General features: G+C 48.7%; 1 protein-coding gene and 1 non-coding gene across 2 annotated transcripts; both read left to right on the top strand.

Moving 5' to 3' along the window:
* The first annotated feature begins 35,223 nt into the window (after positions 1-35,223).
* Positions 35,224-36,213, top strand: LOC120644132 (dirigent protein 1-like). The gene has a single exon (XM_039920692.1). It carries the CDS (start codon positions 35,392-35,394, stop codon positions 35,992-35,994), a length of 603 nt encoding a protein of 200 aa, XP_039776626.1. The 5' UTR covers positions 35,224-35,391; the 3' UTR covers positions 35,995-36,213.
* A 16,059-nt stretch (positions 36,214-52,272) lies between these two features.
* LOC120646564 lies at positions 52,273-52,379 on the top strand. Its single transcript, XR_005664468.1, has one exon. It is a non-coding gene; the product is annotated as a small nucleolar RNA R71 (small nucleolar RNA).
* Positions 52,380-72,089: the final 19,710 nt, after the last annotated feature.

Below are 72,089 nucleotides of genomic sequence, written 5' to 3'. Positions count from 1 at the left end.
GCGCCTTAAAACAGCGCTCGAGCAGCAGGAAACTGAGCTTCTCCACAAGGAGGTGACCGTTGTCACGCTCACCGGGACCCTCCAGGAAAAGGGCAAAGCCCTCGAGGAGAAGGAGGTGGCCATCCAGAACGTGGGGGCTGCCCTTAAGGAGAAGGAAGACTCCTTGTCCTCGCTCGAAGAGGCCGCCCGAGTCCAGAGAGAGGAGACGCATAAGAGCATCATGGGTAAGTACCTTCGAGTTTTTGTTGGTTTATTTCTTTTCGCTACTTACGTTGATTCCCTTTGCTCAGAGCTGAGGCAGAAGGTGGCGGATGAGTCCGCGGCGAAGGAAGCGGTCCACACTGCACTCACGGTGGCGCAGGTGGAATTTGCTGAGCTAGAGCAAACCACCGTGAGCGTGTGCCAAGGGCTCGAGGGGGAGGGTGCCGTCTCGGGCAGTTCGGTGATCAGCCGCCTGCGAGCGCTAAGCGGTCGGATTGCCGAACACGCCAAGAGCATCTTTCGCCTCGGTGTCCGGCGGGCCCTCGCCGTGGCCTCGACACACTACCTCATGGATCTCCAGAGGGTGTCATCGGGGTACGTCGTTCTCGATGACGCTGATGCGGACGCTGCGTTGGCCATTATGGACGACGCCGACGCAGCCACGGAGGAGTTCGCCACTGTCCTCGCCGGGAAGCTCGAAGCTGACATCCCTCCATAGCCGAATTCAACGCCGCTAAAGACCCACAAGAGGTGGGGGGGATGGTAGCCTGTAGGAAGTCTGGGCCTCGAAGCCCATGTAATAGATTAGTGTCCGTTGTAATTACACTTTGTAATCGTGTTTATGGATATAAAAAATTCGTTTTCGTTAAATCGACTGTGTGGCCCATCGAGGCCTTGTGCGTTCGAGTCCGCGTTTTCTTTACTCCTCTTCCGTGTTCTCGTACGCGACTTAGATAAACTTCTGCGAGGAATTTCGCGTTCATAAGCAACGTAGGTGTAGGGTGGTGCCGTATCCCGGAGGCGTAGGCGGCCCCACGACTCGGCCAGCCCTGTACCGTAGTTGCTTACGCCTCGCGTCCGTTTTTTTCCAAGTGTACGAGAAGCTTAGAGGCGAGACGGAAGTTTTTCGAAAAAACGTTGGCGATTTTTGGGGACGTTCGGGGGTTCCCCCCGTAATAGCCCCCGAGAGAGGCTTGTCTTTGCCGAGGGCAAAGCCAGGCATACCTCAGTATTCGTGCGCATCCGAGCCTTCGAGGGTCCGGAAGGTTCCCAAAAATAAACAAGTAGAACGTACTTCTTTATTATTTGAGGAAATCGAGAATACGAGTACAAACGATGTACAAATAGCCCGGAATTCTAAGGATAGAAGCGACGTAGCTGTTGTATGTTCCAAGCGTTGGTGTGGTCTTCGCCTTTTTCGTTCGCCAGCTTGTACGTGCCGGGTTTGAGCACCTCGGCGATTATGTACGGTCCTTCCCATGGCGGTGAGAGCTTGTGGCGGCCCCTGTTGTCCTGTCAAAGCCTCAGCACCAAGTTCCCTTTGTCGAGGTCTCGGCGCCGGACTCTCTGTGCCTGATACCTTCGTAAAGACTGCTGGTAGCGCGCAGAGTGTAGGAGCACTATGTCTCGAGCCTCGTCCACTTGATCCAGCGAGTCCTCGCAGGCTCGCTGGTTTTGCTGCTCTTGGTATGCCTTGAGCCTTGGCGACCCGTACTCCAAGTCCGTGGGTAGTATGGCCTCGGCGCCATAGACGAGGAAGAACGGGGTAAAGCCCGTGGCTCTGCTTGGGGTCGTTCTCAGGCTCCAAATGACCGAGGTTAGCTCCGTGAGCCACCTCCGGCCAAATCTGTTCAACTTGTTGAAGATTCTTGGCTTCAGTCCCTGGAGGATGATGCCATTGGCATGCTCCACTTGCCCGTTCGTCTGTGGGTGTGCCACAACCGACCAGTCCACACGTATGTGGAAACTGTCACAGAACGCCAAGAACTTCTTGCCTGTGAACTGGGTGCCGTTGTCGGTGATGATCGAGTTCGGGACCTATTGTCGGTCAAAACCCACCGGCGAGTAGCGACAGGCAACACGAAGAGCCGGGAGGTCGCCGGGGCGCTGGCAGGCACTGCTCCCTCATCAACGGCCCGTAATTCCAGCACACACCGCGGCTTATGATGACGCAGGGCATGCCACCTGACCTATACTCGATCAGGAAGGTGCGAACATGCTTGCAACGATTTGCCTGCATACACAAACACGTGGAAACATAAGTCCGAGCCGTGGTCGGCTCCCCAGGATGACTCTTGGATTGGCTTTAAAGAGCCGATCAAGTCCCGATGTCAGATTGGATCTGTTTGCATCCGGATTTTGATAAATAAAGCAAATAACTGTAAAGCTGCTTCAATTAAATCTAACTAATCTAATCCACAACGGTAAAACCTTCACTACTAGATCGGAACATCCTACACGTGATTGGGCCTAATGAACGTAATAAATAACTAAACCTTAACCAGAATAGAGGCCTAAGAACAAGCTAAAGCCGATTCCCGGATCAATTCCCTATTAAGACTAAGGCAGAGCACCTAATACATCACCGGATCATCCAACCCGTTTGCAAGGCCTAACCTAGCATATATTACGCCAATTCTTAAGTATAAGAACAAACCGTAACAGATTAGATCTACTAGATGGAAAAGAAGCAGAGTGTTGTCTCCATGCAACTAATTCTATGCAACAAGAATTAGCATAAGATTGAAACGTGACTGCACAGAAACAACATGATATTTGTAGATGGTAGGCAATAAAAGCACGATGAATCTACTAAAAGCCATGCTACGGACATCAGGATAACTAGGATTACTCGCCATCAAAAACGCTTCAGTACAAGTAATACCAAGGTAAGAGCAAGAACAACGCTGCGCTGATCGCAAGAAGCGATCAGGGCAGCATGGCGCTTACTTGGATGAAACCCTAAGATTAGGGGTGGCGATGCGCCGAGAGTTGTTGATTGCAAACGTGATGACGTTCTCCCTTTACGAATATCATAGGGTACATATTTATAGTCCGGAGACTTGGGAAACAATCTAAACTAATGTGTCCATATCGGACTCTATCTCTAACTCAATCTGAACTAAATCTAAGGATACATGGCCCACATGGCCCAAATGTTCACGCAGGAGCCGATTTACAAGCCTTCTTAAACCTCTGCTTTAAGCCCAACTCGCTTACGGCCCATTAATTAACCCTGTTAATTTATGGCGATAACACATGCCCCCTGGTTTTGGCAATGATAATTCAAAAATCACTCCATCGCTTCCTCTTCCCATTAATGCTCATTAAAACATACTGCAACCACCAAGGAAGACGCAACGTCTCTGCAACTGGCTCCTCGTAGAATGTGAAACTGCCGATCCATCTTCCATCTTTTTACTATTTAATCTCACCCCGAATCGGCTCTCTTCATGGCAAACTCATCTTCCTCCCAAAGCCAAGTAGCACAGAAAACCCCAACCTTCATCAGCCAGTAGCCATGGCGATTTCCTCCTCCTCTGGCTCCAACTCCATCGGCCAGTCTTCTTCTTCCCCTCCTTCTTCCCCTTCTTCTTCAGACCTTTCTGCCTCCTCCCTCGACTCCTTTCCAGAGAGTCGGGAGCCAACGCCGGAGTACAACCCGGCGGCGGCGTACGAGGCGCTCGCTCCTCTGCATTGGGATGCAGAGGAGTTCGACTTCGGGATCGCCTCCGAAGACGACGAGCCCCAGACCGAAGGTGAAGACCTCCAACTCCTGTTCCAGGAGGAGTTGGAGAGCAGTAGCGAAGGAGACTCCACCTCGGATGGAGCCGATTCCTCCTCGGAAGAGGAGATCGGCTCCCCCTCCAGCGACGACGAGCCGATGGGCGGAAAGCCCTTCCAGTTCCTCGGGTCCTCCGAGGAGGACAGCGAGGAAGAGAGCGGTGGTGGCGGCGGCTGGAGCGACGACGCCGAGACCGACAGCGGCAGTAGCGCCTTCGACGGCGCCAGCGACGACGACGACGACAGCGACGGCGGAGATGCGCCGGCTCGAAGCCCCAAGCACCATAGGTACTAGGTACCTACGAGTAGTAGGTGTAGGCAGTAGAGTAGAAGTAAGACTGTAAAGCCGAAGGAATTATCCTTTGTCGAATCGGCTTCTCGCTTGTAAAAAATCCAATCTTTTAATGAAGTCTTTTCTTCTATCTTGTTCGTTCGAATTATTCCCAAAAAAGAAAGCCGATGGCATCGCATCAGGCTTTACTAATGTCCAAGAGCCGACAGAATTCAAAATTGGAAGCAACTCGTATAAGAACAGAACACCACCTCCACTTCTGAATCCAATTCGAACTAAACACTCCAAACCCGAGCGTAATTCGAGAATCCCGCTCCATAAATTCGAGCAAAGACTTGCAAGCATCCGGAGTTCGAACCAGAACCCGCAAAATCAACCAAACCCTAAGTCAGCAGATCTGAACCATGGCGGACTCTACAGCTCAGACAACAAATTCTGCAATCGATGATGCGGCAATCTATGGCCTGAAGGTAATATTCCGTCTACCCTTTTAACTCTTTTCAGTTCATTACACCTCTGAACAAATTAAACTCTGAAACATGACACCAACTGTAAATTTCTGAATCTCTGAACTTCAGGTGTCAGACATCCTTCTGCCGCATCCTTCTAATCCCAAATCCTTCTGTCTTGGCCCTCGAACTTATGAAAATCCCACAGATTTAATCTCTTGTGAAGCAAATAGGATCCCTTTCGTAAGTCAAAACATTGATTTGAACCTCTGGGCCGACTGCTTAAGAGCCTGGCCTAACCCTCCAGAGAGCTGGACTACATGGTATAGCAGAGTAGCAAAAACTTATATGCCCTTGTGGCAGGAATTGAACATAGCCGATGCACTTAGCTTATCATTATCACCCCTTGACAAAGATGAAAACCTTCTGAAAACCATCGGCTATTTTTGGTCTGATGCCCTGAACTGCTTCCTCTTTGGCCACAGTCCCATGACCCCCACTCTGCTAGATGTCACCATGATCACTGGCCTAGACATTGGATCCCCTAATCCTGCTGCACACAAAATGGCAGAAGTCCCCTTTAAACTTTCATCCAAAGCGAACTGCACAAACTGGGGCACTTACATGAATCAGCACATGAAAACAAAAGGTCCAGTGACTGAAAAGGAACACACAGCCTTTTAAAATCTTTGGTTAGAACATTTCATCTTCTGTGGTCCTTCTTTAGCTCCAACTAAGAATTACCTTCCTTTGGCCTACCACCTGGCCCATGGCAACCGCACCGGCCAAGGCAAACTTTTCTTTGGAGAAACATACAGATATCTCCACCTGATGACAACCAATCTGCTCAACCAAAGGAAACTCAGAACTGGAGGCCCTTGGTGGTTCATTCAGTTATGGGCACAACTTTACTTTCAGCATCAGATCCCAAACTTTCAAAGCCTAACCAAGAACTCCTTTCCCGACGAAAACGGCAAGCCAATTAGATGCACTAGCTATGGCCAAGCCCTATTCAGCCTCCTTGGCAGTAGACTAAATCCAACAGATGCAGCAAACTGGTTCAGAATTTTCTACAAAGGCCTAGAGAACCCCCTTTATTTTCCATTCATTGAATCTGAAGCTTTTGAGAACCCAACTGCCTTCAGACTGGATAGTTTTGCCGATGACAACAGCACTCGGCATCTATACTCCCTGATGATTCGACCTGGCTTCCTTCCTGTTGGCATGAGTACTTCTAATAGAATTATCAAACCAGGCTATGAAACCTATCAACTAGTCGTAGCAGCTCGGCAATTTGGCTTAGGACAAGTCCCTCCCCACTTCCATATTCACTACTTGGTGGAGAGTAGAGCCGATCTGCCTGATGGTCTCACCAATTCAAGATGCTACAGCATGTTTGACAACCTTCACATCCCAATACCAATTGATCTGTCCTTCACTCCCTCATCAACCGGCTTCTGCACATGGTGGGGAATGTGGAAAACTCATGTTTTCAGAAAAGCTTTAGGTCCTCTACTGCAGCAAATTGATCTTGAATATGCAATCCCCGAGGAAGAGGTACTGAATCCATGTTTTTATTCTTTCTAAATCCTCTATCCCTTTGCTTGACTAATCCTGCTCACCCTGCTTACAGCAACAAGATGATCCAGAACCCGTGGCCGGTAACGGGGAACCATTCCACTTTCTTCCAACTGCTCCTGATGTCCTCTTTTGCAAGGGATCTCCATCAATGAAGAAAGTAATAATGGCTGCTCAGCCAGACTTACTCCAGTCGGCTTCTAAACGAAGACAAACCTCTGCAAGTGTTGCCCCCCCGAGTCCCAACTAAGAAAAGGAAGATGATCACGAGGCGAGTGATCAAGAAATCAGCACAAGCTTCCCCGAGTCCATCAGAGTCCAACACCAACCAGGCAACTCATCTTTCTAAGACCTCTTCTTTATTGCGTATACATGTATTCTGGTTGACTGTAATTCTATTTCCAGGACGCAACTGAAGATAACCTTAATACTAGTAGCTCAGTACAACACGAAGTCATCATTCATGAAGCTGACACTGGAGCAACCGAAACTTCCAATGCTCTGACGGATGTGCATGACGAACAGGCTGACATAATCGAAGCCCCTGTCGTCACCTCCAAACCAACTGGATCGGCCGCACTTGAACCGATCATCACTTCTTGTTCAGAACAGGTAACTTTTATGAGCCGATTTAAATCAGCTGATCACTCCATTAATGCACTTTGCTCCCAACTAATCTTTATTATTTCAGCAGGGCTTCAATATTTCAGACCTGCTCTCCTTTGACCCAGCATCAATGGGTTTGAATGCACCAAATGTAGAAATGCAGCCACAACAGCAGCCGATTACAATTACAAATCAGCTTCAGAAAATCAAGGACCTGCTCTCTGCTCCAATTATTGCTCTAGTTGGTGATTCCAGCGAAATAAAGAACATCTTCGAGCAAATAGAATCCCAACTCCCGGAGCCATTGCAAATTAAGCTCTGGCCAGCCAGCAATCTTCCATTCTTCCGGGTAGAAGTGAATAAAGCACAACAAAGAATAGAAGCACGTCATTCTCAAGTTTCTCTGAAAGCTGACATTGCTCAAAATTGCAAGGCCATCAACCAGAAGAAGGTAACTCTAGATATCAAGGCTGACGTGTTTGCCAACATGAACCGACTCGACCTCCTAAAGAAAGAATTGGCAGAACTCGAAGAAAAGGTCCGCACCACTAAGAAACTCATCCAGACCGAGGAAGCTTCTATTGCAAGCTCCAAGCAAGAAACCCAGGAAATGACTGAGCAGATACAAGCAGAGTTTGCAGAGATAAGCACCTTGAGTTGGCAGATAGTAACAGGCGATGACAAGGATGACGAAGCAATCATAGCACGAGCAGATGCCGTCCGCACAGAAGCCATCCATGCCATAGAAGAATTGCTGAACTAATAAATAGGCTCAAGAAACATTTAGTATTGTCTGTTAACCTGAAACTTGTAACTGTTTAAAACATCTTAAGTCGATGGTCACACATCGGCTGTCTCGCTTCTCATATATTATCTCTCCTATTTTTTTACTGGCCAACTCAACGTGTTGGCTTCTCATGATTTTTTTTACTGGCCAACTCAATGTGTTGGCCTCTCATGATTTTTTTTACTGGCCAACTCAACATGTTGGCCTCTCATGATTTTTTTTACTGGCCAACTCAACGTGTTGGCCTCTCATGATACAGCCAGATGGATTTCATCGGCTTTTGTCATTCACCCTCCCACATGCTCGAGAAATATTTCTTGAGGTGTTGGCCATTAACAGCCATAGGAAACTTGACACCATCCAACTCCTCGAGCATGTAGGCATTTCCAGGCAAAACCTGATCAACCTTGTACGGCTCGTGCCAAGTTGGAGACCACTTGCCATATTTTCTATCTTTGGTTCCTAATGGTAACACTGCTTCCCAAACTAAGTCTCCAATCTGGAATTCTTTCGGCCTGACCTTTTTGTTGTATGCACAAGCAACTTTAGCCTTGTTTTCCTTGATCTTCTCCAGCGACCAAAGTCTTAGCTCTGTAAGATCCTCCACATTATCGCTCATCAAGGCTGCATACTCTTCAGCCGATAGATCATTCTGAAACTCAACACGCCTCGATCCGGCCGTGATCTCCCATGGTAACACAGCGTCTTGACCATAGACCAGATGGTATGGTGATGTCTTCATGGATCCATGACACAAAATTCGATATGCCCACAAAGCCTCTGACAACACCTCATGCCAACGCCTAGGATATTCATCGATCTTCCTCTTGATCAGCTTGATAAGGCTCTGGTTGGATGCTTCAGCCTGTCCATTAGCCTGGGCATAATATGGAGATGATCTGATCAGCTTGAACCCCGTGTCATCGGCAAACTTTCTAAATTCCTCTGAAATAAAGACCGACCCTCCATCGGTTGTAATGGTCTGAGGGATCCCAAACCTATGAATGATGTGCTCTTTAACGAAATCGATCACATCTTTTGATGCCACCGACCTCATGGGTACTGCCTCCACCCATTTTGTGAAATAATTCGTGACAGCTAACACCCATTGGTGACCTTTACTAGACGGCGAGTTAATCTGGCCGATCATATCCATGGCCCAACCCCTGAACGGCCACGGCTTAATAATAGGATTCATTACTGATGCCGGCACTATCTGAATCTTGCCGAATCTCTGACATGCCTGACATCCCTTGTAATATTTGAAGCAATCTTCAAGCATGGTAGGTCAGTAATATCCCGATCGCCTAATCAGCCATTTCATCTTATGAGCCGATTGATGAGTGCCGCAACCTCCTTCATGAATCTCATGCAAAAGCCGATTCGACTCTGCAGGTCCCAGACATTTAAGCAGCAGCCCTTCCAAAGTCCTGTAGAACATGTCGTCCCCAATTAGAACATACTTCATGGCTTTGAGTCTTATCCTTCTGGGTGCCCCCCGAGCCGAATCGTTCAAATAATTGAAGATATCGGCTATCCAGTCTCCAAGTTCTAGAAACTGAACCTCCACAACGACTCCATCGGCTGTTTCCTTGTAACCGGAAGCCATTTGTGCCAAATCATTGGCTTCATTGTTCAGAGTTCTGTGTATCCAGTGGAAATTAATGTACCTGAATTGTGACATCAACTCACGGCATTGCACCCATATTGGGAAAAGAGCCTCGCTCTCACATTTGTATTCTTCCGTGAGCTGAGAAATCACCAGCTTCGAATCCCCAAATATTTCCACTGCCTCTGCACCAGCTCCCAGGAGTAATTCCATCCCTCTGCGCACGGCTTCATATTCTACTAAATTATTGGTGCATGGAGTAGTCATTCTGATGGAAAAAGAATAAGTCACCCCTTGCGGCGACACTAACAGAATTCCCACGCCGTACCCATCATCACAAGCTGATCCGTCAAAAAACATGGCCTAGGCACGAATAAACAGTGCAGCTATATCGGTGCTGACCCTGTCCGCCACAAGATCCGCCAGTGCCTGTCCTTTGACTGCCTTCGCAGGCTGATATCAGATATCGAACTCTGATAATGCAAACATTCATTTTTCGAGTCGGCCTTTCAGAACCGGAGCTGACAGCATATACTTAATGACATCCGATTTGCATATGACAATCGTTTCTGCCGAGAGCAAAATATGACGAAGCTTTGTGCATGTAAAGAATAAATAGAGGCAAAGCTTCTCAATCTCAAGGTATCTGGTCTCGACGTCTAACATGCGCCTGCTGAGGTAGAAAACCACCCTCTCCTGGCCGTCATGCTTTTGAACCAATACCGAAGCAATGGAAGTGTCACCCACGGACAGGTACACGTAGAAAGGTCTATCTTGCTGGGGTGGAACCAACACTGGAGGCTTCGATAGATATTCCTTGATTTCATCAAAAGCCTTTTGTTGTTCTGCCCCCCAGCGAAACTCAGCATCAGACTTGATTTTCACCAAACCCATGAACGGGCTCACTGCGCCCAGACAGATTGGAAATAAATCGTCTGACAAAGTTGATTTTGCCGATGAGCTTTTGTAACTCCTTCTTCGTAGTAGGCGGTCTCATTGTCCTTACAGCTTCTTGACTTTTCAAGCCGATCTCGATTCCCCGCTCGTGCACCAGGAATCCTAAGAACTGACCGGCCGATACACCAAAGGCACACTTCTTTGGGTTCATTCTGAGCCCAAACCTTCGAGTCCGCTCTAAGACCTGACGCAGGTCTTCTAGATGTCCCCCAGCCGATGTGGACTTGACCACGACATCATCAATGTAGATCTCTACCAACTTGCCGATGAGATCATGGAAAATGTAATTCATGGCACGTTGATACGTTGCACCGGTATTTTTCAATCCAAAGGTCATGACCAAGTACTCGAACAACCGGACCGCACCTGGCAGTCTGAACGCGGTCTTGTGTACATCCTCTGGGGCCATAAAAATCTGATTGTAGCCGGCATTACCATCCATAAAACTCATCATCTTATGGCCAGCTGCTGCGTTGATCAACATTTCTGCAATAGGCATCGGATACTCATCTTTTGGCGTTGCTCTATTGAGGTCTCTGAAATCCACGCAAACTCACCACCGGCCATCTTTCTTTTGTACAGGGACCATGCTGGAGATCCACTCCGCATACCGGTTTGGCCTGATGAATCCTGCATCCAGCATCTTTTGCACATCTTTCTTAACCTCCTCTAGGACTTCGGCTTTCATCTGACGTGCTGGTTGCTGAAACGGCCGAAATCCCTTCTTAAGCGGGAGCCGATGCTCAATGATGTTTCTATCCAGACCGGGCATCTCAGTATAATCCCATGCGAAACAGTCCCGGTACTCCTTCAACAGTGCTATTATTTGCTCACGCAAGCTCGGGTCCAACTTTTTGCTGATAAATGTCGGTCGCGGCTTATCCCCGGGGCCGATATCGATTTCCTCCAAATTGTCAGTAGACGTAAACCCGTACCCTAACTTGCCGTCGTCTGAAAGATCGACATCGACAGCAAACACAGGGAAATGACAAAAGAAAATTTTCGACCGACCGCACGGGTCGGCCGTTTCTATATTACTCCTTGATACTGAATGCACATTAACTGGCCAGCTAACCGAGCAGGCCATTGTTTGTACATAATGTAGCAACTTTAACTCCAAACATATGTTACTTATTTTTTGGGGTCGGTCGCTGGGACCGGCCTCTCTATTCTTACTGGATTTCGTAGCTTGCCAGGATGTGTCTACTCTGTGAGGCCAGTGGATAAGACCAGCCTCAGCCCGTTTTTCGTCGCTTCAATCCGATCACAGTCTTCCAGCGCGATCCCTGAGATCGGCTCTTGCCCTTCTGCATCCCAAGCATTCATGTCTGCAAGCAAAACCTCGCTGGAATCATCTGCATGGACCACCTCCACCTCATCTCCATCCCACTAGACCAAGCACTGGTGCATCGTGGAAGGAACACAATAATTTGCGTGAATCCAATCTCTCCCAAGCAGCACTGTGTATGTACTCTTACTGTTGACGATGGAGAACGATGTTGGAACAGTCTTGCGGCCAACTGTCAATTCCACATTGATGACACCCTATGCCTCCGACGGCTGACTGTTGAAATCATTGAGCATCACATTGGTCTTGATAAGATCAGCAGTGGAACGACCCAACCAGCGCAGCACTGAGTACGGCATCAGGTTGACTGCGGCACCAGTGTCAACCAACATTCTGTTCACAGGTTTGCCATCGATGAGGCCCTTGAGATACAATCCCTTCAGGTGCTTGTAGCTTTTCTCCTTGGGCTTCACAAAGATGATCGGCTATGGGCCGAGGTCCAGTTGCACAATGGCCAACTCCTCCGGTTGGGACGCCCGAAACTCCGATGGGAGCACGAACACCATGTTCACATCAGCCGATGACTTGTCATCGGCTCTTGGCTGCTTGGGACGCCACTCCCTCCTTGGAGGGCGCCTTTCCACCCTTTGCAGGCGCCTGACTTGTTCTGCGAGATCTGGACGCACTTTCCTCAGCACGTCAAGGTATTTTGCTTCCGCCTCTTTGAGATTGCGTAGGCGCTGCACTCTGCGCTTCTGTGATCGGCTGAGCCCGTCAGGACACCACCGTGGACGATGATACTTGTCTTCTTCTTCTAGCTCACGATCATCCCTGGATGGGCGTCTCACTTGGTCGTCGTGACGTGTTCTGGACCCTAAGCGCTGGAACACCGATGTCTCGCCTTGCTGGCGTTCCCGAGGCCTGCACTCCAAGCAATCATCTATAGTAGGCAATCGGCTCATGCCGGAGTTCCAACAGTACCTAAAGAATGGGCAATGCCAGTGGTCGCGTATAGCCTGGCGCCTCCCCAGTGTCCTCCCTGTGCAGTGCTCATACTCCTCCTCTTCCGATTCGTATCGACGGCGCAATTTGTACTGATACTGGTACTTTTCCAAAAGCCGATTGGAAGCTAGGAGCTGATTGCGGATGTGACGCACTTGTTCTTCAGTAACATATTGCTGCTCCGGTTCGTCTTCATCCTGGGGCCGTTTGCCAAAAGCGGCCTCTCTCCTCTTCTCGTCACGATGGCGCATGGGTCCCGCCATGTTGATCTGGAACGCCAAGTTCTGGCCCACAGGTTCAAAGTCCGACAGGTCCACCACGTTAGCCTGCGAGAATGGTTGATAGCCGATTGGTAGCTCGTCATCATGTGTTGGGCCCGAATTAATCGGCCTTGCTCGATAGCCGATTGGATTTGCCGACGTAGCTCTTTGCAGTCATTTGTGGCATGGGTGAACGAGTGGTGCCACTTGCAGTACAACCTCCCCTGCAGCTCTTGTGCCGTTGGTAGCTTGTGATTCTCCAGGAGCTTCAACTGCTTTTCCTTGAGTAGTAGATCGAATATCTGCTCTGCCTTGGCCACATCAAAGTCAAAGCCTTTCACAAGCCCCTTCTGTTTGACCCACTTGCATGGGACGGGGTTTGCCCCACGGGTCCACTCTGCCACAGCCACTTCTTGTTCCTCACCAGAATCATCAGAATTACCAGCTTGGGCCATATTGACATGGCACTTGAACTTTTCCTGGTACAGGTCCGGATGATAGTGTTCATACGTCGTGAGCTTCTGCACCATATGTGCCAGTGAGGTGAATTCCAACTGAAAAGCTAGATCTTTGATCGGCTTAGCGAGTCCCAGAACTGCCAATTCAACTGCCTCCTTCTCTGTGATGCGCGATGAGTAGCATCGATTCTTAACTTCCCTGAAGCATTGTACATACTCTGAGACAGTTTCCCCTCGCTTCTGCTTGACTTGGGCGAGGTCAGCAATCCCGGCTTCAGCAGCCTCTGAATGATATTGGGTGTGGAACTGATCTTCCAGCTGCCTCCAAGTCCGGATCGAATCTGGGGGCAGTGATGTATACCATCCAAAGGCTGAACCCGTGAGAGACAGGGAGAAGAAACGGACCCGGATCCGACACTGAGATCATCCCGAGCTGTGTCAGGTATCGGCTCACATGCTCGATGGAGCTGGTCCCCTCTGACCCGCTGAACTTGGTGAACTCCGGGAGCCGATACTTGGGTGGCAATGGGATCATGTCGTAATCACTTGGATACGGCTTAGAATAGCCGATCATCTTTCTCTTGGGCAGGATGCCAAACTGGTCTCTTAGTATTGCACTGACCTGCTCCACACTAAGAACTCCTGGGGCCGAGGGCTCAGCACTCGGCCCGGTAGCGTACTTTGCCATCCACGCCTGTTTCTCTGCGTCTGCTCCTGTGGCCCCTGTACCCACCAGCTGCCCCGTGCGTGTTGGGTTGACATTGTCAGGTATGTACACACACGTGTAGCCATGCGGGATCTCCTTAGGTGGCTCGTTCAGGAACTGGCCTTCTCCAGGGTCACCGCCGATCTTGTAGACGACGTAGATCGGTGAACTCTGCTGTCCTGCTGCCGCGAGTGAGTATGGCAATGGTGGCTTAGACTAGAGCGAGGCTTCCCCTCTGTGACTCCCCAAGATTAGTCCTGATGGGGAGTACTGATCCTTGATCACCTCCTGGACAACACGATGTGCCACGCGTCCAAGTTCGTTCACCAGGCTTTCTGAGTGCCGATGAAGCGTATGAGCCACCATATATATCTCATCTCTTGGCATAGGGCCCTGGTGTGCTCCTCTGACGGCACGGACAGATCAATGTTGTCGAGAGCGCCCTCTGGTGAGAACCCCTTCCACCTGATGCCATGGTTGCGGGTCCTCTCGAAAGAGACGATGAGATCAGCTTCGAACTAAGCTTTGACCTCATCGTATTTTTGCTTGTGTTCTAGAGTCAGCTCTTCATACGTGATAGGTTTGGTGACCGGCAGAACTGGTGCTTTGTCCTGAGATCCTGTCATCTCTGCGACGGGCGTTGTTGTTGATGAAGGTCCCACCGGGTGTGCCAGAATATGTTGTCGGTCAAAACCCAGCGGCGAGTAGCGACAGGCAACATGAAGAGCCGGGAGGTCGCCGGGGCGCTGGCAGGCACTGCTCCCTCGTCAACGGCCCGCAATTCCAGCACACGCCGTGGCTTATGAAGACGCAGGGCGTGCCACCTAACCTATACCCGATCAGGAAGGTGCGAACGTACTTGCAACGATTTGCCTGCATACACAAACACGTGGAGACATAAGTCCGAGCCGTGGTCGGCTCCCCGGGACGACTCTTGCATTGGCTTTAAAGAGCCGATCGAGTCCCGGTGTCAGATTGGATCTGTTTGCATCCGGATTTTGATAAATAAAGCAAATAACTGTAAAGCTGCTTCAATTAAATCTAACTAATCTAATCCTACACGTGATTGGGCCTAATGAACGTAATAAATAACTAAACCTTAACCAAAATAGAGGCCTAAGAACAAGCTAAAGCCGATTCCCGGATCAATTCCCTGTTAAGACTAAGGCAGAGCACCTAATACATCACCGGATCATCCAACCTGTTTGCAAGGCCTAACCTAGCATATATTACACCAATTCTTAAGTATAAGAACAAACCGTAACAGATTAGATCTACTAGATGGAAAAGAAGCAGAGTGTTGTCTCCATGCAACTAATTCTATGCAACAAGAATTAGCATAAGATTGAAACGTGACTGCACAGAAATAACATGATATTCGTAGATGGTAGGCAATAAAAGTACGATGAATCTACTAAAAGCCATGCTACGAACATCAGGATAACTAGCATTACTCGCCATAAAAAATGCTTCAGTACGAGTAATACCAAGGTAAGAGCAAGAACAATGCTGCCCTGATCGCAAGAAGCGATCAGGGTAGCATGGCGCTTACTTGGATGAAACCCTAGGATTAGGGGTGGCGATGCGCCGAGAATTGTTGATTGCAAACGTGATGACGTTCTCCCTTTACGAATATCATAGGGTACATATTTATTGTCCGGAGACTTGGGAAACAATCTAAACTAATGTGTCCATATCGGACTCTATCTCTAACTCAATCTGAAATAAATCTAAGGATACATGGCCCAGATGGCCCAAATGCTCATGCTGGAGCCGATTTACAAGCCTTCTTAAACCTCTGCTTTAAGCCCAACTCACTTACGGCCCATTAATTAACCCTGTTAATTTATGGCGATAACAGGACCCCGACCCTGAAGACGATGTCGGTGAAGAATAGAACCGTATGCTCGGATTTGATCTTGCCGATGGGTCGAGCCTTGATACACTTGGAGAATTTATCGACTGCCACCAACAAGTGGGTGAAGCCCCCGGGCGCCTTCTGCAGCGGACCAACGAGGTCCAGTCCCCACACAGTGAAAGGCCATGTAATGGGGATGGTCTGCAAAACGTGCGCGGGGAGGTGCGTTTTTCGAGCGTAAAATTTGCAACCCTCGCAGGTCCGCACGACGTCGGTGGTGTCAGCAACTGCGGTGGGCTAGTAAAAATCTTGCCGAAATGCGTTACCCACGAGGGTACGTGGTGCGGCATGGTGGCCGTAGACGCCAGCGTGGATGTCGCGGATCAGCTCCTTGCCCTCGAGGATGGGGATGCATCGCTGCAAGACACCCAAGGGACTGCGCTTGTATAGCTCGTTGTCGACTAGGACGAAGGACTTGGCCCGCCTAGCGAGGCGCCGCGCCTGAGCGCGGTTCGAGGGTAGGACCCCTCGAATCATCTAGTCAAGGTACTGGACGCGCCAGTCTCGCGGAGTGGGAACCTCGTCGACTTCCATTGCTTTGGCCTCATCCATAGAGGAGGTCTCGAAGTCAATGTCCATGGGCCCGACCTCGCCCGCCGGGGGGTTCCCACCGGAGGGCCCGGTGGACGAGGAGCCTGGCTCCGTCGGATCCTTGAATTCGATGGAGGACTTGGTGATATCGCGAGCGAAGATGTTCGGAGGGACGGTTGTCCGCCCCGACGCAATCTTGGCTAGTTCGTCGGCATCCTCGTTGTACTTGCGCAGGACATGATTGAGTTCTAGGCCATCGAACTTGTCTTCGAGGCGGCGCACTGCATTGCAGTATGCCTCCATCTTCGGGTCGTGGCAGCTAGACTCCTTCATTACTTGGTCGATGATGAGTTGAGAGTCACCGCGCACGTCAAGGCGTTTGACGCCGAGCTCGATTGCGATGCTGAGGCCACTGAGGAGGGCCTCGTACTCTGCCATATTGTTAGACGCAGGGAAGTGCAAGCGTATCACGTACCGCATGTGTTCTCCGAGGGGTGAGATGAAGAGGAGGCTGGCACCGGCGCCGGTTTTCATCACCGATCCGTCGAAGTACATAGTCCGGCATTCGGCCTGGATTTGCGGTGGGGGTAGCTAAGTGTCCGTCCACTCAGCCACGAAGTCAGCTAAGATTTGGGACTTGATCGCTTTGCGGGGGGCGTAGGTGAGATTTTCTCGCATCAGCTCCACAGACCATTTGGCAATTCTACCCTCGGCTTCCCGGTTGCGGACTATCTCTCCCAAAGGGAAAGACGAGACCACGGTGACGGGATGGGCCTCGAAGTAGTGGCGCAGCTTGCGCCGAGCCAAAACCACTGCGTAGAGCAGCTTCTGAATCTACGAATAGCGTATCTTAGTTTCAGACAACACCTCGCTGATGTAGTACACCGACCGTTGGACGGATAGGGCATGGCCCTCCTCTTGTCTTTCGACAATGATCACCGCGCTGACCACTTGGGTCGTCGCAGCTACGTACAGAAAGAGGGGCTCGCCGTCCGTGGGTGGTGTGAGAATGGGGGTGTGAGTGAGCGATGCCTTCAGCCTGTCGAGGGCTTCTTGGGCTTCGGGGGTCCACGTGAAGCGCTCAGTTTTCCTCAAGAGTCGATACAGGGGCAAGCCTTTCTCGCAGAGACACGAGATGAACTGGCTGAGGGATGCTATGCATCCCATGACCCTCTGTACCCCCTTTAGGTCTCGGATCGGTCCCATCCGAGTGATGGCCGAGACTTTGTCAGGGTTGGGTTCGATGCCCCGCTGGGAGACAATGAAGCCCAAGAGCATGCCTCGAGGCACCCCGAACACGCACTTCTCGGGGTTGAGTTTTACCCCTTTGGCCCGTAGGCAATCGAATGCGATCCTGAGATCGGCAACCAGGTCATCCACCTTCCTGGATTTTTCAACTAGGTCATCGACATATGCCTCTACATTCTGCCCGAGATGGTCTCCGAAAACGTGTAGCAGTACATGCCGAAAGGTGTGATAAAAGAAGTCGCAAGCTGGTCGGACTCTTTCATCTTGATTTGATGGTAACTGGAGTAAGCATCAAGAAAGGATAAAAGTTCACACCCCGCAGTAGAATCTACAATCCGATCAATTCGTGGCAAAGGAAAGGGAACCTTCGAACATGCTTTATTTAAACTAGTGTAATCTACACACATCCTCCAGTTTCCGCTCTTTTTCTTCACTAATATAGGATTAGCTAGCCACTCGGGATGGAATACCTCCTTGATGAACCCGGCCGCCAGAAGTTTCTGCAACTCCTCCCCAATTGCCCTGCATTTGAGCTCGTCGAAGCGTCGCAGGCGCTGCTTCATCGGCTTGGAGTTGGGTCGGATATCAAGGGAGTGCTCGGCGACCTCCCTCGGTATGCCAGTCATATCCGAGGGGCTCCACGCAAAGATGTATGTGTTGGCGCGGAGAAAGTCGATGAGCACCACTTCCTATTTGCTGTCGAGGGTGGCGCTGATCTGTAACGCCTTGTTGTCGGGGTGGCTCGGGTGAAGGGGCACCTTCTTGATACCCTCGGCGGGTTCGAAGCTCCCGGCGTGTCGGTGCGTCGAGTCCAAGGCCGCTTGCCATTTTATCGAGGGTGGCCGTGAGGGCCTCGTCCTCCGCTTGAGCCTCCGCGTGCTCAACGCACTCGATGTCGCACTCGTAGGCATGCTCGAACAAAGAGCTGACAGTGATGACGCCCTTCGGACCCGGCATCTTCAGCTTGAGGTAGGTGTAGTTGGGGATGGCCATGAACTTGGCGTAGCAGGGACGACCAAGAATGGCATGATAGGATCCCCGAAACCCCACCACCTCAAAGGTGAGTACTTCCTTGCAGAAGTTGGCTGCCGTGCCGAAGCAGTCAGGCAGATCGATCTGGCCGAGGGGTTGGACGCACTTCCCCGGCGCAACGCCATGAAATGGCGACTTGCTGGGACGAAGCTTGTTCAGTCCAATCCCCATGAGCTCCAAGGTGTGGGCGTACATGATGTTTAGGCTGCTGCCTCCGTCCATGAGCACCTTGGAGAAGCGGGTGTTGCCGATGATGGGTTCGACAACAAGCGGATACCGTCCCGGGTGCGGGACGTAGTCGGGGTGGTCCTTGTGGCAAAAGGAAATGGTATCCTCCCACCAGTCGAGGTAGGATGGTGTGGCCTTGGTGACGGAGAAAACTTCCCGGCGCTCACGCTTGCGTTGCTGAGAGGTCATGTTCGTCGTTGGTCCTCCAAAGATGAAGAAGGCGTTCTCCACTGGGGGGAACTCGTCGTCTCCACCTTTGTCGCCAGCATCCTTTTTCCTGTCCTCGTCGCGATGCGCGATGCGGTTGTAGTATTTCTTGAGCATCTCGCATTGCTCGAGGGTATGATTGACCGAGCCCTTGTGGTAAGGACACGGCTTCTTAAGCATGTCGTCGAAGAGGCCACCACCGCCTCGAGGGGGCCTCGAGGTCCTTTGCGATCTGGGGCGGCAGCAAAGGCCTCCTCGGAGTCCTCTGCCTGCCCCGATCTGTGCTGGTTCGGTGGGACTGACTTCTTTCCCTTCCTTCCCTGCTTCTGTTTCTTGGCGGGGGCATTGGGCTTGGCGTTGTTGCCCTCTGCGGGCGCATCGTCCTTGCGCTTGTTCGGCTTATCGTCGAAGATGACACCAACAGCATCTTCGCCGATGGCGTAGGTTGTGGCGGCATCGAACAACTCGTTGGTGTTGGCGGGTCGGCTTCTCATGAGCTCGCGCAATAGGTTCCTGCACGTCGTACCCTCGAGGAAGGCGTTGATGACATCGACGTGGGTGACGCTGGGGAGCTCGGTGCATTGCTTGGAGAAGTGCCGCACGTAGTCACACAGGGACTCGTTGGGCTTATGACAACACCCTTTGCGGTCCCAGGAGTTCCCAGGGTGCACGTATGTGCCCTGGAAGTTGCCCACGAAGATCTTGACTAAGTCGGCCCAGTTGTGGATCTGGTCCGCGGGCAAGTGCTCGAGCCACGTTCGTGTGGCATCAGCAAGGTGAAGAGGAAGGTTGCGGATGATGACCGCGTCGTCCGTCGCACCGCCCAGCTGGCACGCTAGGCGGTAGTCATTGAGCCATACTGCGGGATCGGTCTCGCCCGAGTACTTGACGAGGGTAGTGGGCTGTCGAAAGCGCGGGGGAAAAGAAGCGGTACGAATCTCCCGGCTGAACACCTGGGTGCCCGGAGGCTCCGGTGACTCGCCCCTGTCATGCTCGGGGTCGAAACGTCCACCCCCTCGAGGGGTGTATTTCCTGCCGCCGACGATGTAGCGGGTGTCGCCGTTGTCGGCCTGCCCACACGTGTCGTGGAGTCGATCCTTTACAGGAGTCTTTCCGATGCGGTCGTGCACCGAGGGTGCCTTCGCACTGGGTGCTATGACTGCCTTGCCCTTCCCTGCTGGTGGAGTGTGCACAGAAGCCTCGTGATCCTGGTGCGTAGTCCCTCCGGCAGGCTTCGGTACGGTCGAGCGCATGCGAGACGCAGAGTTCTCGGCCTGCTGCACAGCGGCTTTCTCGATGAGCACCTGTTCCTCGCGGCGCAAGTTGCGGCCCGAAGGCGTCGATGGCTCGGTCATGGCTTGGAGTAGGTAGGCCGCGGTGATGAGTTTTTCGCCGGCCATCTTCAGTTCCGGAGGTTTGTTGATGTTGTTGTCGGCCAGGATGCGCTCCCAGGCAACGCGCGCCGCCGCCTGGGCATGTGCACCACGCGTGGTGCGCTGCTGCTCGAGTGCGGTGCGCAGCTCCTGTGTCTGCCGGCGTTGCTCATCGAGCTTGGCTTGAAGCTCTTTGAACTGTGCCAGCTGGGCTTGCCGCGCCGTCGAGCTTGATGAAGAAGAAGGGGCCGCAGGCGGCACCACCGGTTGGTTCGCCTGTGAGTCCAGCCCGCCGTTGCTGTCGTCGCCCGGGGCGTTGTCATTCTGTTCGTCCGCAAAATCAGCCATGAAGCACTCCCGAGTGGGATTGTACTCCCCCTCACTGGAGTCCTCAGAGCAGGTGAGGCAATAAGCCGTCGCTAGCTGGAACGAGCGGAATGCGTCGGGGTCGCGGACCCCGGAGTAATCCTCGGCCTCCTCGGCCGTGAAATTGTTCGTGAAAAAGCTGATGTCGTCGGCGATTGAGCTCGCCATTTCGGGGTAGGATTCGTCAGGAGACGACGCGATGAGGTTGCGGATCGACAGAAGATGATGACCCGGCAGATCCTCATACTCGGCGAAGTTGGTACTGATTGAAGAGGCGTAGGTGGCAGCATTGCGTATCCCTAAGGGGAAGGGCGACGGCGAGGTCGAGCCCCCCCTGGGAGGCACTGGTGCTGCAGCAGATGATGGTGCCGGCGCAGTTGACGCCGAGGCACGTGATGACGAAGCGATGGCCCTGTTGGCCGCGATGCTAAGTTGCGACAGGCTAGCCTCAACCCATGTGGGGGAGCTGTGGCGTGCCGCACGGCGCCGTTCCGCGCGTGCTTGTCGCGAACGGTGGCCCGAGCGCCTGTCGCGCTGGGCTGGTGAAGTCGTAGTGACAGGGTTGCATCTGGGCGAGAGGAGCTCCATGAGGTAACCGTTGTAGGTTGCTCTGAACTCGAGACTCCCGAACCAGATCACGTACCCCGCTGGGAGCGAATCCGAGACACCCATGGGGTATGGGTTGGATCTGCCCACCATCCCTGGAGATCAAATGGGAACAAGAGAGAAAATGTCATGCAGCACTCCCCTACCTGGCGCGCCAACTGTCGGTGCCCTGACCCGGGGGTCCGGATCCTATCTAGTAAATGCTGCATATTTCCTCGTCCCAGATGTTGATGCAAGAGGCAACACAGTAACGCATGGGTTTATCCTGGTTCCGGCCACGGGGCTGTACGTCCAGCAAAGGGGTGTGTGAGGGCACTGTATTATCTTGCACCCGGAGTGCTTGTAGTAGGGGGTACAAGCGAGGCGAGATAGGGAGGGGGGCTCCCAAGTCTCTGCTAGAAGAGGGGTTGAGCGTGGCAAATAGCGATGTTGGGGCTAGAAGCGAGTGCGTGTGCTCTGAGTAGTGTAATGCCTGGAGAGCCCACCTCCTCCTTTTATAGACACAAGGAGGAACGGGTACATGTATAGGGGATCGCGGAGGTTGTTGTTTATCCCCGAGTTGCGGGGATACAATAGTCGAGCACTGTGGGAAGTACACTGTGGGGGTATGGCGTCGGGCGTGGTGGTCGTTCTGGGCATCGTCCTTGACCTCGTGGAGATCGCGCCGGTGTCCTGCCAACCCCAATAGGCGGCGTGGTCGTTGCTGTAGGATGTTCAGTCCTCCAGATGTGGCGTTCCATGGGCCCTGCAGGTCAGGATCCTGCGTGCTCCAGTGGTGGCGGGGCACACGGCGGTCCCGGACCCCCCTGGATAAAGTGCCGGTGTGCGCACTAAGGAGGTCCGAGGGTTGTGTGGAGGTCCCGGACCCCTCGAGGGGGCAGGTCCGGGACCCCGGCTGCGTGTGCTGAGCCTCCCTCCTGGAGGGGCACGTGGCGTCGTCGGACTCCCTTCCAAGCAGGAGGCGGGTCCGGGGCCATACGTGTGATGAGGTGGAGTCCGGACGGCCGGAGTTGGCAGAATAGTAACGGGAGCAGTGCCGAGCGCGTCTCGTCCCGCGTCGCTTGTCTCATAGTGTTGCCACAGCACCCGGGATGGTGGAGCAGTGACCGGAGTTGGCGGATGGGACCCCAGTCGCAGTCACTGTGGGGAATGGCCTCGAGCGAGGCGGAGATGATTTGCCCGCTCGAGGGTAGGTTCGCTACCCTCGAGCGAGGCGGAGGTGCGGGCCGAGGTATAGCGGTCTCGACGGGAGCCCTCAAGCGAGGCGGAAGCCGCCCCGTGGTCCGAGGGGAGCGCGGATGGGCCGCACTGTGTGCGTGGGCCGCGTGTTGGGTTTCCTTGAGTCCTTTCCTTTCTTCCAAGATGGAAGGAGGCCGTGGGCCCTTGTGGGCCCAGTTTGTGTAACACATGTTTTTCGTTTTTCGGGTGGCAGTAGTCCCCCGATTAGGGTGTCCCTAATCGTGGTACCCGACAGACGGGGGCTCCTAGATGTAGGAGGTCTGACCTCTGGGATGCGAGCTCTCCTATCGATAGGAAGAAGATGAGAGGTGGGCTGGAGATGTTTTTTTGGTTTCTCTCTCCTAAATAGAAGATAGGAGAGGTCCGATGGGGTTTGGAGTTGCTCTAAGAACGATGCGAACTGTAGCAGGCTTCAGAATAGGGCTGAAGGTCTCGTCATAAATGATGCCAGGACGCTGAGTGAACCCCGGAAATACTCATGTGGCCTTATACCTATTGAGAGAACCATCAAGCTGAAGTTTATGACGGAAAACTAATGAGTACTAGGCCCGATCTTCCGAGAGGTAAAGGTACGTTCGATTGGTGGAGACTCGATGTTGGCGATCCGGCTTCTGATCAGATATGATTTAGAGTCCTGCAATCGTTACACCACTGCTTCGTTGGTTATCAACCAAGTACAACTTGATTGACCTCGCCAAGAAAACTTTTTCCTGCAAGCGAATCGAAGAACACAAGCAAGAAGATGTAAACACGCAATCTGATATTGCAAATATGGATGAAGCGAATCAAAAGAGGGGTTCAAGAACTTGATTCCAAAGGACTAATTGACACAGTGGAGGAGATCAAGAACGGGGGCCCCGGATCAATGTATAAGGACTTGTCGCCACAGATACAACGATGCAATGTCTGTTCCTCGAAGGAAAACACAAGACTAAACAAAACCTGAGTCTAAACAGCGATGGCTACTGAGTTTAAGGGAGAACCAGGGGCGTCCTAGGGTTGGGGGCGACCAGGGGGGGGGGGCGGGGGCGCCCACAACATGGGCTCAAGGCCCGACACGATACAAAGCCTGAAAAGGCCCAAAAACAGGTGACACAACACCTTTCTATAATCACACAGAATGATTCGCGAATCTTCTGGAGCTAGGACCAGAACCAAACGAAGCGTCTCGTCATTAGCTTTCTAACACATCCAAGATCACCTCATTTGGACGCCATATGAGGGAGATATCACCGAAACCGTGCAGGGGTGTCGGCTGAATCTGAGACGAACGCGATGACCGAGTTGGTGACGACTTATAACTTGGAGTCGGCCATGGTAGAACCCACTTCTGGTGACGACGTCGACTCCAGCGGATGTGAGCTATGTTCGACTGGAGTTGATAAAAAACTTGGGTCCGAGCGCCTTTTCTCCGAGAGCATCTTCCAAGACTGCCCCCTGGTATTGGAGACGCGTCCGTTTAATCCGCATCACCAATTTTACATAAATGACATGTTTGATTCCGCGTCGCTAAATGAAGTGTCTTGTTCGTTGCTGTCTTACATAGTGACACAACAAACTGTTCAAGTAGGAAACGTACAACACTAGAAAAGAAAATGAGGAAAAGAGATAACCAAGACGGTGAGATGTAGCGATCGATTGGGAAATCTGAAGAACTGGGTGACAAAATATGTGCAGCTTACCCTTGATAATTGCCTAGTGGCCTATTGTGACTTTGTGAGGATGATAGAAGTGGTTTCATTGATAGTTGCGTTGTGTGGTCGCAAAGATAGAGTGCGCTAGCTTGGTGCAAGATGATAAAGAGAACTGGCGGTGTGGAATGATGGGCTCCTTAGGCTGTTTCCAGCAGCTCTCGCATGGCGTCGCGCATGCGGAAAAAAAATAGAAGATGTGCATCGTGATGATACTGTAGCTATTTCTAGCGGGATGCGGATGTAACGCGTAAAATAGGAATCGCCTGCCGACGCACCGCATATTCACTCGTTCTCTCTCCTCACCGCATCCTCTCTCTCCTCGCGTTCCAACCGCCCAGATGCTCCTCTCTCGCATTCCTCTGCCCAGACATGCCTCTCTTGCGGTCCTCTCTTCCCTCGGTGAACCTCGCATCGACGCCCCCTTCCCTGACCGCGGCGACCTGGAGCAGGAGTCCAAGGCAAGATCTAGGAGGGCACGACTGCGGGAAAGCATAGGAGAAAGACGAGGACGACAGAAGCGGTGGCGGCGCAGCCAATCCCAACGCCCATCCTCACCCGGGAGCGCTAGTTCTTCATCGGCTCCGCCTCCAGCTACGATCGTTTCAAGGTCAGATCTTTGCTCTGAATGGTCTGGGTTGGTGGTATAGGGCTTGATGCGTAGGTGGATGAAGTGCAGAGGGTGGGGTATTTTTTAACCATGCGGAGGCCAGTTGATTTAGGGATTTGATATCATACTCCCGTAGATCCAGTGCTTTGAATGATTTTCCAGACCAATTGATGAAGATTTGGGGATGATTTTTGCTGCCCTCGTCCAAGCCGCCGATGCCTTCCAGAGCCGCGAGGACGCCGATGTGTGCCAGGCACGGACAGCCGCCTTCACTAGCCAATCTCTTCGCCGCTAGCCCTCCACCCTCCAGCATGGGCCTCTGGCGGCCTCCGCCCTCTAGCGTCCTCCGCTCCGGCGCTCCAACTGGCGAAAGCCAACCGTCTGTTTTGCGAGGCCGCGCACTGCTAGAAGGGGCTACCTTAATTGCGATACGGGTACTGGTTTTAAGGTGCGGATCGGATCCGTTTTACGGATTCGCAACCGCGAGCAGCTGGAAATAGCCTTAAGAGTGGATGGTGATAATGGGGACGTGCCATAGCTGCACTAGGTAAGAGATAAATAATATAGGAATATATCAGGTGCAAACCAACATCTCCGTGCAAACAATAGAAACTTCAATCTGAATCATTGGATCAACATCCAAGGGGTATGAGGAATTGAGTAATTTTACAATCTGGACCCGCTCTTGGATTGGGTAATCAAACTTTTGCAAATCCCCCCTCCCACCTCTCTGCGCCCCTCCACTTGGATGTTGATGTGATGGCCCATATTGAAATTTCCATAGTTTGTACGAAAAGGTTAGTTTGCACCTGATATGTTCTCAAATAATATTCGTGACACTTATTTGGATTCTACTATCTCTATATACGATTCTTGGACCAAACCGGGAGCGCCCGATAGGGCCACGTCCCGTTAACCCACTAGCCGTTGGATCGAGCGCTCATGCAATCTGGTCCGTCCAATACGGGTCGGTTTGAATTCTCCCACCCGATTAAACGTGACCGATCCATCGCGAACCTTCACGGGCCGCAGCTTCTTTGCCCGCTCCCTCGCCCCCGCCTGCGCATTTCAAGTTGCACATCACCGCTGGCCGTTTCCCACACCGGAGAGCTGGTCACGCCCACGCCAGTGAGCAGCCACGACAGCTGCCACCGCCGCCGCTCAGGCCGCACGAGGGACGCACAGCCCCGCCTCTCGACGAGCAGTTGCCACCGAATTTGTCACCACCGTCACGGCCCCGGACTCCGCAGCACCACGTCGCTAGCCTTCCCTTCGCTGTCAGGCCGTCCCCGACAACCCTGCATCCACCTACGGCTACGGGCCGGCAAGCTGGTAGCGCCAACGCTGTGCAGCTCCTCGATACCCTTGCTTCCTCTGGCAACTGAGCGTTTCAGCCAGCGCTCCCAGCAATAGAAGCGGCTGACATATATGGTGCCTACCAGCTGCTTGACGAAATGCTTACAAGTTAAGATGCTTAATAGAAAGGTAGAATTTTTTAGAGTAGTAGCCGAGTAGTACTGGAAACTAATTTAGGATGTAATGTATACATGTGCTATGATTCAGAGAACATCAATCAATTTTGATGAGAATGTTAAGAATTTTCAACATTAAAACATCTTTTTGATTTCCTCTTCTACATACATCAGAGTTGTCTTTCACCTAGATTCCCTTTCATTTCCACTGGATCCTAATCTCCCATTATAGTGAAAATGTTTCCTTTGGGTGTTGGCTTTTTCAGGTTAAATGTACTATTCACACAATCGCAACAAACTGGTATTCACAAAAAAATTCAGATCAGTCCTGATATCATTTTCCTTGTGCATGCCTACTGTATTTTCCAAACATTTCAGGTCATGATGTTCATGTATCATGAGTACGCAATGGTGCTGAAATGCTCAATTGTTTTTTTTTGCATTAGAACTTTCTCTATGATTCCCTTATCAAGGGACCCAGCATGGTGCTTGGAGGTTCTAATTCATATTTGCCTCCTATGACAGATTTTGCAGCTTAAACATGTTAGTTTATTGGATCGAGTAGGGCATAGATCGAGGGGTTACTTTCTTTGTTCAGAGCCACCGTAGGTTCGTCGGTGAAGTTCTGCGCTAGGCAGCGACGCGCAGTGCAGTGGCATCGTGGTGGCGGCGCCGGAGTCGGAGAGGACGATGGTGGCTTGATGCAGAGGCGGCAAAGGCGCGGTGCAGTGACAGTGCGCGTGGTCGGTGGCTGTGCAGTGGCGACGCCGAGCCGGTGGCGCTTCCCGTCGCTCTTAGCCCCACGGTGGGAACTGTGGCTGCAGCGGTGAACCTCGTTCCTTGTGCCGCTGGTCCTCACCTCCTTTTATGGGGCTGCGCGACGGGGGCCCACCAGCCTTCCATGGGCTGGGCGCCCCCGATCAGGGCGCGAGTCAGGGTCCATTTGGTCCGTTGGGCCCAAATGGTGGAGATCAATACTAACATTCTCCCCCTTGATCTCATCTTGTCTTTTTACTTATCTCAATCTTTACTTTCAACATTTTTTTTATTCTTTGTTTACCTACTCCATCACGGATTAGTGCATATGAGCATACCTCATCGTCACGGTCAATAACCGATAGACTTAACAGCTACAACACACCTCTCGGTTCTGAAATAGGTACTTTAACCTTGGGCCCTTTATTGTCCGGAAAACATAGGCTATACCGTAAACTCATGTCGACTGTGTGTTCTCTGTACACACTGGGCGGCAAGCCTTTAGTAAGCGGATCCGCAACAACTTTCTGTCATTTAAACTCACAATCCATTTCAATCATGATTCCGGACTTTCTCCTTTACAACGTATAACTTTGTGTCAACGTGTTTGGCACCACAGTTGACTTGTTGTCACAGGAGCAAACTACTTTAATGGTTATTGCTGCTGTCAACCATTATCAACTCCGGGTAAAGGTTCCCTTAACTATTTTGCCTGTCCCTCGGCCTCGTATTATGCTATACTATATCGTTGCATCACATTGATCATAATTTCTTTGTTTTGGAGCTTTTCCACACAAAACCTCCAAATGTGAAAGTCAGCGACAATTGTGGATTTCGCTACAAATTTCACAAGTTCTACTTTTGCACTCACAACCTTTTGAGAGTACTTGATCTTTCCAACTTAGCATGAGGCCGATATTCTCAATTTCATTCCAGTGATCTATATCTGGATTGAACTTTTGCCAAAATAACCCGGATACACAAAATATGCCAGGGTAATTTCTTTACTTGCGCGCCTATAAAGCTTCCAGCAGCTGAAGCATTTGAAACTATTTACTTTTCACATTGGTTCCTGGAACACTAAGGTTCCCAAAACTATTACCCTTGACGATAGGAACAGACATAAGTTCATTCATATGCAAACTTCATTTCTTTAGAATCTTTTCCAAGTATGACTTTATTGTAACCAAAATACCCCTTCCTTTTATCTCGATGAGTTTCAATTCGTAGAATGAAAAACTCATCACCGAGATCAAAATTTGAGGACAAGAATTCTTTATCTATAACAGTATATTAACACCACCATTAGAAATTAGGATGTTATCTTCATTTAAGGTGTGGAAATTAGATTCCCCATTCTTTAACTTTTCCTTAAAAGCTATTGTCCTCCTCAATCCTTTGGAAAACCCAAAATTTCATACTGTTTCATTTAAACTTTAGATACCACCGTCTCGTGGCTTTCTTCAATCCATAAATTAATTTACTATTGTGGTATCCCGTATGTCCTTTCTTCTCTTTGACTAAAACTTTTGTTACAAAATTTTGCTTTATATCTTTCAACATTCCCTCTGGAGTCACATTGCCTTTTGTAGGTCCATTATAACCTATTGTGATGGCTCTTTTAGGAATCATTTCTTTCTTCCATGGTCTTAACCCATGGAATTGTTATGACTTCTTCAAATGAGGTGGAATCTTCCTCCATTTGATTTTCTTTACTTTGTATAGGGCTGTTGTTGCTCCTTTTTGCCAAATGGCAATGGACTATGAGATCCTGCATAACGAGATTCTTCTTTACTTTATTCATTTTCTTTAAGAGCTAACAACATCTTAGATCTCTACATACCATGCTCCCCCAGATTTTGCCATCTTTTGTAAAGATGGCATATCAATAAATTTCTTTGTTTGGGTTCTATCTGTTAAAAACTTTATATGTGCTCTGTAAGAACCAGGGTCGTCCAGCATGAATGCCGAAATTTAGCCATTTCTTTACATAGGGGTATCACTATAGTGACCGTTGGACTCCCCCTGACGGTCACATTCATTCTTTAATAGATCATCTCTTACTTTACAGGGGAGTACCTTTCTTAACTGTCTCATATTTCTCCCCCTCGAAATGTGGCATGAACTTTTCTGCCACAATTTTGAAAACTATTCACAACTTTCGTGAATGAGGAAACTTTAATTACTTACTTATCCACATGATTACATCATGCAGAACAAAGTAATTCTTAATTTGCATGGGAGTACCTTTTATTCACTTTATTTTGATAACTCAATAGAGTCCTTTATTCGATATGACAGTACATTTTCCTCATTTCACTTCACGAACTCAACAGAGTCCTTGACTACCAGTACTTTAGCAAGTCACGCTCGCATATCTTTCTCATCTTGAGGTTCGTATGTAACTTTCTATTTTTCTTAAACTCGTTGAGTGCTTAATCACTATGACACAATAGAAGTGTCGGATCAATTCTAGAATAGCAAAGCTACTCCAATTTTTTTTTCTTCTCCCAGTGTGGGATAAAACAGCACATGAGTCATCACAACTTTCTCCCGCCATACAGGATTAGTACTATGATAACTTTACCCCGTCATGTGGGCAACTTTACCCCGTTATGTGGGTCATTTCATACTTTTTCCTGACAAAAATGTCAGGATCGATTCATATCAAATTCAGAAATAAATTTGAATATTCCATGACACACATGCTTAATCCGACGTTGGTCAAATTAAACATGTATGAATTATCACAACTTTGAACGAACTCAAAATGAATTTTACTTGACGGAGAGTACATAAGAGACATTTCTCAAAACAATCTCTTTTTGCTCTATCTTCTTTTCTTTGGATCAACATCCATAAGTAGTTTTCTTTTCAAGCCATTCTTTTAAGAGAATACACTTTCTTATGCAATGGTCTTCTTTCTTTCTGAGTCACAGGTACTCACTTCTTAAGAGAATACACTTTCTCATGCGATGGTCTTCTTTCTTTCTGAGTCACAGGTACTCAGTTCATTTCCTTTTGTCCCTTCACGAAGGACTACATGCAAAACTTTGTCAGAAAAGACAATAATTAAAACTTTTAAGTTCCATTCTATATCACCGTTGGGCAAAAATAGAATAAAACATGTTTCTTTTACATTAATTCCACATCACCATTGGGCAGAAACGGAATTAACGTGTGAAAAACTCAATTAACTTTAAAATCATATATATCCACTCCTCAAAATTAAATTCTCCCGTTGGTTCGAATTTAATTAGAGGATAAACAACTTTATTGCAGCGCAAACTAGGAAAATACATTTTTCTAGTTCAGGAGCAGTGCTTTATCTATTCTCTGAAAAATGGTACTTTGATGCAATGTTTACCGGAGACTTTAAACTTTAAGGTATGATTCATGAAAAAATAATAATATTGTTATCATCAACATTGGTCAGAAAATAACAATACCATAATTAACTTTAAATTTCTCTTCCTTGAGAAATATCTTTGTGATTCCAGTAATGCTCAACTTTGAGACTTCAAATGGCAGAATTATGCCAAAACTCAACTTTTACTTTAAAACAGCGGAAGCTTTTCTATCTTTTACCCACAAGGAAGCTTATTCAAGACTTTAAAACTATTCTTCCAATTTAATCTTCTCGTTGGTTCTGACTTAATTGAAAGATAGTAACAGTATAAAACCGGAAATCTTTTCCTTTCTTTATGGCAGCGGAAAACCTTTTTTTTCTTTTCTTTTCAGAAACAGTACTCTGTGCTCATTTTCTCTCTAAACAATTTATCTCGTTGGTTCAAAATTGAATAGAGATAAAACTGTACAAAAATTACTCAAAGTATACTCTTCAATCATGCTCTTAAGAATAATTCTCCCGTTGATTTGAATTAAAATTAAGAGCAACAACTTTAAAACTTTGCAGCGGACACATGTAAAATTCTATATTCAGAAGCACTACTATTCTCTCTTTTTTTCTCTCTCTCTCTAATCAAAAAACATGTTGAGCCAAACTTGAATAGAGATCAAATTCATCAAAACATCATTCAAATTGCCTCTGAAAATAGAAAAAAAAACATGAAATTTTATTACTATGCTTGCAGCCGGCCCAGCAGCATGGCAGCAGCCCAAATGCTCCTCTACCGGCCTGCTCAGCTCGGTCTGGCTAGGCCGAATTAGGCCAGCTTCTTGCGCTCGCCCTGGGCCAGCAGCCCAAAACTGCCTGACGCGAGGCGCTAGCTCTTCCTTGGTCGGCCCGGCGGCTTGGCGGCCTATCAGTCGGCGCACGGCCCACTTCAGCACCCGCCTGGGCCGGCCACGGCCCGATTAGCGCCGATCGCCCTTGGCCGTCGGATCGAATCCGACGGCCGAGCGCCCTTCTCGCGGATCAAAACCACCTGCCGACCGCATCCCCTGGAAACCCTAACATCCAGTCTTTGTCTTCCCTTTCTCTCTCATGCCGAGCGGCGGCGGCCACTGGCGGCTCGCCGGAGGAGCGTGGCGGCGCCGCCGCGTGCCTTCTTTGCCGCCCATGCACGCCCACCGCTCAGGAACCTCAGAGCTGTGCCGCTCCACTGAGCTTCTTTCCCTTTTCCTCCATTTCCCTTTCCCGAAACGAAAAGGGCGGCCGTCCATGGCGACTCGCCGGAGGAGGTGGCTGGCGCCGCCGTCGGCCCCTTCGCCGGCGTGCGCGTTCTCCCTTGTGGGGTTGCGCCGCCGTCGAACGGCCTGTCGGCGGTGCCCTTTGCCCCGAGTGCGCCCACGCAGAGGCGGTGCCCCACCGTCGGACCGGTGACTCGGGGTGACGATTCCGCGCGGTGGTGACACAGCAGGTGAGACCCGCGGCCCTTTCTTTCTAGGGTTAGGGTTTGTATTTTTTTTTGTTCGATTCGAGATCGAATCTCCTCCTTTCTTTTGTGTCTGTCTCTTTCGATTCGTGACCGAATCCAACCCATCTCAATCTACACACTAGATCGAGGCTCTGATACCATTGTTAGTTTATTGGATCGAGTAGGGCATAGATCGAGGGGTTACTTTCTTTGTTCAGAGCCACCGTAGGTTCGTCGGTGAAGTTCTGCGCTAGGCAGCGACGCGCAGCGCAGTGGCATCATGGTGACGGCGCCGGAGTCGGAGAGGACGACGGTGGCTTGATGCAGAGGCGGCAAAGGCGTGGTGCAATGACGGTGGCGTGGTCGGTGGCTGTGCAGTGGCGACGCCGAGCCGGTGGCGCTTCCCGTCGCTCTCAGCCCCTCTCTCTGATCGGTATAGGTCTTGGACGGTGGGAACTGTGGCTGCAGCGGCGAACCTCGTTCCTTGTGCCGCTGGTCCTCACATCCTTCTATGGGGCTGCGCGACGGGGGCCCACCAGCCTTCCATGGGCTGGGCGCCCCCAATCAGGGCGCGAGTCAGGGTCCATTTGGTCCGTTGGGCCCAAATGGTGGAGATCAATACTAACAAAACAGACCTATTTGTTTCTTTAAAAATATGCATGAGAGTTATCCATTCATTTTGCCTGCATGCAAACATTTTTTCCGTTGAATAATACAAGCTTGTACATGCAGTACCATGTGTTAGCATGCATCAAACCTAGCCTCAAGCTGTATCTCGATAAGATAAGCTAGCAGGAAGGTAATTAAACTGGGATGGCCAAGATAACCAATGTATATAATCAGTTTTTCTCTAAAAAATGTGTATAATCAGCTAAACTTTGAAAATCGGTAGTAATCCATAGACAGTTTTGTTAGACTCCTTATGAGTAGATATATGCAATAGATACTATGTGATGTTTTCGTAGAAAGTTTTTGTTGTATATATGTATCTATGGTTTTTAGGGTTCAAGAATTCTCTTAATTCATCTCTATGGTAGGCTACTCTTCAGTTTTCTTGGTTTAATTTCAAGTTCATTAGATAACATATAATCGAGTAACTGATTTAATTTGGTTTAGGCTTATTAAATGGTTTATAAATATTTAAATATGTAGTTTCCTTGGCTGCTTTCGACATGACAGAAGTAGGAACAATTTGAAGGACAACTCTTCAGTGACGAATTGCTTTTCTTACGCTTCAAAATTGGTTATACTCTACTATCTTTCCAGCTTTGAGAGCTATGTCATGTTAGTTTTTTTTTATTTCAATTTGTGATTAGTGGTGTTTCTAATTCAATATCCATGTGCGCAGATATAAAAATACATGTGAGTTTTTTCTATATAAAAGTTTATAGAATAGCATGATCTCACATTCAGACATGAACAACATTACTTCCATCAATCATCAAATTAACTGATCTTCTAGCAGTAAAAAACTATCCGTGTATTCATAATTGCCTTGACCCTGAAAAGCAGATAAGTATTTTTTCATCTAAACTAAAAAATAATCACATACACAACAAAACATCGACGCGGGATACGGGCCCGACGCGGCAAAGCCGCGGGCCTTTCTAGTATATGTGATTTATATAGTGCCGTGGCTCTAGAAAAGAGGCGCAGTGATGGGTCGATGCAAGAGGTGCAGTGATGGGTTGAGGCACCATGTACCTGCCGGGCTAGATAAGGCTAGGATAGCTAAGCTTTTGCTGCATAACCAAACACACCAATATTCTTCTGGACCACATTTTCTCCCCCTCCTCAGGTTAACCACAAGAAGCTGTTACTCTGCAGTACCGTAGGGGGATTCGCTCCCACAGATATGCTGCCCCACTGCGCCGGGGCTCGGCGGGGAGCGCGGAGTCCTACATGGAGAGAGAAAGCAAGAGCGAACGACTCGTGAAATGGCGACTCCCGGCGGGCGGATATGCGTTTGTGGACCTCCTATTGGTTGGCGCTTGCTGCTGGACATTAAAAATCGGTAGGGCCGGTCACCACCCAGCCCTCCTTGTAGCTAGCAGTCGCTGGAACCGTAAGGCTCTCCGCAGCGGGCTCTGTAAGACGTTCTCTATGCCATATAGAGAGTGAAGATAGAGAAAAAAACACCGCAGCGGCGTTCTCTATGCCACACTTAAACCTAGCGCACGGCTCGGCACGCGCCATTCCCAGCGCATGTAGCGCTCGCGCGCTACAGGTGGGCCTGGCATCGATGCCGCCCCCCCCCCCAACCGCTCGGAAGCCGCCTCCGCCGCCACGGGCCTGCCTCGCCGGAGCCCTGCCGTGCCGCAAGGAAGGGCCTCGCCGGCCTCCTCCTGCTCGCCGGCCGCGGTCCCGTGCGCTCGCCGCCACCGCCGGGAGGAGGGGCGCGTCCATGGAGGGGTGGAGGAGCGCCGGTGGGGAGATTGGGGAAAGAGAGAGACGGGGAGTGGGGGAGAGAAGGGGACTCGAGCCAGTCCATGGCCGCCGCGCCGCCGAGCTCGAGCTCGGCCATGGCCGCCGCGCCGAGTGAGTGGGGGAGGGAAGGGGACTCGAGCTGGGCCATGGCCTCCGCGGCGCCGAGCTCGAGCCGGGCCATGACGGCAAGCATGGCGACCTCCATGGGCGGCGAGCAGGGAGAAGGGGGAAGCTTGGCGACCTCCATGGGTGGCGAGCAGGGAGTAGGGAGAAGGCCGCCCTGCCATGGCCGCCCCGCCATGCCGCCATGGGAGCGCCCCGTGCGGGCCGTGTGCGCCTCGAGAGCAGGGCCTTCGCGCGGGGGAGCTCGATCCCGCGCGGAGGAGGTGTCCGGCAGCAGAGGCCAGAGGAGGCGGCGATGGAGGAGGAGGTGGCCGGCAGTGGTGGCCGGGGGAGGAGGGGTACGATGGCGGAGGGAGAGAGGAGGGAGGGAGAGAGAGGGGCTGCGGAGGAGAGAGAGTGGGGGGAGGGGGGGTAAAAAAAGAAAAAAACAATTATGACACGTGGGGCCCACATTCTGGTAGTTGGTATAGAGAGTGATATAGAGAATGGATGGGTGCGGAGAAACTGAATATAGAGTAGAGAATCTCGATGACCAGGATGGAATATTCTATTTAGAGAGTGAATTTAGAGAACGACGAGTGCGGAGAGCCTAAAGTGTGGAGGCTCATCCCAACACCCAACCACGCATGACAACAGTGACCCGCGGGAACCGGAAAACCAGGAGTGGCTGGTCCCCTTCACGTACCCTCACGTTTTAAATGTTGCATTTTGGCTGTCACGTACCCTCAGGCTGGTGAGATGTCTTTGTTTTTGTATGGCTAAGACACTCCCTACAAAACTGTGCATCTATGTGCTGAATATTCGAACGGTGCCTCACTGTCGAAAAAGAGGGGCCACATCCCAATTACCGTGGGTCAGGAATTGTGTTAAGAGGCCTGGGACAATACAATATATGAGCACGCACACCCTGCTAGAGATAACCAAACACCCACCAGCGAGGCAGCGAGCAGCCGTATCTCCGGTCCACAATCTATCCTATCGATCGTCATGGCGGTTTCCCTCCCCTCCGTCCTCCTCGCCGCCGCCTCCCTCCTCGCCGCCGCCGTGTACATCCGCAGCTACGACACGGTTGGCACCACCACCACCACGCACCTCCACTTCTTCATGCACGACGACTACACCGGCCCGCGCCCTACCGCCGCACGGGTCGTGTCCGGCCGCTCCCTCCTGCCAACGTCGTCCAGCGACGGCAGCGACAGCAACGACAACGCCACCGCAACTGATCGGAGCGTGCTGACGACGTCGCCGCAGCAGTTCGGGGACGTGGTGGTGCTGAACAACGCGCTGACGGAGGGGCCGGACGGGGGCAGCGCGCGCGTCGGCACCGCGCAGGGGTTCGCCGTGCGCGTGTCGGAGGGCGGCATCGTGTCGCACCTGACCCTGCACATGGTCCTGGACGCCGGCGAGCACCGGGGCAGCTCCGTCACGGCGAACGGCCGGATCGACATGGACGCCGAGGTGCGGGAGTCGGTGGTCATCGGCGGCGCCGGCAAGTTCCGGTTCGCGCGCGGGTACATGCTCACCAGGAACTACGACTACGACCTCGCGCGCGGCGGCATCGTCGAGATCGACGTCTACGTGCAGCACTAGAGTAGCAGTTCGCCGGGGAACATTTTATTTCTTGCACATGGCTAGCTCTGGTTGATGCTATGTGTGTGTGTGTGTGTGTTGCATGCATGTTGAATAAGCTGGTATATGCATGGGCCGGGTGTTTTCTGTTTTTGCTTCTTGCATATTTGTACGTGTACCGTATCCGTACCTACAGCGGTTCTGTGATCTCACTTTCGTTCACAACGAATTGCTCATCAACTAGTATGCCAAATCTGCTTTTGTACACGCTAGCATATACGAGATCGATCTGAGCCTTATCTCGTGCGATACGGTAGGTATAGGCGCACGCACTGCCTACAGTCTAATCCAGGGCCGGCCCTGGTCTTATCGTGCGACCTAGCTATATGCATAATGTATTCGCTTCAAAATAATTTTTTTATTTTTAAAATAATTGCACTTTGTTCATATTGAAATGGAAGGACACCGACATTTGGAAACGAATCATGTGATTTTGATCTATATGCAAATTGCAACGGGAGGGGAATAAGAGGAGGCAACTTCTCATGGAGTCATGGAGAGGCCTCTCCACTACGGGAAACTCTCGGTTTGCCGTGTGCCTGGCTCTTTGCCGTGAGCAACATCACGGGCACACGGCAAACACAATATATACCGAGTGCCAGATAAAAAAACTCACGATAAAAATTAAGCACACGGCAAATTGAGTTTTTGCCGAGTGCGACGGAAAAACACACGGCAAAATAATTTTTTGCTAAGTGACTAAATGTTGGCACACGGCAAAGATCAATTTTGCCATGAGCTCTCTGTGACACACGGCAAAACCGGAGCTTTACCGAGTGTCTTTATATGGCACACGGCAAATCTGATTTCATTTTTTCCTCCTTTGCCTCTTAAACTTTTTCTTCTCTCCTCATACTATATTTGGTACTCTGTGTCACAATATCGTACATTTGTAGGTCTTTTTGCTATATTTTGTTAATTTATTTCCCTTACATGAATTTTTTAGAATAAGTCCAATTTGCATTGCAAGTGCTTCGGATACTAGAATTTCATAAAAAGAAAAATGATATTCTTGTTGTTGAGTCCATTAGGCCGTGTACATAAAATGAAAGGGAATTTCCAACATCTCTAACACCAAACATGAGCACCAATGTGTCGCCAAATTGTAGTTAAATTATATAAAAACCAAACGATATCTGAAAACCATGAAATTTGTCATGACATCAAGATATCATATGTAGATGTTGTGGAAAAAAAATGAGAATGTTTCTCACAAGTTATCACATACGCTGCTTACAGAACGAAGAATCTCCGAAGAAGTTTCATAGAGTTAAAGAAGGACTGATTCAGATTTCAAGTCAAAGTGACGATCAAACTATTGTTTGACATCAAAACTTTTTATTAATTTTAGATTGGTTCATGTGAAATTTTAGTAATTTGAAAAAACATTTAAAGTATATTGAAAAAATATATATGCAAATAGTGTATTTTCAAATAAGTTATTTAATCTGAAATTATAAATTTTAAAACTTCCAAATGACTTCGGATGTAAATAAGTTCTATACCAAAGTTGTAGAGCTCTACGAGATCTACAACTTTGTAGTTTACAACTTTTTCATCTGAACTCATTTGCCTCTATTAAAATGCATCAAAAGACAGTTAAAGAAACATGCCACGTCATCAATCCAAAACTTTAAAATGGAGCTCCCCCATTGGTCCAAAGAATATGAGCCGGATTCCTATCCCAAGTCAAAGTCACCGGCTCCTCCTCCTCTATCCATCATCTCTCTCATTCTCTCTCTCTCTCTCTCTCTCTCTCGGCCTCCTCCTTGCGACCTCGACGACGGCGATTCGGGTGGCGGCGCCAGGCCCAGGCCGGCCAGAGTTCCTCCCCAGCCCTCTCCCTCCACCTCCCTCTCGCGGCTTCTCTCCTCCCCCCTCCGCTCACCCCTCACCGGAATAGATCGACCAATGAGGAGGGGCGGCGGGGCGAGGAGCGGCAGCCGTGGCCAGCAGCGCCGGCGCCCCGGCCTCGGCAACGGGCTCCTCCGCGCGTTGGAGACACGGCGGCAGCTCCGCCATTGAGCTCCTACGGCGTCGCGGCACGGGGGCCCTGCCCCTCCTCCGATGGGCCCCTCCTCCAGTGGCGCGGCACGGCACGGTGCGGGGCCCGCCCCTCCTCCGGCGACGCCGCACGGTGTGGGAGCCCCACCCCTCCTCCGCCATCTCCGAGTGACGGCGTGACGGCAGATCTGGTGCAGGAGCTCCGGTGTGGTGGTGGCGGCGGTCAAGGGGAGGGCTGGAGGCGGCGGCGGCGGTAGTGGCGGTGGCGGCGGCGGCGGTGGCGTGGTGGCGGCGACGGTCAGGAGGGGCTGGTGGCGGCGGCGGCGTGGTGGTGGCGGCGGCGGTGGCGGTCAGGATGGGCTGGTAGTGGCAGCGGCGTGGTGGTGGCACTACGGTGATGTGGCGGTGCCGGTTCGGTGCTTTTTTTTAGTTTTTTCAAAAATCTTTGCCGAGTGTCGAGTACTGTACACAGCAAAGTGATTGCCGTGTGCCCCGAAACCTAGGTCACGGCAAAGTTGCTCTTTGCCGACCGATCTATGCAGTGAGCACTTCGCCGTGTGTTACACACGGCAAATGCCCTGTGTCCCGTAGTGCTCTACTTAACCACAAGTGAAGAGCCCCTACATTTTCCATTTTTGTCCACCAAGTAACCCTCGAAATGCAATCGGCTTGGTGCATTAATTAATCGCCTATTCCACTAGCAGAATATCCCGTATGTACACCGTCCCTCTCGCATCCACCCACCCACGCAAAAAATGTCATGCCATGTAGTTGCCTTAAAAAATCGATAATTCTTCAACCGCACATGCAAATCAAAATCTGATTATACCGTTATATTCCTTTTAACTAGAGCTTCAAAATGAGATCACACTCGAAAATAATTTGTTAAAAATGGTGAAGTTACTTTTCTAAAAACAAATCTTACTTTCTATGCCATATAATCTAGTCACAAGTTACATCATACCATGTATAGTATTAGCAAGTTACACTATACCACAGCCCAAAAATCCCATCGGACATGTGTTGGTAAAAGTACCAGAATAGCGACGAACTATCAGTCGGTAAAATGTTATAACAGTCAGTCAGTCGGCAATTGAAGTTTTAACGACTGACCATCAGTTGGTATTTCTATTCAGATATACCATCAAACGGAGCGTCGGCAAAAGCTAATATGAGCCTCAAACCATCTGTCGGCATACATTCAGGCCCATCTCTTGCGCGCAATTTTTCCATGGGAGCCCACCGGCCAGCTCTGCAAAACCCTAATCCCTGCGCCCTCACCCTGTCTTCCCCAATTTTCCCTGCCGCCGCGCAGTCGCCCCAACCCAAATTTCCCCGTCGCCGCGCGCTTGGCGCTCTCCCCAAATTTGTGCGCGCGCTCGACTCCTCCCCGGAATCTTCACATGCCCCGCTGCTCTCCCAAATCTCATGAGCCGCCAAACTGCTTCTCTCCCATATCTTCACCGTCGCCATCCCGTCTAGGAGCCGCCGCCCACGGGAGAACAGGTGACCGGAGCTGCGCCGCCCAGGGGAGAGGAGTCGCGCCGCCGCGTGCCCTGGGGCGGGGCCGCGCGCGGGAGAGGACGCGGCAGCCGGGCCTCTGCGCCACGAGCGCATCCAGGAGCCGCGCTGCCACGTGCCCTGGGGCGGGGCCGCGCAGGGGAGAGGACGCGGTAGACCGGGCGGCTCTGCGCCGCGAGCGCGTCCAGGAGCTGCGCCGCCAACCTTAGTCTACCATCCAGCCACATCCACCACCACAAGTGGCAGTACTACCCCATCCAAGAAGGGGTAATCCTGCAACTTCAATCTTTTTCATAGTTTATCCTGCAATCTTCATATACTCAGTTGATTGGCCACCACATCCATCACCACAAGTGGCAGTACTCAATGTTAATCCTGCAATCTTTAGTCCACATACATAGTTTACTAGTATCTTGTTCATATATTCACAGAGTTTACTAGTATCTTGTTCATATACTCAGTTGCTAGCAACTTGCAGTATTTTTTAGTATTTGTATCCAGATTTGGTCTATGTCGGTGTTTTACCGTCGGGTTCTCCAAGGGGTATCCCAAGGAGAGTGGTTATGAGTTGGGACTCGCCGAGATCATAACACGATGGTGCAATGAACACAAGGATTTAGACAGGTTCGGGCCGCCGGAGCGTAATACTCTACATCCTATGTGGTGGTTTGTATTCCCTCTGGTATTGTTCGATATTTTGGAGGGGACCCTGCTCGCCCTTATATAATCCGGGGAAGCAGGGTTACATGAAAAATCCTAGCCGAGTACATTTAGAGTCCTACTCCGAGTGAGTCGGGTAGTTTCCATGTACGTAGGCCAGTTTCGCTACTATACGAGTAGTTACAGTTGGAGGCAGGATGTACCCATGCAGTACTCCCTATTCCAGAATATTCCATGCCCGTGAGCAGTCCTGCTGCCCCGGGTCTAACAAGCCCCCGAGCTCTTTGTAGTCGAGTTCCACAGGCGTTGAGTACTTATGAAGATGTCCATCGAGTGCTTTTGAGTGCTTCTGGAATCCATTGCTTGAGCTTGAAGTCCACTAGGCATCTCGAGTAGTCTTCCGAGTACTTTTCTGGCTGCGTCGAGGCTATGAGGTGCTCTAGCCCCGAATTTCATCTTCTGATATGGCGCGCGATATACTCGCGCTCCATATGGAGTAGCCCCCGAGCCTTAGGTCGAGCTGAAGGATCAGGCTGAGGATAACTTTCATCTTCAGGGTGTTTTTGAAAAAAGTTTGCCATTTGTGACGCATGTTTCGCTGCCCCCGAGCCTTGACTTGAAATCCCTCGATTTAGGGTTAAGGTTCCCAAATCGAGGCGTTCTTTGTGACCTTTGGTTTTCCTAGTAATTCTAGAAATGCCATTGTTCTGATTATTTAATCAGTGGTAATCTGGCCAGTGTCTTCATTTGCTCGTCTCTGGCCATCTTCTCAACTTTCTGTCTTCTCTTGATTTCTCAGCCCCTGAGCATATGCGTGAGAAGCTGCTCGTGACTTTCCGAATGGCGCCGAAGAGGTCCAGGCGTCAGAGGTTTGAGAAGGAGGCGACGATTGCGGATGGTTGGAAGAAGAGTAAGTTGTCAGAATCCGCGATCTCATCCCTTGTCGGTCGTCGGTTCCTCCGTCCCCGAACAGTTGTTCAGTGGTTTGCGACTGAGGGACACGATAGGCCGTATGAAAGGGTTTCGGAAACTGTTATGTTTAAGTCCTTTATGGAGCGTGGATTGGGGATTCCCGTCTGCGACTTCTTGTGGGGTCTCCTCTTTTTCTAGGGGATCTAGCTTCATCATTTGACTCCGACTTCCATCCTCCATATTTCCATTTTTGTTCATTTGTGAGAGGCTTTTCTTGGAATCTACCCGCACTTTGATTTGTTCAAGAGCTTGTTTTCCTTGAACCCCTAACCGAATTTTTCGAATGTTGCCACGGTTGGTGGGGCCAATCTTGAGCTTCGATCTGAGATGGCGGGGAGGTATATTTCGTATACTCCCCGACATCAGATTGGTGACTAGAGTGCCGAGTGGTTTTATATAGACAATCATACACCGTCACTGCCAGATAGAGTTCCAGGTCCGCCCAAGCACTGTCATGAATGGTTTCATCATGGAAATATCTAAGTTCAGGAGGAAGAGCTGTTGCAACGGATTGCTGTTCTGAAGAACAAAGGAGTGACTGGTGCGATGGTTGCTTTCTATTGGCTTGGAAGGCAAATTCAGCCTTTGCAGAAGCGCTGCCATACTGCGTTCGAGTACTTTGGTCTGGATGACCCTTCTCGATTTTCTTCTGAAGTGATTCATCCGAATGAGGCTATGGCGGTTCTGAATGATCTTTTTGAGGGAGTCGAGTCCGTGCCGGAGCTCCCTAAGTTGTATCGTCGTAAGAACCCGCCGAATCAGGTAACTTTCTAACTCATCGAGTAGTTCTTGGAAATTGTCTCGCCAATTTTTCTTTCTTGGTGCTTACTGCTTATTGTTGCTTTTGTTTATAGAGCGATGTGCTTGTGTTCCGGAGTGATGCTCCGCTGCCTGAGGTGCCTCGTCCGCTTCATGAGACTCCAAGTGCCCACCGTCCCTTTGTTGATTCTTATTCGGATTCAGCTGAGTTTGATAGCTTATGAGGTGATGATTCTGATGGGGGTGTTGCCCTTGCAGAAGATGTGAAGGGTAAGGCAGTCGGGTCTCTGGGTCAGGGCGATAGCCCTGAGGCTGAAGTTGGCTCTAGCTGTCCCAAAAAACCGAGGACAGCTGTGCGGAAGAGGAGGGTTTGCGGCGATGCCAGGTAAGCTCGTTGAGTGGTTTTTGTTCCGTCTTGAGCTGAATTGTCTGATGCCCTTGCTTTTGTCTGTAGCCCTGGTCCTGCACCCAAATAGTGGCGAGTGGTGGAGGGGAGAGCTCCTGCTGCTGCTGTCGCTCCTGGTATTGTAGGGTCGTCGGGGAGGGCAGGAGGTGAGGGGTCGAATCCTTCGGAGGAGATCCCTGTCGGTGAGCCCATCGTTCCTCCTTATAGTGGTTCGAAGGCTCTTCCGTTTGCTCGAGTGCTTCATGAGAACAAGACAGCAGGTGCTTCGCAGACATTGAGGAGGCAGGGGAGTCAAGTGATAGCCTGTTGGAGGAGATTAGGGCATCGCCACCTCCCTTCGAGTGCTATCATAGTGAGCAACTTGAGGATGACCCGCAGTTGACTGCTAGAAACATGAAGAAGTTCCAGGCCGTTGTGCGGGAATTCACCAAGTTCTCTTTGGTAAGTAGTATTGTCGAGTACTTTTCCTTTTGTGGTGTTTATCTGTATATTGATTGCGTTGTTGCAGCAAATGGCCAATCGGTCATATTTGAAGTCTTTGAGGCTGAAGGCGACTGAGGCGGATCGTCAGAAGATCGCTCTGCTAGAGGCGGAGAATGCTGCTTTGAAGAAAGACAAAGCTGCACTCGAGCAGAGAGTTGTGATGCTGAAGGAGGTGATCCAGAAGAACCGAGGTGACCTCTTGATATGAGTTCTGAGGCTTTCCTTTTTGGTTATACTGGTGCTTACATCCTTTTGTTGTGACTGCAGATGGTACTGAAGAGTACCGGAAGGAGTTGCGAGAGCTTCAGGTGGCGGCTCAGACTATGGTCGAGTCCATAGGTTCCTCCGAGGAGTCTGAAGGCAGCTTGGCGGACCGGCTGCGGGTGGTTCCTCAGAAATTTGCTGAGTACTTGGTAGGAACCTCTAGGAATTGTGTAGCGCAGGCCCTTGGTCTTGTCAAATCGTACTGGCCTTGGGCCAAGATAGGTGTTCTTGGCGATGGCATGTGTTCGACTTGTGATCATGACCAATTTGCCAAGTTTGTAGAGGAGGCGGAGCCTATGGCCGACCAGATTGTAAAGTTAATAGATCAGTAGGGTATACTGTATCTTCTTTTTGCCATGTGAATATGACTTTTTGGTCAATGAATTGACAAGTTCTTTTTGAGAGAACTTTTGTATTGACCATCTTGTGGATGAGTATCCTTTCTTGAGATGTTGTCTCTTTTCAGATCGAGTACCGTAGTAGTCGATAGTTGTCAGCTCATGGATGTGAAAATCCTCTTGGGAGATAGGGAGCATGTCTCATCCGAAATCGAGTACTGTTGTAGTCGAGTAAGTCGTCTCATGGACGAGAAAGATAGGGAGCGTGTCCCATCCGTAGTTCGAGTACGGTAGTAGTCGAACAAGTCTTCTCATGGTCCAGAAAAAAATAGGGAACTGGTCCCATCCAGGGTTCGTGTACCGTAGTAATCGGACAAGTCTTCTCATGGTCGAGAAAAAATAGGGAGCGTGTCCCGTCCGGAGTTCGAGTACCATAGTAATCGAACAAGTCTTCTCATGGTTGAGAAAAAATAGGGAGTGTGTCCCATCCGGAGTTCGAGTACCATAGTAATCGAACCAGTCTTCTCATGGTCGAGAAAAAATAGGGAGCGTGTCCCGTCTGGAGTTCGAGTACCGCAGTAGTTGATTAAGTTGTCGTCACATGGACGAGAGAATTTTGTGGAGTCATGACTCCTGGTGGTTGTTGAGAACTTATCTCTAGGGCCGCAAGGCACATGTCCCTTAGCCCCGACTACTCGATTCGCCGTGCCTTTGACTTTGAGTGAACAAAGAAAGGTTGGTATTCGAGGTAGTCGATGGAGTAACGACTCCTGAAGATGGTAGAGAGTTTGTCTCTATGGCCGCAAGGCTCATGGCCCTTAGCCCCGACTACTCGATTCGCCGTGCCTTTGACTTTGAGTGAACAAAGAAAGGTTGGTATTCGAGGTAGCCGATGGAGTAACGACTCCTGAAGAAGGTAGAGAGCTTGTCTCTAGGGCCGCAAGGCTCATGGCCCTTAGCCCTGACTACTCAATTCGCCATGCCTTTGACTTTGAGTGAACAAAGAAAGGTTGGTATTCGAGGTAGCCGATGGAGTAACGACTCCTGAAGAAGGTAGAGAGCTTGTCACTAGGGCCACAATGCTCATGGCCCTTAGCCCCGACTACTCGATTCGCCGTGCCTTTGACTTTGAGTGAACATAGAAAGGTTGGTATTCGAGGTAGCCGATGGAGTAACGACTCCTGAAGCTGTCTTGGGTGTTTGAATTGAACTCCAAAGGACCATGTTCCTTTATTGAAATTTGAAATCCGGGAAGAGGTCTTCTGACAGCTTATGGGTAGAACTTCCGAAGATGCTCGATGTTCCAAGAGTTGGGGACTTCTAGTCCGTCCGCGTAGATCAGTCGATAGAATCCTGGTCCTGTGACTTTGGTGATGATGAAGGGTCCTTCCCATCTTGAGTTAAGTTTGTGAAGACCATATCTCTGATGTTGAAAGATCTTGACTGGATGTTGCGATCGTGATATCTTCGCATGTTTTGTAGATATCGAGTTGATCGTAGGAGTGCATTGCATCTCATCTCATCGACTGAGTCCAGTTCTAATTGTCGGCTTCCATCGGCTTCTGCTGAGTCATACATCTCTAGTCGAGATGACTTCCACATGACGTCTGCCGGCATTATTGCTTCGGAGCCATATACCAGGAAGAAAGGAGTTTGTCCTGTTGCTTTGTTGGGTTGGGTGCGTAGCCCCCAGATTACTATTGGTAGTTCGGCTAGCCATTTGCCTCCTTTCTTGCTTGTAGAATCGAAGATCCTCTTCTTTAGGCCATCAATTATCAGCCTGTTGATGCGTTCCACTTGGCCATTGGCTCTTGGGTGTGCAACTGATACATACTTGACGTCAATGCTGAAGTTCTCACAGTAGTCCCAGAATTCTTGCGAAGTGAAGTTTGATCCAAGATCGGTTATGATTGTGTTGGGGAAACCAAATCTGTGGAGTATTTTACTGATGAACTCGACCACACGATCTGATGAGATCTTCTTGATTGGTTTGACTTCGATCCATTTGGTGAACTTGTCGACTGCCACTAGGATGTGTGTGAAGCCTCCTGGCGCTGTTGGGAGTGGTCCTATCATGTCAAGGCTCCAGCAAGCGAACGGCCACGATGGAGGTATGGTTATCAAGTTGTGAGCAGGCAAGTGACTTTGTCTGGCGAAGTATTGGCATCCTAGGCATCATTTGACGAGTAGTTCTGCGTCTGATAATGCTGTGGGCCAATAGAATCCTGATCTGAAGACTTTGCCGACCAGTGCGCGTGAAGCCGCGTGGTTTCCGCATGTGCCTTCATGAGCTTCCTGTAGGATTCCTTTTCATTCTTCTGTTGTGACGCACTTCATTAGGATTCCTAATCCTGCGCCTCGCTTGTAGAGTTTGTTGTCGACTAGGATATAATTCTTGCTGCGACGCATGATGCGTACTGCTTCTGCGTCGTCTTTTTTGATTCCCGGTGGGAGTACTTTGTCCTAGATGTAGTCGATGAACGTAGTGCGCCAATCAGCTTCGATCATCATTACCTGTCGACTGGTTTCTTGGGGAACCGGGTCGACTTCCATTGGCGTGGAAATATTGATTGAGGGGTGATGAAGCTCACGGACGAAGATTCCTGGAGGGACTTCCGTTCGGTCGGAGCCAAGTTTTGAGAGGACGTCTGCGGCTACATTGTTGTCGCGGACAACGTGGTGGATTTCTAATCCCAAAAACTTGTTTTCAAGTTTCCTGATCTCTGCAATGTAGGCGTCCATGGACTCTTTGTTGATGTCCCATTCCTTGTTTACTTGTTGAACCACAAGGAGGGAATCCCCGTAGACTAGTAGTCGCTTGATGCCGAGTGAGATGGCCAGTCGGAGGCCGTGTAGGAGAGCTTCATATTCTGCTTCGTTGTTGGATACATCGAAGAGAATTTGGAAGACATATTTGAGTTGCTCGCCTTTTGGAGAGATGAAGAGTATGCTTGCTCCTCCTCCACCCAATTTCAGTGAGCCGTTGAAGTAGATGGCCCAGTGATCTGGTATGGATGGTGGGGTAGGTACTTGGTTTTCTCTCCATTCAGCCAAGAAGTCGACTAGAGCTTGGGACTTGATTACTGTTCTTGGTGTGAATTTCAGCTTCAGTGCCCCTAGTTCGACTGCCCACTTTGAGATGCGACCAGTTGCGTCTCGGTTGTGTAAGATGTCTCCCAGTGGGAAATTTGTGATGACTGATATCTTGTACTAGTCGAAGTAATGTCGCAGCTTCCTTGAGGTGATCAATATCGCGTAGAGTAGTTTCTGGATCGGTGGGTATCACACCTTTGATTCAGAGAGTACTTCACTTATGAGGTAGACTGGTCTTTAGACACTGTAGACATGACCCTCTTCTTTGCGTTATACCACAACTGCCGTGCTGACGACGTGTGTGGTGGCTGCAATATAGAGGAACAATTCTTCTCCTGGCAATGGAGCCATGAGGGTGGGAGGAGACTGGAGGTGCTGTTTGAATCTTTGAGAGCATCGGCTGCTTCTTGAGACCATTTGAATTTGTCCTGTTTCTTGAGCAGCTTAAAGAAAGGAAGGCCTCTTTCTCCGAGTCTTGACAAGAATCTGTTTAAAGCGGCCATGCATCTTGTGAGCTTCTGGACGTCTTTGATGGATGCTGGAGCTTCCATGTTTAGGATGGCGTTAATTTTCTCCGGGTTTGCTTCGATTCCTCTGTGGCTGACAATGAAGCCGAGTTCCTTCTAGGTTGGGTTCAATTTCCATCTGAAGCTTCGCAAACTGTTGAAGGTTTCTTCTAGGTTGGGGTAAAGGAATCGGATTCCTTTGTTTCCACGACCACATCATCGACGTAGGATTCTACGTCGCGATGGAGCTGGTTGGCGAAGCATAGCTGTATGGTGCACTGATAAGTCGCTCCAGCGTTCTTCAGTCCAAATGACATGGTCTTGTAAGCGTATGCGCCAATCGGAATGATGAATGCCGTTTTGATCTGGTCCTCTTCCTTGAGAGCTATTTGATGATAGCCCGAGTAACAGTCTAGGAAGGATAGCAGTACGCATCCGGCCGTCGAGTCGATGACTTGGTTGATGCGAGGGAGCCCGAAGGGATCCTTAGGGCAATGCTTGTTGAGGTCAGTGTAGTCGACGCACATCCTCCACTCGTTGTTGTTCTTTTTGAGAACGAGTACTGGATTCGCCAGCCATTCGGGGTGGTAAACTTCTTTGATGAATCCAGCCGCGTGTATCTTGGCGAGTTCTTTCTTGATGGCTTCTCTTTTCTTTGCCGAGAATCTTCGAAGCCTCTGCTTTTTTGGAGTAGTAGTAGGGTTGACATTCAGGGAGTGCTCGATCAACTCCTTTGGGTCACGGGGCATGTCGGCTGGTTTCCATGCAAATACGTCGCGGTTGGCCCTTAGGAAATTGACGAGCGTGCTTTCCTATTTGTCAGAAAGCCCTGTCCCTATCAAGGCTGTCTTTGACGGGTCGTCTTCTTGCAGCTGGATTGCCTAGACTCCGATGTTGTCGGGTGGCTTTGGGGTAGAGCGGCTTATCTTCTTTGTAGGGATCTCTGATCCCGATGTCGAGTACTGTTGGGCTGCTGCTAGTACTTCTCCTGTGGTATCTGGGAGTTGATTTTTGGAGGCATTGGTTATAGCTTCCTTTTCACATTCAAAGGATCTTTGAAGGTCTCCGTGGAAAGTGAGGACTCCTGTTTTTCCTGGCATCTTCAGCAGAAGGCACACGTAGTGGGGGATTGCCATGAATTTGGCCAATGCTGGCCGTCCGAGTTCTTGAGTTCGTCTTCCGATGGAATCTTGTGATATGGCTTCAACTTGATCAACCCTTCCGACAATAACAAGTCTAAGATTTTGTCGGCTTTGGTAATGTCAAACCCATATGACTCAGGCTCTTTCTTCCCAAACGGACACGTCACCGGCTTCTTGCTGTTCTGTATCCACTCAGCCGATGCGACCGTTTCTTGCTCCTCTTCAGATTCATCATTAGCAGAATACTCAACATAATTTATCTTTTTCTGAAAAGGCTTCTTGGACTCGTAGGATCGAGTTTCTCCTGTCATCCGACTCGCGATCTGGCTAATGCTTTCAAACTCTTGCGATGCATATTTATCTTTAATGTGCGGCAAGAGCCCATTAAATGCCACTTCCGCGAACTGCTGATCGGACAAAACTAGACTGTAGCAATGGTTCTTGACATCTCTGAACCTCCGAATGAAAGCAGCGACCGATTCATCGTTTCTTTGCCTTAAACCAGTCAAATCGGTCAACTTCAATTCAGTAATCCCAGAGTAGAAAAATTAATGAAATTATCTCTCCAGATCGGCCCAATGTAATATTGAATTTGTTGTCAAAGTAGTGAACCAAGTAAAGGCCAATCCAGACAAAGACTAGGAGAACAAACAGACTCTGAGTGCATCATAGTTGCCCGCTTCTCCCAATTGTAGAAGGAACCTGTTAACGTGTTCCATCGTAGAAACTTCTACCTGCCCTGAGAACTTCGTGAAGTCAGGCATCTTGTACTTGTGGGGGAGAGGAATTTGATTGTATGCCGGAGGATAGGGAGCCTTGTACATAACAGATTGTTGCTTCGGTCTTAAACCAAACTGCTCCCTCATCACTTCAGCTATCTTCGTGCTCCAATCAACTTATGTTTCAACATTTGGCGTCTGTTGGGGAGAAGCCACGCTCGCTACGTTGGTCATCATTGCAAGTTGTTGAGCTACATGATTCATCGTCTGTTGAGCTGATTGCATCTGTTGTGCTTGCTGGGACATCTGATTGGGTATCTGCCGGCTGTGTAGCTGATGTGTTAGCCGATTGTTGACCAGTAATATCCATATATGGCACATTAACATACCGCAACTGTCCAGTAGCCTGATCATGAAAAACCCAGTTGACTCCTTTCTGGCGAGGAGACTGCGACAGAAGGATTTCAATAGGAGACTGGGGTTGGAGCATAATCGCGAGACGCTACTGTGGGGTCATCGGCGGTGGTACCGATGCATTAGCTTGCGTAGCCATCTGTGTACTCCATGTGCCTTGCGTATTCGGCTGCATTGCCGATGCGTCCTGCTGTGCACTCATCGGCTGGGTAGCCGATGGATCAATTTGAGAGGTCATCGGCTGAGAAACCAATGTTTTAAACTGTATCTTGGGTGGCATAGAAAAGAAATCTGGATGCATGCCAAACCCAGTAGCCGGATTCCATCCCTTAGGAAAAACGAACGCAGACCCCATCTTACACAGATGTAGCAATAGGTGGTGTAATCGAGTAGATAGGATCTGTTGTAACTGCTGACGCCGTAGTAGCAACCTGTGGTGGGGTTTGACTGTTGCTTGTCCCTGCCTGGCTATTTGGAGCCGATAGAGCTGCTGCCATAGACACCTCCAAGGGAGTATATTGCATCTGATCTGGTTGTATGTAGCAAGGACCCATGCAACCTGGAAACGTGCCTTCAACAAAAGTCTTGACCACCACATTGTGAACTGTATTGCCCATGACTGTTGCACTCTTGATGAAAGCTTGTGCTATAGCTTGGCCAACTGCATCCATCATTTTGTTCTCATGTTGAGCCTCTGTCAATGGCTGGAAAGTTGGAAGATCAAACTTCTTGATCACTTCGCCAGATCTGTTGATGCTGTACGAGTTGAGGCATTCACGTTTGAATTTCCCCACCAGCTCTTCATATTCCTTCTTTTGTTGTTCTTTGAGCTTATCTTTAGTAACAGGAATCTGGTTCTCTTCACTGACCGCAGATTTATCAGTAATGTCCACCATGTTGAAGCTTTCAGTCCCACCAGGCGTGCCAAAAGATGTGTTGATGCAAAAATCAACACACTGGAATCCGAGGGCAAGTGTTCGCCAAGCACGAAAAAGTCAACCAAGCATGCCAGTCAATTTGACCTGAAATTGACAAGGAAGAAAACAGAATCAAATTCGAGAGCGTATCGGCTGGGATTCCGAATGCCTCTCAGATAAGCGTATCGCCAAGCTCTGCCGATACAGAAAGCGACAAAAGGATATTAAATGCAAGCGCGTAGTAAAGGAGTGCGTCGGCAGGATCAGCCAATGCACTAAACAACGAAACCAGCTTTGGGCAGCCGATTTCACATGTATAACAAGATCTAAGCTATGAATGTACAACTTAGATGATGTAAGCTAGAAACAAATCTAAACCAGCTCTTGAGATAACAAAAGTATTACTGCAAAACCTAAAGCCGATCTAGTATGTTTCTAGCGGATAGATCTGATAATGGCAAAAAAGCATAGGAAAACCTACAAATCTAGCCAATATCGATAAATTGTGAATAAATCCAGATGAGACAACAGTGATACGCCCGGAAGTCAAAGCCTAGATAAACTCGATAACTTTTGAAAAGATTTGAACGAAGCCACAGCGATGCGCCCGGTAGCTAAAGCTCAAATATACTCGATAAAACGAAAACTCACCAGCAAACCAAGTTGCTCGAATATGAGGCGTCCTTGATCAACTTGAAAGAACTCATCGAAAAAGAAGAAGAAAAGGCGAAGTCGCCGAAAAGTGCAAAGTAATTGTAAAGTTTATTGTATTGGATGTGTATCAAATTTTTCCGATTCCTTACAACTCATATTTATAGCCTAGTGCTACCGAGTCCTAGCCGATTACGACAAACATTACTTGACTCTAAAGAAAAGACTTACTAAAGATAAACTACTTTAAATATTACAACCGAATCATCAAGATTTTCGTAGAGCCCGGATCCTCTTCTCCTTCCTTGACTTCATCTGCAATCTCCATCGGCCGACTACCAGAACGGGTGGATCAGCATCTTCACAGCATATTCCTCTGGTTCATCGGACGGACTCCCATCGGCCGATTACAATCCTGTATAGCTTTTGGTTTCTTTCAAATCGGCCACCTTCCCTTCATAAAAATCATCTTCCTTGACACATGTCAAAAAATGGTGTCAACACGTGGTAATCCCGTGAAGTTCTAGGGGGTTCCACGGGGTCTTCCTGGGCTGCAATTGTGTTGGAGTCGACAGCCTCCTCCTGCTCTTCTTCTTCACCATGGGCATGGCTGGTGGATACGGCTTTCCGCCGAGTTCCTGCATCCTGTGGGAAAGGTGGCTCCCGTGTGGACTTACCACCACGCGTAGTCACCGCATTAATGTTTTCATTCGAGGGAACTTCCGATTGACCGGGCAGTTTTCCCGTGTTAGCGTTAGGACAGGATGAGGCTAGCTGAGCTACCTGAGTTTCTATCATTTTGTTAAAGCTCAACTGGTTCTTGATAACTGAGCTAAAGCCCTCTTTGTGAGGCCAAGGATTCCAAAACCTTGTCATTAGCAAGAAACTTCTTGCTAATGTGATCATTAATTTTCTTCTGGCCATAAACTAAGTCTTTTAATGAAGGCTGAAAATTATTAAAGTTCATACCTTGCTGATTTCCGAAGGGGAGGTTGGGCTCTGAGTTCCAACCTTGCTGAGGACGGAATCCCGAGTTGGGATTGTTGTTGTTGGTGCCAACGAAGTTCGAGTGCCCAGTCTCGCCACATGTTTCACATGTCATCCGAGACTCCGAAACCTAGTTAGCCGCCATGTGTGGAGATTCCAGTTTCTTCATGAGAAGGTCCATTTTGGCAGCCAGCATATCGACACTGTCGATCTGATACACGCCCCTCGGACGGGCTGGCTGCTTGTCACCTCTCCAACTCTGATTGGAGGCTATCTTGTCAATCAGCGTCTTCGCTCCCGCAACATCGAGAGAGATGAAGGAACCACCCGCTGCTACATCTACGTGGTCCTTGGCTTGCTGATTCAGGCCTGGGAGAAGTTCTGAATGATCAGCCATTCCTCCATGCCGTGGTGTGGGCATGCTTGAATGTATTCCTGTAGACGCTCCCAGGCCTCTGGAATGGTCTCATCCGGTAATTGCTGAATACCGTAGATTCTGTTCTAGAGGGCATTGGTCATGCCCACCGGGAAATACTTGGCCAGGAATGCATTTGAACAAGCTTCCCATGTGTTGAAAGCCTCTTTGTTGGAGTAAAACCACGTCTTGGCCTTCCCGAGCTATGAGAACGAAAATAGCCGAAGGCGGACGACATCCATCGTAGTACCCTTAGGGTTGATGGTGTTACTCACCTCCAGGAAGTTCTGGAGACAGGCATTGGCATCCTCGGATGCATTTCCACAGAACGGACTTGCTTGAATCATGTTCACCAGTCTAGTTTTCAGCTCAAAGCTGTCATTCCCGGCTTGTTCTTGGTTCAATCCAGTGAGCATGTGGCTACTGGACGGGGCTGAGAACTGACTAAGAGACTTCTGAGCCATGGGTGATGCGGCTGAAGTGGATGGCAAACTGATAGGCCAAGTAAGTCTTTTATGAGGTGGGATGACGCGGTGTCTCACGTTTCTCCCGATTCTTTCTGGATTCGGATTGAAGTTACTTGGTAGGTCGAAACCGGTCATGTACTGCTCTGCAACAATAAAAAAGATAGAGAGAGCAATGGTAAGCCCGCTAAGATTAGCGGTGATAAACTAGTAAGGTCTATAATACTATTTACGATATCTTTAGCCAATTGCTTCCCCGGCAACGGCACCAGAAATGCATGTTGGCGTTTCTTATGCCCCAAAAGAATGTTAATTCCGCAAGCACACAGAATCACCGCTGTAGCACTTCACCATGGAGTACTCTAGGCTATCGTATTTTTCCTCAGGGAAGCACTATAGTAAAGATTATCGTAAATCGAATGATAACCGTACTAGCTTAATCAACCAACTAACTAGACGGGGGGTAAGCCAGAAAAAGATAAGATATGATAAATGGCCAGTCTATGACCAAATGACACACGGAGGCTCAAATCCTTAGAGAGGTGGCAGCTGGGAGGACAACGAGCGAGATAAGATACCTGATACACTTCTGAACTATCGAGCTAGCCTCTCTAGATCAGACTAACTATCTAACTAATCTTCGGGAGGGTAGAACTTACATCGACAGCCTCAGGGAAGGACTCAGAATGGGATGAGAACGGAGTCCAATGACAGTTGGCACTACTGCTATGAAAACACCGAACGTGATGGACTTTGAGGGACGGACAGGGCTGTCACCACCTGCCGCCTACCACAATGGTACTGTGGGGTGGAACACACTTTCTAGCTAACACTAAGCTCAGACACCTTCGAGAGAAATCCCCCTCAACCTAGAGCACTAACTTGAGATACTCTAGTCCGGGCGAGAAAACCCGTAAGATAAGTTTCTGACTATCAGAGAGATAACTTAGCCTAAGCTAAAGGATACAACTTCCGCGCTCGAGCTAAACACTCAGACTCGAGAGGATAAAATAAAGTGGAAAGTAAAGTTGACTCAGAAAAGTAGAGAAGATAACTTATATTGATAACTTCAAAGGAAAGATACAAGAGCTTTACCAGACTTTCGAGAACTCCGGAATCCCGAGCAAGCTCGACTCGACTCTAACTCCCAAACTACTAATCCTACTCTAGAAAGTGAAGAGAGAAATGAGCTCCTAGGTGTGTGTTACAAGTGATGGATGGGGGTTCTATTTATAGCCTTCCATGGTCGGTTCTGAGCAGGTGAAGCACGTTGTAAGCATCTAGGCCCTCAAGGTATGTTTCGGTAATTAATGACAACCATTAATGTGACTAATGAGTTTGTGCAGCTTAATAGATCTTTATCGCTCATTTGGTCATATGTCAAAAGAGGCCCCTAAATTTCATTATTCAAAAAGGCGATCTCGGTATTCAACTCAATTATATGTCAAGACTAAGGATCTTTCTAGTCCTAAGTGTCATAAGGTTGAGAAGGACACTTAGGTTAGTATGGGTTTTATAGTTTTGTAGTGATCGCACTATTAAGAGGGGTTAAGGTCAAGTAACTTGAGCATGGACATGGTCATTTGAAAATGGATGCACACTATGGTCACTCAGGTTCCTAGAAGTTTAAATAAGTGGTTTTCAACTTATATCTCAAGAATATTTGGATTTCATTCAAGACTCAAATCAGAAAAGGCAAAATCAGAAAAAGTCTTTAACACCGGTTTAACCGACGCTTCCAATTTTCTATACGTCAGTTAAACGAAGTCAGCAGAGTCTGGACAAGTCAATACACTGGTTAAACCGACGTGTTTGAATTTAACGTCGGTGCATTAGTCCAGAGTTGGTTTTTCCAGGGTACTTCAAGTTTTATACACCGGTTAAACCGACGCTATTTGAAATGGGACGTCGGTGCAATTGATCAGTGAGATGGTTTTTTCAAGGATTTCAGAAGTTGTACTCACCGGTTAAACCGACGATAGGTTTGAGTTAACGTCGGTGCAGTTGTCCAGACACTTGGTTTTTCAGTTGATCAGTGGACAACTACACTCACCGGTTAAACCGATGATACGTTGGTTAATCTGCCCAAGTTGTAACGGCTAGTTTTCAGAAGGGGCAGTTTACATTCATCGGTTAAACCGACGCTGGCTATTGGAGGATCGTCGGATTAACCGGCGCTACGCAGTTTTCTGGCAGCTTTTCTCCAACGGCTCTATTTGTGAGAGCTGCCTATATATACCCCTCCAATGGGTCATTTCGCACACTCTTAACACCAGGCAACATTCAAACACATATACCTTGTTGAGAGCCACCTTGAGCTTCATCATTCACACATATTGTTCATTCAATCAATCAAGAAGCAAGATTAAGGACTTGAGTAGAGAGAAGCTTGTGTGCATCCGTTCTTGGTGATCGGTTCTTGCTCAAGTGAAGGCCTTAGCTTGTTACTCTTGGTGATTGGCATCACCTAGGCGATCTTGGTGATTGAGGTGTTTCTCGCGGAGCTTGCCAAGAATTGTGGGAGCCCGGAAAAGAAGATTGTATGTGGCTTGATCTCCACCACGCCGTGATGGTGAACGGAGACTCTTAGTGAGCGCCCTCGTCTCGGTGACTTGGGAGGTGACAAGACTCTTTGTGAGTGTCACAACGTGGATTAGGGGTGTGTGCCAACACATCGATACCACGGGAAAAAATCCGGTCGTCTCTTGTCCACTCTCTTTATTCAAGCATTTTCTTTCATACAATTTATTCTTGTGCTTGACTTAGAGATCATAACTTAGCCCTACCTTGCTAGGCTTTACTTCTCGTTTTATCTCTCTTAGCTTGTGTAGGTAGTTTAGTTATCCGGTTGGTGAATTGGTGCCTTACTAGTATTGCATAGATTAAGGTTGCTTTATTGTGTTTTAGAAATTGAAAAAGGCCCAATTCACCCCCCCTCTTGGTCCATCGATCCTTTCAATTGGTATCAGAGCCTCGTTGCTCATTTGGATCATTAGGCTTCACCGCCTAGAGCTATGGCCAAGATGGGTGGTTCGCCGCCTCACTTCGAGGGCAAGAACTTTGCTTATTGGAAAGTTCGCATGGCCGCATACCTTGATGCGATTGCCCCCGAAGTGTGGTTGGCAACTAAGACTGGGTTCACCGGAACTCCCACCACCGAACAACTAAAGTGGAATGCTAAGGCTAGAAATGCAATTTTCGAAGCCATTAGTGAGGAAGTCTTTGCTAGAGTAAATGGCATGGACTTAGCAAGTGATATTTGGAAAGAGCTCATTGAAATTCATGAAGGTTCCACTAAAGTTCATGAGCAAAAATATCACTTGTTTAGAGCTAAGTATGATTCTTTTAAAATGCTAGCTCATGAAAAATGCAATGATATGTATTCCCGCTTGAGTGTCATTGTCAAGCACATTAATGCTCTTGAAGTTTCTAAAATTGATAGTGGCTCCATCAACCGCAAGATTCTCATGCTCCTTCCGAAGCCCAAGTACAATATTATCAATGCTATGCTTCAAAAGGAGAATCTTGATACAATGGAAGTAGGAGAGCTTGTGGGCGAAATTCGTGCTCATGAAATGAGTATCCTTGGTATGTCCGAAGAACCAACTTCAAGAAAATCAATTGCTCTAAAGACCAAGGCAAATAAATCCCGCAAGCTCAAGATGATCAAGCAAGAATCAAGCTCAAGCGAGGAAGAAGATGATCATCATGAAAGCTCATCCGATGTTGAAGATGATGGAGAACTTGCTCTCATGATGAGAAAGTTCACACGCTTGAATGACAAGATCAATAAGAAGGGCTTCAACTTTGACTCTAAAAGAAAAATGTTCCGGCCATTGGATGTCAAGAACAAAATTTGCTACAACTGTGGAGAAAAAGGTCACATCCGTCCAAATTGCCCCAAGCCGGACAAAAGAGACAAGAATAACAAGAGCAAGCATCGCCATGATTCAAGCGATGATGAAGAAGAAGAAAGGAAGAACAAAAACAAGAAACTTGGGAAGAAAAAGAGCCATGACAAGAAGACCAATCTCTTCCCAAAGAAGAAAGGGCACACCAAGAGAAGCTTCTTGGTGGAAAAACAAGAGTGGGTGACTGATGTCTCATCAAGCGAAGATTCAAGTGATGAAGAAGACATAGTCACCATCGCCCTCACAAGAACCATCACTACCTCCACCTCCAATGTGCCTCATGGCCAAAGGTAACTCTAAGGTATGTGAGAGTGAAGATGATAGTGATGATGAGCTTGACCCTAATGAGTTTGCTAACCTCATTAATGAGTATACATCCGTTATCAAGAGGGAAAAGGGCAAAGTCAAGGTTCTTGAGAGCACTCGTGCCAAGTTAGAGTTTGCCCACTCCGATTTGCTTGGCAAGTACAATGACTTGCTCAAAAAGCACAATGAGTCACTTGTACTTACTAAGCAAGTTGAAGAGAGCCACAAAAAGCTTAAACATGAGCATAGGGAGTTGGCTCACAAGTATCAAGAACTTGAATTTGCCTATGAAGCAATTGACCCAAGTCTTGAGAACTTTGCTCATGAAACTATTGAGAAGGTCAATGCTTCTACTTCATGTGATGACCTACTCATTAATGCAAATGCTACTAATGCTTTGTCCGAGCTTGCACCTTCTAGGGAAAAAGAATTGATGGATCAAGTGGCAAGCCTCAAGAGTAGTGTGGAGAAGCTCTCAAGAGGAGAATACATCCACAAGGAGATTCTCTTCAACAATGCCCGTGACTATGGCAAGAGAGGTCTTGGTTCATTTCCGGAGCCAAACATAGCTACTACTCCTTCTCCGGAGTCAAAGAAGAAGCTCCCCAAGCAACTTTGGGTCCCAAAAGCTCTTGTCACACATGTGCAAGGCCCAAAGCTTGTTTGGGTTCCTAAAACTCAACAATGATTCTCATGTGTGTAGGTGAACTACAAAGCCGGTGGAAAACATTGGGTACTTGATAGCGGTTGCTCTCAACACATGACAGGCAATGATAGCATGTTCACCACTCTTGAAGACCCTAGAGATCATGAACATGTCACCTATGGTGATAATTCAAGGGGAAAAGTTTTAGGTTTGGGTAGAATAGCAATTTCTAAAGATTTATCCATTTCTAATGTCTTGTTTATAGAAGCACTTAGTTTTAATCTCATTTCTATTGCTCAATTGTGTGATCTTGGACTAACGTGTGCCTTTGACAAGAATGATGTTGTAGTAACTCATGAAGAAGACAAGTCATTGGTATTCACGGGGTTTAGGCATGGCAACATCTATTTGGTGGATTTCTCTTCAAAGCAAACAACCTCCATGACATGCCTCTTCACCAAGTCTTCTCTTGGGTGGCTTTGGCATAGAAGAATTGCTCATATTGGCATAATCAATCTCAAGAAAGCCCACAAGTGAGGGATGATCACCGGCTTGAAGGACGTTACTTTTGACAAGAACAAGTTATGCAAAGCATGTCAAGCCGGAAAACAAGTTGTAACACATCATCCCATCAAAACGATGTTGTCTATCTCCAAGCCGCTCGAGCTACTTCACATGGATCTCTTTGGTCCAACTACATACAAGAGCATTGGTGGTAACCTCTATTGCCTAGTTATCGTTGATGATTTTTCACGTTACACTTGGGTCATGTTTCTAGGCGATAAGGGTGAAACTCCGGAAATCTTCAAGACTTTTGCAAGAAGAGCTCAAAGGGAGTACAACTCCCTAATTGTGAAGATCCGGAGTGACAATGGCACCGAGTTCAAGAATATGAAGATTGAAGAATGGTGCGATGAAGAGGGCATCAAGCATGAGTTCTCCGCCACCTACACGCCTCAACAAAATGGAGTGGTGGAAAGAAAGAACAAGACACTCATCACCCTAGCAAGAGCAATGTTGGATGATTATGGCACGTCCGAGAAGTTTTGGGCGGAAGCAATCAACACGGCGTGTCATACATCCAACCGAGTGTATCCCCACCGGCTCCTCAAGAAAACTCCATATGAGCTCATCACCGGGAGGAAACCAAATATATCCTACTTTCGAGTCTTTGGTTGCAAATGCTTCATTTATAAGAAGAAAAGGCTCGGTAAGTTTGAGAGTAGATGTGATGAAGGTTTCTTTCTTGGTTATGCATCAAACTCCAAAGCATATAGAGTATTCAATCAAACCTCCGGGTTAGTTGAAGAAACATGTGATGTGGAGTTTGATGAATCTAATGGCTCCCAAGAGGAGGTTGTTGGCTATGACAATGTAGGTGATGATAAGATTGATGAAGCTTTGAAGAAGATGTCCATTGGGGATATCAAGCCGGAAGAGGTGCATGAAGGCAATGATCAAGGGGGAGGACCTTCCTCGTCTACACCAAGCACCTCCACGGCACCCCAAGTGGATGAAGTTCAAGAAAAAGATGATCCACTACCTCAAGAAGATGTGCCAACACCAACACCCCAAGTCCAAGAACAAGAAGAGCAAAGTGATCCACCCCAACAAGCATCCACTCAAGCACCGCTAGTGAAGCATGGTCGCATTTCCAAGGATCATCCAATTGGTCAAATCATTTGTAGTCCTTCCAAGGGAGTAAGAACTCGCTCCAAGCATGCTTCATTTTGCGAATATTACTCGTTTGTTTCTTGTATTGAACCCACTAGCATAGAGGAAGCGCTTGAGGACTCGGATTGGGTGATGGCCATGCAAGAAGAATTAAACAACTTCACCCGCAATGAAGTTTGGGTCCTCGAAGCTCCTCCGAAAGACAAGAACATCATTGGCAGCAAGTGGGTCTTTCGAAACAAGCAAGATGAACATGGGGTGGTGATACGCAACAAAGCAAGACTTGTGGCAAAAGGGTTTTCTCAAGTCGAAGGTTTGGATTTTGGTGAAACTTTTGCTCCGGTCGCAAGACTTGAAGCTATCCGTATCCTTCTTGCTTACTCTTCACATCATAACATTAAGTTGTATCAAATGGATGTGAAAAGTGCTTTCTTAAATGGCGTAATTAACGAACTTGTTTATGTTGAGCAACCTCCCGGGTTTGAAGATCCGAGGAATCCTAACCATGTTTATAGGTTGTACAAGGCACTCTATGGGCTCAAACAAGCTCCAAGGGCTTGGTATGAGAGGCTTCGTGACTTCCTAATCATGCAAGGCTTCAAGATCGGGAGGGTGGACACCACATTGTTCACAAAAGACGTCAACGGGGATCTTTTCATTTGTCAAATTTATGTTGACGATATTATCTTTGGCTCAACTAACGATTCACTAAGCCATGAGTTTGCTACCATGATGTCTAGGGAATTCGAGATGTCCATGATTGGCGAATTGATCTTCTTCCTTGGTTTTCAAGTCAAACAAATGAAGGAAGGGACATTCATCCATCAAGAAAAGTATACTAAAGATATCTTGAAGAAGTTCAAGATGGATGAGTGCAAGCCAATAAAGACCCCCATGGCAACCAATGGGCATCTCGACTTGGATGTGGACGGTAAATCGATTGATCAATCCCTCTATCGTTCTATGATAGGGTCCTTGCTTTACCTTACCGCATCTAGGCCCGATATAATGTTTAGTGTGTGCTTGTGTGCCCGCTTTCAAGCTAACCCAAAGGAATCACACCTTTCGGCTGTGAATAGGATCCTTCGGTATCTCAAGCACACCCCTAGCATAGGCTTGTGGTACCCCAAAGGCGCTAGCTTAGATCTCTTGGGATACTCGGATTTGGATTTTGCCGGAAGCCGTGTGGATCGCAAGAGTACCTCCGGGGGTTGCCACTTGCTTGGGCGTTCTCTAGTTTCTTGGTCGAGTAAGAAGCAAAATTCCGTGGCTTTGTCCACCGCGAAAGCGGAATATATAGTGGCCGGTGCATGTTGTGCCCAAATCCTATATATGAAGCAAACCCTTTTGGACTTTGGTGTGAAACTAGATAGGATCCCACTCCTTTGTGACAATGAAAGTGCCGTAAAAATTGCCAAGAATCCGGTTCAACACTCTCGCACAAAGCACATTGATATTCACCATCACTTCTTGCGTGATCACGAAGCCAAAGGAGACATATCTCTTTAAGGTGTTAGATCCGAGGAGCAATTGGCGGATATTTTCACAAAACCTTTAGACGAGAGTACCTTTGTTAGGCTAAGGAATGAGCTTAATGTGCTAGATGCGGCAAACGTCATGTAAGTTGCAATGTCATATAGAAAAATGCATACATATAGGACACTTGTCTAACCATGGTAAGATAGTGGTGAGCAAGGGTTTAGCTAGAGGTGGTGGTCCATTTGTTTACCTCTAGGCTTGAAGAAAGGCTCATCATGAAGAAGCTTCCCGTGGGTTCAAACTTGACAAGTAGATCTTAATTTCTTGTTATGCATTTCTTGTCATATAGATGTGCACTTCATGTTTACTTTACTTTCGCATGTGGTTGTAGCTTGCACCATCATTGCATGCGTAAGGGTCACAAAGGAGATCACTTGATGAAAATGAGACTTGTTTCATATACAATATCTTAATTCATGAAAAGTGAAAAGAGCAAAGTGTTAGGTGCGTTATTGCCTAGTGAGCAATGTCATGATGAGTTTGAAGCTTTCTATCTTCAATATTCCTATGACATGGCTCATACATTTTATTTGGCGCTTTGTCTCGCTTTGCGGCTTCTCCAAGTGTTTGAAAAGAAAATTCTTTAAGCTTGTGTGCTATCCTTTTTGCTTTGAGGGGTAAAGTCGCCTATGCAAGTCCATTAACTTGAGCTTAGTTGAATCTTAAAAGTTTATTGGACTTCGCATAGAAGAGTGAGCTGAGTGAGGGGTTTTTGGCTTCACCGGTTAAACCGACGCTCAATGGATCTATACCCATCGGTTTAACCGGCGTTACTAAAGTTGTGTCTCAGCTCAGGCAGTTTTAGGCGTTTAACCGGCGTATACAAAAGTGACAGCATCGGATCAACTGGTGAACGTAACACAGTTTTGACCTATCAATCAACCGGTGTTAGCAGCAATCAACCGGCGAGTTCAATTTGCATATCGTCGGTTCAACCGGCGTTCAGATGGATTTCTGCAGGAGTCTCGGGTGAACTAAACCGACGCAATCAACCGGCGTTCAAACCCTATGCGTCGGATCGACCGGCGTTAAGGAATTTCGCGGGGCCCACTTGTCATATATATCTCTCGCCCGCGTACTCTGGCTCTTTCTCTGTTCTCCCTTCACGCCGCCACCCGACTCGAACCGCCGCGCTGCCTTCGCCGTTCCACGCAGCCGCCGCCGCCCGCTCCACTTGCCGCCGGCCCGAGCCATCGCCACCGCACACCATCCTCGCCGCCGCGCGCCCACACCGTAGCACATCCAGCGCCGCCCGCGTGCGCCACCCACCTGCGTCGCCCGCGCGCACGTCCGCCGCCACACGCCGCCTCCACACGCTAAGAACCACAACTTCCACACGTAGTGCAGCCCACGCAGCCGCGCCTCCACTCCGTTCACACCGCAGCCGCTCCGCGCTCACCAGGTGTTCGAGGCTTTGCCTGATAGAGATGGGTCGCGAGAAGAGAAAGGGAAAGGAAGTCGTTGTCGAGAAGCCTGTCCGCAAGCGGACTCGCGCAGAGAGAGAGGCCGTGAGGGCCGAGATGGTGGCCAAGGCCGTCGAGGAGCAGGCGTCAGGCCGTGCTCGCCCGTTCGCGATCAGGGATCCGCCAGCCAGAGGCAGAGGCAGAGGCCGAGGTATGGGCCGAGTCAGAGGTGCCAGGGCCACCAGAGCCACGACTGAGGTAGCAGCAGAGTCAGATCACTCAGATACAGCTGCAGATTCAGATTCAGAGGCAGAGCAGTCTGAGCAGTCTCAGGGACAGAGCACACACGAGTCACCGACTCTACGACGGTCTGGCCGCACTCGGCTGACGTCCCTAGCCGCAGAGACTTCGCCAGCGACCGAGCGTCGCACTGGACCGAGGACGCGAGGAGGTCACTAGCCACAGGAGCCTCGCAGGTCCGCAACAGCAGCAGCTCGTAGAGCCGAGGCCCTAGAGGCCGAGCGCGCAGTGTTCCGTATGGACACTGTTGTGCGTCTGGAGCCAGGTGTGCTGCTCTAGAACTTGACCAAGGCCAATGCGGCGAAGGTCAAGAGGCTCAGGTGGAGTGTTCAGGAGGAGGACTGGTTTCCCGTGACTCGTGACAGCAGGGTCGACCGTAGGTTCTGGACGCTTCTTCAGGCCAGTTTCTACAAGACCCACTAGAGGCGGGGCCACAGGATCTTCCCACATAGAGTGCTTGACTGGGTGTTACTGAGGACAGCCGTAGGGGGAGCAGACGTTAGAGAGCACTTCGCTCACTTCAGGGGCCTGCCCAGTTTACTCCAGATCGAGCAGAACAGATATATAGAGGACTGGGTCAGAGTGTTCTACGCCACAGCCTAGATCGCTCCCGAGCGTAGAGCAGTACACTTCGTGTTTGGAGGCCAGGTCTTTGGTCTGTCCAGGGCTACTATAGCAGGGATTGTCGGAGTTGACTTGGTTGACGTCTCCCTGCACGAGATGGTTTACGGAGATGCAGATCCACCGCGCAGAGCTATGATTGGCGGGATTGCACCTTCTCACGAGGCGATCTCTCAGTGCTTCCGCCAGTCGTTCCCTGCCTCCTACGCCAGAGTTCCCAGCCTGCTGACCCCAGAGGCATACGCAGTACACATGGCACTCCGGAGGACTTTGCTACCGAGGAGTGGCTACCCAGAGGGGTTTACAGGACTGCAGCAGCTCCTGCTTCTACACATCCTCACTCACGAGCCGTTTGACATAGTTGACTTTATTCTGGCTTAGATAGAGGATGTGATCACAGACGGGATGGGTGTGGTGCGATAGTTTCCCTATGCGCACTGGATTAGCTATATATGTTCTATGATTGTGCCAGCAGAGTCACCCATCAGCGCTCCTTACCGTCACGATGAGGCCCCCAGGTTCCCGGTGTACCGACCCACTGCACCACAGGACCGGCGGAGGGGCAGACAGGCAGAGAGAGCTGCCATGGCACAGTTGTCGCTTGAGGCACAGGCCCGAGTGGCACAGGAGGATGAGGCACTGCTAGCTGCTGAGGCCCAGCTTCCCGGAGGAGATGATGAGATACACTGGTCTAAGCTTGAGTCAGACTCCTCCGAGGACGTCGAGTACTTCCCTGCAGCAGCCCCAGCTAGTCACGACCATGAGGCAGGAGGGTCTAGAGAGCCAGCCCCAGAGTCAGCCGCTATTGCTACAGTCTCTGAGTCCCGGTGTCTTAGCCGTCCGAGCTCACCGCACTTCTACAGCAGCTCGTGACTCAGCAGAGAGAGGACCGGCTTGCACAGGAGGAGGCCAGGAGAGCCCATGAGGCTCAGCTTGCTGCTATACAGAGGGAGGCCGCCCGAGAGCGGGCTGCGACCGAGGAGCGTTTTGTCGGGCTTATTGATAGAGTCTCTCAGAGGACAGACACTCAGTTCCAGCAGATGCAGCAGGGCATGATGGCGATGTTTGGGATGATCTCACAGCTTTACTCTCACACCGGACTCGCCCCGCAGCAGCCAGGACTTCAGGGTGTTGCAGCACCTCAGCTTGCGGTCACACCAGCTCCTCCTCCAGTTACTACTGCAGCTCCTACTCTCTCGACGACACCGGAGACCACGTTCTCGATGTCAGCACTTCTTGGGTCTGCCGGTCATCCGCTGTTCTCACCACTGCCAGCGACTACACTCTTCCAGGACTCACCGTCGACAGTCGCTCTCCCCGTCGTTCCACAGACACTACTTTCAGGGGGAGGAGGAGAGGGGTCCTTACTTCAGCAGTCGACACAGCCGGTAGCTTCAGCACTCACTACTTCAGATGTTGACACTTCTTCTGCTGAGCCGGTTACCACGTCTACGGACCCTCTTCCAGGCAGTGCTAGCACGAGAGCCTCTACCACAGCTACACCCCCAGTCACTTCAGATCCAGCAGGCAGTTCTGACCAGCAGCTCCCGTCTGTCACCGAGGGTGCACCGTCCGATGACGACGACGACGATGACCCAAACCGCTTCCTCGCCATGCCGCGACAGCCGGATCAGTAGCTCGCCTTTTTGGTGCTTTGACGCCAAAGGGGGAGAGAGTCAGGGGGAGGGTAGAGATAGAGAGAGCTCGTAGTTATCAGGACTTTGATGTTTTTATATCTCATTTGGTGTTAATTCATGGATATGTACATTTGACGCTTGAGTATGCTGTGGTTTGAGACATATCTATGGATTTCGTTTGAGCCGTTGAGCTCTTTGGTCCTTTTTTTTCGAGTTTGCTTGTGTTTATCCTGTTTTATCTTTCTCGCTCTCTCGTTATTTATGTTTGTGTTGTCATCAATCACCAAAAAAGGGGAGATTGTAAGCATCTAGGCCCTCAAGGTATGTTTCGGTAATTAATGACAACCATTAATGTGACTAATGAGTTTGTGCAGCTTAATAGATCTTTATCGCTCATTTGGTCATATGTCAAAAGAGGCCCCTAAATTTCATTATTCAAAAAGGCGATCTCGGTATTCAACTCAATTACATGTCAAGACTAAGGATCTTTCTAGTCCTAAGTGTCATAAGGTTGAGAAGGACACTTAGGTTAGTATAGGTTTTATAGTTTTGTAGTGATCGCACTATTAAGAGGGGTTAAGGTCAAGTAACTTGAGCATGGACATGGTCATTTGAAAATGGATGCACACTATGGTCACTCAGGTTCCTAGAAGTTCAAATAAGTGGTTTTCAACTTATATCTCAAGAATATTTGGATTTCATTCAAGACTCAAATCAGAAAAAGTCTTTAACACCGGTTTAACCGACGCTTCCAATTTTCTATACATCGGTTAAACGAAGTCAGCAGAGTCTGGACAAGTCAATACACCGGTTAAACCGACGTGTTTGAATTTAACGTCGGTGCATTAGTCCAGAGTTGGTTTTTCCAGGGTACTTCAAGTTCTATACACCGGTTAAACCGACGCTATTTGAAATGGGACGTCGGTGCAATTGATCAGTGAGATGGTTTTTTCAAGGATTTAAGAAGTTGTACTCACCGGTTAAACCGACGATAGGTTTGAGTTAACGTCGGTGCAGTTGTCCAGAGACTTGGTTTTTCAGTTGATCAGTGGACAACTACACTCACCGTTTAAACCGATGATACGTCGGTTAATCTGCCCAAGTTGTAACGGCTAGTTTTCAGAAGGGGCAGTTTACATTCATCGGTTAAATCGAGGCTGGCTATTGGAGGATCGTCGGATTAACCGGCGCTACGCAGTTTTCTGGCAGCTTTTCTCCAACGGCTCTATTTGTGAGAGCTGCCTATATATACCCCTCCAATGGGCCATTTCGCACACTCTTAACACCAGGCAACATTCAAACACATATACCTTGTTGAGAGCCACCTTGAGCTTCATCATTCACACATATTGTTCATTCAATCAATCAAGAAGCAAGATTAAGGACTTGAGTAGAGAGAAGCTTGTGTGCATCCGTTCTTGGTGATCGGTTCTTGCTCAAGTGAAGGCCTTAGCTTGTTACTCTTGGTGATTGGCATCACCTAGGCGATCTTGGTGATCAAGGTGTTTCTCCCGGAGCTTGCCAAGGATTGTGGGAGCCCAGAGAAGAAGATTGTACGTGGCTTGATCTCCACCACACTGGGATGGTGAACGGAGACTCTTAGTGAGCGCCCTCGTCTCGGTGACTTGGGAGGTGACAAGACTCTTTGTGAGTGTCACAACGTGGATTAGGGGTGTGTGCCAACACATCGATACCACGGGAAAAAATCCGGTCGTCTCTTGTCCACTCTCTGTATTCAAGCATTTTCTTTCATGCAATTTATTCATGTACTTGACTTAGAGATCATAACTTAGCTCTACCTTGCTAGGCTTTACTTCTCGTTTTATCTCTCTTAGCTTGTGTAGGTAGCTTAGTTATCCGGTTGGTGAATTGGTGCCTTACTAGTATTGCATAGGTTAATGTTGCTTTATTGTGTTTTAGAAATTGAAAAAGGCCCAATTCACCCCCCCTCTTGGTCCATCGATCCTTTCACACGTGACGTCGGTTGGAGGCGGTTGTGATAGTTGAGCTTAACTTCCACGCGAAGTCGGGGCCTGGGTGGCTGCAAGGTGGGGCCGTCCGGCCTCTCCTAGGCCGGCCGGCCTAGGAGTGTAGCCATCTGGCCACCTCCTTCGCGTGAACATCTGTGATTTCCTCCTGGAGTCGGTGTAGCTTGCGTTGCCCGAACATAGACAAGGCCAGGCTGGCCGGCCTAAGGTTGGCCAGCCGGCCTCTCTCTGGCTCGTGCTGGCCCTCCGTTCCACCGACGTTGTGTATGGACGCTTGTGATTTTCTAGGGAAGTGGATCGATGACATGGACATGTCTTTGCACTGAATGGTGGGTCCTTTGATCCTTGTGCAAGCCTTTCAGTCCACTCGATCAAACCGACATCCAATCCTTGCCTCAGATACATTTGAGTACATGATAGTGCCCCTGGATCAAAGATGTGGTAGGGTTTGTAGAGGTGCCAGGCCGGCCGGCCTAGGAGAGGCCGGTCGGCCTGGGATTTTGCCCAGTTTCGTCCCCTTTTGGCATGTGTTCTCCTGAAATCAAAACTTATCCAAAACTTATGGAACTTATTAGAATTAAATAAAATATGAATGGAACATAGTGTAAAGCTCGATTTATTTCCGAGAAGTTGACGGCCAGAATGTGAAATAATGGCCGTCAACAGTAGACCGGTCACGCCAGTCCAACCCTAGGTTGTGAGATCTTCCAAAATATCCAACAAAAGTGTTTTGATCTTCTAGGAACAAGTTCTACCAGAGGGAATTCAAATCTACGGCCTAAATAAGTAAATTGAGTGAGAACAAGCTATAGAGTACCTTTTGAATGAGATTTCGAAAGGGAAAACGAAGAACCGGCTTGGGAAAGCGGTCAGGCCGGTGGAGTGATCCAAATCCCCAAAGGTATCGCCTTCTCCTTGGTTGAAACTCGAGATCGCCAATGGGGGCGCCTTGTGCGTGAGGGAGAGAGAGGCACGGTGAAAGGAGGAAGGAGGTTCCGGTGGAGGGGTAAAAATGAGATTCTTTCACTGTTTAACCCGTGAGGGAGGTAAAAGGTAACTACCAGGGTCGACCGGTTGGTCAGACCGGTTGCCCCCTGGCAGCCAGGAGTTGAAGTCCAAAACGATGTTTCTCTTAGGAGAATTTTGAGATAAGTTCTAGTCCATGAAACTTGATAGATGTAGATGATAATTCCATTGTTCCAAGTTTTTCTTGATACTTCCAAGAGAATGAGAGAGAGAGAGAGATTTTGATTTTGTGGACTTAAGTTAGTTGCACGATTTGTGACTAGCCAATAATCAATCAAGTAAAACAATAGTCATAAATGGCTCAATTGGGTCACAAAGACCAAAATCCAGCTTCTATCATATACACTCACACTTCCTATCATGCTATTGGAAATTTGAAAGAAACTATCCTATGCCACACAAGACATGAAAATGCACACACTAGCAAGATAGTATGGCCTAGATGCACAAAGGTAAAACATGTATTCAAGAGGACATACCTTTGAAATTTAGTCAAGATTCATGTGCAACTTTAAATATTAAATCCAACTTTTTTTTCTTGAATTTTTAATTTGGTCACAAAACAAGAAAGCAAACAAGGTTAATTGCACATGCCCTCACTTTCACTTTAGTGATCCTTTTGATGTGGGAAGAATTAGGATCATTAAAGACGAATCCTCACAATATAGGCTAAATTCCTTAATTCTTAGTGCACATGTATGAATATATGGAAGGCAAGCTCATATGCACTAATTTGGTCGATTAAGTCCATCTCAAGGAATTTAAACTATATTATGGAGAGTAGCTATGCAAAGATTAGTAACAAACCAAATAACAAAATAGGAGTGTTACCACTTTTCACTTTAGAGCACATCATAGCATACTTCAAATTTGAGAGTTTTCTAACTCTCTTCAATGAGACTACAAATTCACTAGAAGAAAATGTTAGTCCCAAATTGACACAAATTTGAGAATAAGCTCCCCCTTAAATAGTGCTTAAAATTTTGAATATCTTACATGCAAAGCACTTTATCCGATTAGGGACATGAGAAGACTTATTCACGCATTTGGTCAAAGCACACACAAATAATATTCAATAATAGAAATTGTGCTTGAGTTGCTTACTATCACTTTGAATGTACCCAAAATGTGTCAAGAGTGAGAATATACTTCAATATGCTCTTGATGATCATTTTTCTCACATCCACAACACCACTGGACTGCTCTGTGCCAGACCGGTCAGACCGGTCTATCCAAAGACAGCCGTAGCCAGATCATCCGGGTTGGGACCAGATCTTCCGACATATTTTAGAGGCAAACCGGCAGATGGACCAGATCATCCGACCTAGGATCAGATCATCCGACCCTGTACAGTATCAACTCCAGAACTGTGTTGTTTCCAATGTTTTGTCTTGGTGAATTTCATGATATAATCCTTATTTTCTGCATATCCAAGACAAATTCTCTACTAGTGAGTCATTAAAAGCATCATATGGCACATAGGGATTTAATAACATAGAAAATGATCTTAAGTCACTTTCAAATGTATCACAACAAAAATTATGATACACTTTTGTTCACGAAGAACTGAGAGTGACTCAAGTATGACTGTTAGCACGAGATACCGAGATGTCATTGGAGTAGAGATTTCATCAATTTAGCTTTACACTTGGTTGAATCTTGAGTCATGTCATTTTTGCCACAAACCAAGTCTCCAATGCATTTCCATGATCCTACAAGCTCAGCAAGTACCTTTTGGTACCCAAACCTTGTTGAGTCCATCCAAGTTAGCTACAAGATGCTTAGGAACCCAAATGGCCCTTATGCTAGTTCGAGGAGAGTTAATCACTCTAATAGCACAAGTATCTGCTTGGTCTTTCCTAAGCTTAATGAAATCATAATGAACAAGGTTTAAGTCCAGAGGATTACCTTTGGGACAATTCTTACCTAGGTGCCCTTTTCCTCTACATGTGTAACAAGTGCGATGTTTTACTTTTCTTGACTCAACTTTATTGTTGGCGCCTACCAACATCACCATCGGGAAAGCAGCGATGACGCCCGCATATGCCAATTTTGGGGTGACAGTATTTCATGAACCACGAATAAATCTGCAAGCGCACGGAATACCGTTGTAGCATTTTACCTGGGAGTATACCGGGGTGTCATTTATATATCCGCAGGAAAGGCGGTGAGTGAAGAGATATAGACTAGTTGATGAACTTTATCTAAATTGAATATTCTCATGCATAAACAGGGGTAAGATATATAACATGGTAGGAGATAGTATGACACACACACAAACTATCTTCTTGGATAAATAAATAAAAGAAAAGATAAAAGATGCTCTAGGGCGTGAGCAAGGCAGAAGTTAGAGCTCGAGTCAACTGTGCTAGGCTAGCTATATCTATAATATCTCATTGGTTAGATCGTCAAAAATTAAACTACACAATAGGAAGACCGCTATCGAAGCAACGGGAGGAGCCTGTACACCCCGGCGGCTTTATATACCTCCTACCCCCCATACCGAACGTGGAGGATTACTCGGGCTCGGACAAGGCTGTCACCACCTGCTGGCTACCTTTACAAACCGTGGGTATAGTTGACATCCAGCAACTCTTAGCTAATCTAGACACCATGTCTACACTAGTAAGGGATACTCTAGTGTCCCGCGCGGAGCCCCCACCCTCCGGATGGAAAGACATCACACTAGAGCAAATATATGAATACTGGAGCAGTTGATAGACTTCTAAGCATGATATGTTAACCATCTCAAGCACAGGGCGATCATGCAATGCAAGCATTGAATAATAATGCAACCATATCAAGAAGCATATATCCGATAACTCAGAACATACTTCGAACAGATATCGGTAACCATAGTCTAATTCTATTACAAGCAACCGAATATTACAAGAGAGAGCTAGAGATGAACCTATACCAGACTCTCGAGCAGATCCGGCGACTCGAAGACTCCTAAACTTCTCCTAAACTCCACTAGGCCTAAAGGCTATGAAAGATGAGCAAGAGAGGAGAGGTAAGTGTGGTGTGTGTGTGTGTATTCTATTCTCCACCCCCTTGTATTTATAGCAGGGAGCCATGGGGTGAAGCTCTCCAAACCGACCTAAGGGACCAACCAGGAGATGACACGTGGCTTGGCTAAGGTGGTGGGGCCCACGAGCTAGGTCGGCCGACCTGGTAGACCGGTTGGCCTGCTAGTGGGGCCAACTGCACCCATCTTCTTCTGGCAGGCTGTCCTGGGCCTCCTTGTCTGGTCCACGTTGGTATTGGCTTGTCTTGGCTCGTCTGAATTGGGTTCTTGCATCACTTTTGGTCCATCTGAGCCTGAATCGGCGCTCTGATAATTTTTGTGATTTTATGTCGGGCCAAAGTGTGCTTGCAACCTGCATATTAGCTCCAAAACACAACTTGCATTTTCTAAAAGGTAAAGTGTAGTTTAGGGACTTTATTGGATAAAGATGCGTGTAAGAAATGCAAATTCTCATGATTTTCTGATCAAGTTAATGCCTGGAAATGATCGTTAGTGGACGTCAACAATCATCTCTACAGCTTTGCACTTGCTTCCATTTAGGCATCATCTTTGAACTCATGTCTTGCTTCCTATTGTAGGAGTGAGATTGGGCACACTGGGCACTAACCGGTCTGACCGGTCTAGGATGACCGGTCAGGTCAGACCTAGTCTCCCTTTGCAGAATAGGGCACGCTGCAATGACATGACCTTTTTTCTTTGCATTTGAAGCATGCCCTTGGATTCCATAGAACTTGTGGACTTATGTTCCATGTTTGACTTCTTGAATTGAACAAGGTTTTTCACTCTGGCTCGACCTTGTTGAGAAACCGAGGTAGTGCGGTTTGAACCCTTCTCAAACTTCTTCACCATGTCATCACGGTTATCTTGAGAAGGTTGCACTTGACCTTTGTTTTTCAACTTGGTCATTTCCATCTTTAGCTCTTTGACCTCTCGCTTGAGTTCATCATTTTCTTCCGCGATAAGGTCATCACATGATTCTGCAACGATATGCTCAACACAAGAATTTGTTGCTTGAGAGCAACATGATTTATCACTAGATATCATAATTTTAGCTTGCGAGCATGTGCAAGTATGTGTGGGAGGTTGATAGAATTTTACCAATGTTATTACAACCTCATGAGCAACTTCTAGCATAGCATGTGAATCAGCAAGCTTCTCATAGGAATATTTAAGTTCCTTATGAGTTCCTTGCAAAGTTACACACTTTCTAATGAGACTCTCAACTTCAGCCTTGAGCATTTGATTTTCTTTCTCCAATGATG

This window comes from Panicum virgatum, chromosome 8K (genome assembly GCF_016808335.1).
Source record: "Panicum virgatum strain AP13 chromosome 8K, P.virgatum_v5, whole genome shotgun sequence".
NCBI lineage: Eukaryota > Viridiplantae > Streptophyta > Magnoliopsida > Poales > Poaceae > Panicum > Panicum virgatum.
Note: the sequence above shows the minus strand (reverse complement) of the source record. Positions and strands in the feature narration are given on the sequence as shown.

What these genes read in the sequence shown, in the direction of transcription:
- LOC120644132 (XM_039920692.1), top strand. Translation starts at nt 35,392, where the DNA reads ATGGCGGTTTCCCTCCCCTCCGTCCTCCTCGCCGCCGCCTCCCTCCTC.